The 72,089-nt window shown below is 41.5% G+C and overlaps 2 protein-coding genes across 6 annotated transcripts in view; both read right to left on the bottom strand.

Moving 5' to 3' along the window:
* The window catches only part of CLYBL (citramalyl-CoA lyase), a 164,472-nt gene extending 153,619 nt beyond the window's left edge, over positions 1–10,853 (bottom strand). For all 5 annotated transcript variants that reach the window (XR_010996609.1, XM_068182521.1, XM_068182518.1 and 2 more), the window contains exon 1: positions 10,738–10,853. Coding sequence is in view for 4 of the 5 variants with exons in the window: in XM_068182521.1 (XP_068038622.1) it covers positions 10,738–10,853 (116 nt within the window). In the remaining variant the exon portion in view is untranslated. The remainder of the gene's footprint in view (positions 1–10,737) is intronic.
* A 15,713-nt stretch (positions 10,854–26,566) lies between these two features.
* Positions 26,567–56,466, bottom strand: TM9SF2 (transmembrane 9 superfamily member 2). Its single transcript, XM_068182517.1, has 17 exons — positions 56,201–56,466; positions 51,326–51,393; positions 50,169–50,262; positions 49,333–49,460; positions 43,195–43,324; positions 41,537–41,661; positions 40,586–40,697; positions 38,616–38,695; positions 38,416–38,524; positions 38,163–38,295; positions 37,797–37,916; positions 35,595–35,652; positions 34,789–34,948; positions 33,147–33,298; positions 32,011–32,122; positions 31,227–31,398; positions 26,567–27,232 (listed from the first exon to the last, which is right to left on the bottom strand). The coding sequence occupies exons 1-17, from the start codon at positions 56,330–56,332 to the stop codon at positions 27,165–27,167; spliced, it is 1,953 nt and encodes a 650-aa protein (XP_068038618.1). The 5' UTR covers positions 56,333–56,466; the 3' UTR covers positions 26,567–27,164.
* Positions 56,467–72,089: the final 15,623 nt, after the last annotated feature.

Below are 72,089 nucleotides of genomic sequence, written 5' to 3'. Positions count from 1 at the left end.
AAAGTAGGGCACAGAAGGAACATGTGCCTTTGGAAAATCATGTGCTACCTCTTTTGCACTGCTTCTGAGGGGAGGTACTGGAGAGCTCAACCCCATGGGTCTCAGGCAGAGCTGGCACATCAGGAGAAAACACCATCCCATGCTGAGTTGTTTAACACAACGTCACATCTCTCTTCCTGTGAATTAAGCCAGAAGAAGATTTACTCCATCGTTTGAAATCTGCTTGGAGGAGAGATGGACTCCAGAGCAGCAATCCCTGCTCAGAGCACCGTTTCATTGGATTGCGTCAGGTAAGTAGCAACTACAAACTTTTTCTTGTTCAACAGATGTTTGCTGGTTACAGTGAAACTACCAGAAAGGTTAAAAACTTGCATGTCCTTGCAAATTAAACTGCCTTCTCAAACTCATGATTATTACTTATCTCTCCTAGGTTGAGAGAGGGCTATGTGGAAAAAATCTTGGCTCTCCATTGCCACTGAAGCAATGTTCTAGTTTTGCACCATGCCTGTTTGAATCCTGTCTACTTCTAATACTACTCTTTTCATTAAGTTACTGTTGTTCTCACCACACAGCACACCATGAATCATTAAAATCTGAGTAAGTCCTGCTTATTGTTTGACATGGTTTATCTATTTATCTAAGCCCATGTGTTCCCCAGGAGAAATGGCAACACATTAGTTCCCTCCCGTCCAAGCAAAATAGAAACACTTTGTATTATATTACATTATATCATAAACTTTGGTAACCAGTATTTCCCTTCACAAAAAAACCACACATGTTGCCCTCTGTCTTTAGCAGGCACACATGGGTTCCAACTGCCTGCCATTAAGTTTCAGGTTTTAAAACCTGCAAACAAACATACAGTAGAAGTTAAAATTATGCACTGCTGCTAAATTTGCTGTGTGTACTGCAGGAAAACGGTCTAAAAAAACATGTTAACAGTTCAACATTTAAACAAAAATGAACAAACTAATTAAAAAACAACAACAACAAAAAAAAAAGAGACAGATGATTTTGAGTTTGTATTTTCCATCTGCTACATCTCATTTCTCCTCATTTAACTATCTGTCCATACTAAGAACACAATCAGCCAAGACTCTGAGTGAATAGGATCAGCGAGATACATTTTGGGACACGAAATAATGGGATCCTTTTATTTCTATTCCAAGCAGCAAAGCTGCTGCAGGGTGAGGTGGGAGCAGGCAGCAAAACCAGGGGGTGTGAAGGGGACTGGCCATTAACTTACCAGTTCCAGGCCTTAGCTTTCTAATTGACAACCTCAGGGCTACTTTCATCACTTGTCGACTTCAAACCCACACTCAATTTTTCCTTTAGATAATGATGCAACTATAACATAACGGTGTTTCTGACATATTGCAGCATGTAGCAGTAGGAAGATTTCCTCAGTAGCTTAGTTTAACAGGAAAGTAAAAAAACCCCAACTGTTAAATGGTTTTCACATCTATCAACTTCTCAAAAAAAAAAAAAAAAAGAATCAGTCAGTAAGAAAACAGATTTTATACTTCCAGTATGCCAAAGTCACTGTTTGGTCCTGACCCAACCCAAAGCACCTTCAGTGCTCCAGTATCACTAGAGATTTAACCAAACAAGTGAATGGTTAAGGCAATAAGCCCATAAAACATGCATTCATATAGAAAGCCTAAATAAAGGAACCCACAGAACTCAGAAATGTACTACAAGTTAGAGAATTTGCAAAATAAATTCCCCAAAAATGTCATAAAAAAAAATATTACTGACAGGCCATCTAGAAACCTTATTTCCTTCACAAAGGAAATAGAGAAATAACAGGAATGCTGTCATGGGCACATCCCCACAGAGAGGCAGATAAACCTGATTCGCGTCCCCCACAGAAATCTGAGTGGTGGCTGAAGGCAGCTGAGCCATTTACCCAGAGTAAGGTCCTCAAGTAAGTATATCCATCACATTTGGATCACAAATTAACATAATATTAAATTTTGTCAAGTAACCGCATGTCCACATGCAGCACAGCACCTGGCTCCAACATAAACAGTCACATAACTGCCTTTTAATAGTGGTTACAAAGGTTTGAGTCCTGCAGTCGCTCTGCAAAGGCCTGGGGTCACAATGAGCTCAGTGCATCGTCTGGGGCCCTGAGCACGTCAATCCAGGCAACAAAAGCAGCGACAGAAAATGGAATAATACTGATGTGCTTCCAAAGCATAGCCATTCCACTGGCTCCTACATGATCCATGTGAGGAGGGATGACAGGCTGGGTACCACACTGCACAGCCAGGTGCTGCTTGAATTGGTGTGCATAAACAGGTGGGTGTGGAACTAATGCCGATTAACAAAGCTAAGATGCTGCAGGCAGACTTGATGTGCAGTCAGCTCTTGTCTCCACTGGCATTTGGGCTCTGATGGTGCAAACAGGCACCCAGGTAACTTCAGTCACAGACATTAATGTGGCCATGCATAGTTGGCTTATTCTGGCCTGACTGGAAGAGTTCACCCCCAGCCATTTATGAATACAGATATGGATGGCTCATTCCAGGCAGCAATTGCTACATTTTGGTCATGGACTTTAAAACAACAGCTCCAGCTCTTCTTTGAGGATTAACAGGAGAGCAGGTAAGGAAAGCAGTACCTGCTCTGAGAAAAAACACTGGGCTCAGTGTTTCCTTGGGCTGCCTTTCAGGCTTTCTAAGTCCATAAAGCGTTTTGTGAATTTTTCAGATTACATTGTCTGTTCAGAGTTGTAACAACGGCATATCACCATATCACCCCCTTTCAAGTGTTGTACATGCTGCTACTCCTTCTCAAGCAATAAGGAGGCAGGAGCTCTCCCTACAAAATGCCTGACCCATATCATGGGCAAAGGTCGCCAGTTGCAAAATATTATTAAAAAGTCAGGAAAGACTTATTTTATAGCCAAATTAACAGCTCAGCAAAACAGTGGGCTGTAACAGGGAAGACAGTAAGTCCAACAGCTGGGCAGTTCAACTGCTAAGGTATTACTGGGATCATTGCCCGGGATGTTTTGGGCTTGTTTTGGGAAAAAAAAAAAGAGTTATCAACACAAGAAGTGTGAAAACTCAAGTTATTACATGAAATATTAAAGGCAGATGTTTTTCCATTCTTTTACACCAAACCCCACCACCTTTGCAATTTTGCCACTCCAAGGCTGCAACCAGCAGTACAAACCGGTTCCCTTTCAGGGTTTGGAGCATGGGTTTTACAAGCCTGTTTTGCCTTCCTGCAGGCACTTTGAGCTTATAAATGGCACCTTTCAGTGTCCTGAATTATGAAGGGCAGCTAGTCTTGAATTCTCCTGTCGCTTAATGATCTCACATAAAATGAGGTCCACAAAACTTTTACTGCCGCTGCAGTTCAAATTCGCAGGTGAAGAACCACCAGGGAAAGGATGTGGACATCTTTTCCTTTCCTAATTTTCCAGGTGCAAGAAAGTTTCCCACTTGGACTTGAACAATTAGTTACTCTCAAAGCAAAGCCTGATCTAAATAAAAAGACTTCAATATGTTCTCCTGATAAGCACTGGGAAAATCCAAGGGGAAACAACTTGAGAACAACACAAAATACCATCAAATTTAGGTTAAAAAAATTAGTTAAAAAACCCAATATAAGTATTTATTAGTCTTTTTTTGCACCTAATATTTTTCACTTATCACAACTAAGTATATCTGACATTCAAGGATTATAGATAATATTTAATTAAAACATTGATTGGTTCTGCCCTTATTCTGGTAATAATATCCAGTGTTTGGAAAACATACTGCACCTTAGCAGTATGAACAAAAAGTCAAAAGAAAGTATTTCCAAAAAAAGAAAGTATTTTGTTTGTTACAAATTACTTCTGCATTTATATAAAGATTTAACGATTCATGGCATGCCAAATACAGTGCTAATGAGCTTTGAGTTGTGTTTTTCATTTTTGTTAGAATTTTTTTCCTGCTAAAAACAATTACTAGAGGCCATTCAAATACCACTGCATAAACCAGGAAACCTAGTAAAACTGCAGGTAAAATTGGTATTTTGTTTCAAGTGTAGCTCAAGAGTCTAATTCACTTGTTGGTGAGCTGCATATTTCAAATAGCACCTACAAGTCCTTCAAAAATGGAAGCCAGGTAAGATGCTTTTTTAAAAACAACCCTTTTATAACATTCATAAATGAAAAACAAAAATTAAAGAGTGCAAGCTTACCATTTAATTCCTGCCTTCTGAGGATGAACATCTTAGCCTTCTTGCTTTCTTCTCCACTTACCAATGAAAGGTAGATAAACGAGCAGAAATATAAACTCTTAATTCTCAGCACCTCTTAGAGGACACACGTGCCCATAGGAGCTTAAAAACCTTCCTGGGGAGCATTATTAATCTTGCTGCTAACAGCACAGAATTTTTAAAGCCTATTAAAACACTGTCTAATCATAGACATGCAAGTCCTGCTTTTTAGTGACCTGGTTTCAAGAAACAAACAAAAAGTCTGGAAATTATGCCAAATTAACTTTCATCATTCAGTTACACGGATCACTGCCCACCTCAACTACTAACTAGATACCAAACATTGTCCTTCTACAACAAACCTTGCCATCTACCACATAGAATAGTTTGAGCTGGAAGGGACCTTTAAAAGTCAGCTAGTCCAACCCCCTGCCATGGCCAGGGACATCTACTACATCAACTACTCCACATGTTGTTGCTTCAGTCTAATGGAAACCCTATTTTGACCTTGCTTCATCCTTGACCTTGCTCATCCACCTCTGCCTTTGGGCCTAGGAATATTTTCAGAAATCTGAAAATAATTCCAACTGCCTTCTTCCCAGGGTGTAGCACTTCTGCCTGGCTGCAGCCAAGCTGCTGCCCATTTACACCACTGCAAGTCAAGCCACTATTAATCCCTTGGACTTCAGTTTTCCAAGTTACGTGCGTTACTCCAAAGGCTTTCAGATGACTTTTTAGCTGAAAACATCCAGGATGTTGGGGGTTTTAACAAATCATCATAGCTATTGCCCAGCAGCTGATAAGTCTGAAGTTAATTAATGTTGCCAGGAAATAGAAATATAGCTGTGATGAGCTAGTCTTGTTATGCCCATATTCAACATTTCCCTTCCTTTCCTTGAAGAGCATTTCACCAACTTAACAAAAACCATAGAAACAAACACAACCCCCAGACCCAATACGCTGGGAAGATGAAAGATATTCACACTAACTAACCCCGCTCTCCAGTTCACCCCTGCAAAAATCCCACTGACAATATCAAGAGTGGGGAATCAAACCCCTTTATTACCAAGTCCACAGCAGATAAAGCAGCAATTGTGCTTATACAGTACTGGAAGTGTAGCTCCAACATAGCGTGACAGCTTGTTAGTGTTGAAAATATATAAGCTCTTTGTAATTGTGCCTTTGGAATGCCATCTGTCTTGAATTAACGTCCACCTGGGATCATGTTTCGATGACCAATATGGACAGAATACTGGAACTTTAAAACCTCGCTTTCTTTGTAATTGACATTTAAACTGTTTGAAGTTTCTCATTAAGTCCTTTTTTACAAATTAGGTGCAGATGTATAAAGCTAAATGTACAGTACTAAGGGAAATTAGGTCACCTGAATGTTCAATAATAAAATGTATCAACTGCTTAAGTGCAATGAGTACATTAAAATTTAGAGATCAACTTTATGCCCCAAATTCTTCAAAGTTTCATCATTCCCCTTTCATTGCTGCAGAGCCCCTGATGCCAACCATTTTTTAATTAAAAAGGCAGAGAAGAAGGCAGGTTTGGCCATGCAGCCCATGACAAATGGACAGCCCTGTCCCACAAGGAGCTAGAGAAGGCAGGGCAAGCAGCCACAGAGATGCCCATTTCACAGGGACAGGCAAATCCTATTTACACCAATGATGCCAGGAGATTTAAAGGGCACAGGGAGACCTGGGAAGTAAATATAGGTCCAACCAGAAAATAAAGGAAAATATATGAAGGAGACTTGTTCAACATCCCGGGGCTAAGTAACCACAAGCTGACCTCCAGACGCACTTGCAGTCGAAGTTCTGCAGACCTGGTGTGCTCCTCAGCCTTGTGGGGTGGAAGAGGGAAGTGCATAAAAGGGCAGTGGCTGGAGAAACACCTCCATGCACATCCCAGCTGACCAAAAAAGGGCAAATTGAGTGTTTCCCCTTTCCAAACAAGGAGGCTCAGAACTCAGGGAGGTGTGAAAAAGAGGTCCAGGAAAAACCATCACCAGAAACTCACATGATATGCAGAGGCCAGGAGGAGATACATGGGGGTTCATCAGCAGAAATTCTAAAAAGCTCTTAGCATCAAGGACCTTTTACCTGCCAGAATGGTTCTTATGACAAGAGACTTCAAGTACAGCAGCCCAATCTCCCCAACAGGTAGGAAAACTCCAGGGATCCCACTCACCCAGCCTTTATGAGTAGCCAAGAAATACTGCACAAGTATGTGGATGGAAGGCACTGAGCACCCACCAAGGGAACACACACCCTCCTTTCCCATGCAGGGCCACCAAGCAGGAGTGGCATTGGACCTCAAGATGCCATCCCACAGTTGGCAGTGTTTAAACTCAAGGCAATCACACACACAGGTTTGGTGGAAGGTCCATTTTGCAAAGGCAGGTACAGGATCACACAGGACTGTCCAGAACAGCACAAGCTTTAGCAGACCAGTTGAGGTGCCAGTGGTGATTAGCTGGACACGCTCAGCTTTGGACCCTGCTTCTCATTAGCATTAATTATCCGTCATCATACCTCTGCTACTGCCAGGATGAAAATTGGCTCAGGCAGTAGTTTCACAGTCCTTAATGCCAAGTATGGAGTTGCCAGAGAGCACAACAGGGACCTTGTATTGGCCCTGTGTCTTTCTGCCAAGGGCAAAGGAGAGCAGAGACCTGGCTGAGCAGAAAGCTGGAGCAGAGTGAACAGGTCTTTGCTGTAAGACCTCAATGTAACTTTAACCTGACAAAAATGTTTGAGTGAATTTGAAACACCAGAGCTAAGGCTCAGTTTTGTAACGTGCTTCACCTGGCCTAGCAGCAATGGCTGATGCAACGCCCCATCCTACACACCTTCCCTGTGATGGAATGCCCTCTCACACAGCCCAGCGATGCTGGTTGCAGGGCAGACTGAGGCTCCATCAGGTCCATCCCCAGAGACAGGACTGCAGTGCCAGGGACCTGATTAGTGGTGCTCAGGGTGTCCCTGCCCTCCCCAATGTGAGCTGCTATCAGGTTCTCACCTCACTAGCAACACAACAATATTCGTTTAGATGAACCAAAGTGACCTTGTAGAAAAGCAGACTCTGCACATGAGGCTCAACAATTCTGCCAGATAAAGTGTTTTTATCACTAGAAAGTCACACTTTCAAATAATTTTCACCCCGAGGCCATAATCTCGAAAGACACACTTAAAAATGTGTAGAACATAAAATGAGTGATTTTTTTTTGATTGAGGTTAAGGAAAGAAAGCCCTCACAGACTTAACACTTTATTGATATTCTTGGTCACGGCTCTACACACGCTGAACGGGATCAGCTACTGCTAAGGACCACAATTCATGTCTTTCCATTTAAACCCTGCGACAAAGAATGAAACTATTTCACAACTAACAAAAGGGAACCCTTTAATTTGCTAGAACAATCTCAGCTCCCATTGCATTAGCACCCTCCAGTGTCCAATACATGAAAAACAACATCTGCACTAATTTACCAAGCAGACACAGACTTGGAGCCTGAAAACACAAGACACAGGAGTGGTGGACTCCTGGGAGGGAAAACGGCAATTAGTGATAAGAAAAGAAACTCCCAATGCTAGAAATTTTAAATGACATAGGCACAGTCTCTGAAGAAGATCTGACACGGGGTTAGTACTTGTCAGGCTCCTTTGTTCCTAGCAGGCATGCCGGTGTCGGCACCTTGGCACAACAGGCTCTATGTGCCCACACTGTATATTCCATACTCTGCAGCGTTCCACTGAGATGTGGATGCTGCCTTCGACTGATTTAGCACCGGCATGTGGGTTTGGATCTGCCTGGAGTATGCCATGTAAATGAATACATATAATAAGACCCTCTCATACATGGGTGAGGCAGACGTGCTCTTGGCTCGCTGAGGGCAAACAGGGGACAGTGCTTACATGTGCAATGCTCTTCTCTTACAGCATAATCACCAAGCAAAGAGAGAACAACAGCAAAAACAGTTGCACTTGCTACTTAAAAACAGCTGGATGAAGGGGTTTTTTAACTTTTTCCAATACAAAAATCTTTCACAGGCAGTGAGAACCCAGTAAGCTGTGGAACATGGCAAATTAGAAAAACCAGCTCTGGGTACCTGCCTGATAATAACACAAAAACTTGGTCCACCTTTTCCGGGCAGCACTGCTTCCCCCAGCCTCACAGGGGCAGCAGCATGCACATGAAGAGAGGATGGCAGCAGCTGGAAAGGCAGCCACACCACATCGGAGGTGTAATTAGGGTCCCAACACAACAGCATAGCAGAGAGCTCTTGTGGGACACAAGAACCACAGTCTGGAGCCAGTGGCACGTGGCAACTCCTATTAAAGACCAGGAAGTTGCTAACTGAATCCAATCAATGTGTTCATTGATTGCTGACATTTGAAATCATCCCTGTATTTTCTCTCCCAAGTGCACACAGCCCCATGGCTGCCTAGCTCAAAAGTGAACAAGGACTCCTCATGTCTCATCCTGCTGTGGTCTCTGACTGCTTGGATGCTCAAAATTCTGTGGTCTCCAGTGGCCTCTTGGGCTCCACAGCAGCAGTGATGACAAGGAGCAGTCAAATACCACCACAGGGAGGCCATCACATCTTCTGGGAGTCATGCAAGGGTGTTGTGATGCCAACCCATGGCAGTACCAGCCAAGGAAGCTCCTTCCGAGCCGCAGCTGGAAGAGAGCACCTCACCATGGGCCTGCAGGCAGCCTCCTCTCCCAGCCCTGAACAGGTGCTGTGCACACATAAATGTCATCACCCCTGCCCTCACACTGTGTAGATTCCTCTTCCCCCCACAGTACGAATATTCAAAATTCTTCATGACCAGAAATAGCAAGGCATAGCATTTATGACTCTGCACTAATATGGAGAAATGGGGGTGACAACAAGGGGAAAAAAAGGCATGTACATGCATGTATCTTCCCAAGAAAATAGCTGTTAAAGTATGCTGAATGAGGTAGACTGGGTAAGTGACCCTGGGTGCTACGCAGGATGTTACTCTGGGCAGGAATGACTGACATGGACTTACTGGGCTCTTCACTGTGCCTCTAGCAAAACACAAAGCACTCCAGCTGTCCCTGAGGTTCCCCAAGAACACCAGCATCAATATTGCATGTTCACAGGAACATCTACGTTACAGTTTTACAGACCGCATAGGCTTTTGTCACTCAGCTATAAAATATTTACAGAACTATGGTCTCAGCAGAGAATGCGAGAATTTGAAGCTTTAAATATTGATATTAAAATGAATTAACACTTGATTGCCTTCCTAATATCAATACTAAAAAAAAAAAAAAGCGTTCTCCTTCTAGCAGTGCTGTTGAAAACCTGTCTTAAATGAGCACAGACCCATCAATCACTCCCTCTGGCAGAAGTCACTCTCTGCCCATCGGGAACAGGCAGGCACACACCTGCAGGCAGAAAGCTGGACATGAAACCTGCACACATCTCCAGGAGGAAGGTGCAACGGAGCCTTTGTCTTGCACTTGTCACTCAGAGCCTGCTCCTGCAACACTGACCTGTATGGCGATCCTCTATTTAAAGTAGAGTTTTTCCTAGCATCCTGCCCAAAATCCGTGCTATTCCTGACAGCTGTTCACCCACCTGTGGGAAAGCACCTGATGATTTCGGGCCCTTGACAAGTAGACATACGCTGCCTTCGCAACCTGCCCTCATCCAGGCACTGCCACCACAGGAACACGGGGACTCCGCACGCCCCGGGCTCACAGGGGGCTCCCAAGGCCCAAGGATATTCCAAGGACAAGGGATGCTGGGAGGCCCTCTGAGAGCCCCACTTCTGCCCACATCCCCACTTATGCTGGGCCATCGATGGAGCAGGCGACACAGGACGCTCCTAAAACAACGGGAAAGGCAACGCCGTGGATCCCGCCCGCCGTGGCCCCGGCTCCCGCTGCGGGCATGGGGCACGGCGGCCCTGGGGAGCCCGCTCGGTCAAGGCTGGGAGCCGCACGAAAGGGAAAGACCCAAGGTCATCCTCCAGGTAGGAGCTGCACCAAAGCGGACAACCGGACAAGGGCGATGTTCTGGTAACGGGAGGAATCACGGCATACTCTGAGTCGGGGGGGACCTAAAAGACCATCTCATTCCAACTCCCCTGCCGTGGGCAGGGACGCCGTCCACTAGAGCAGGAAGCCGACTGCCATTCCCACGTTGCCCGTGCCCGAGCGCCATCCCCGCGGCCCCGGGCCCGGCCGCCCCCCCGCACAACCAGGGGGAACCGGGGGAGCCCCGGGCCCGGCCGCCCCCCCGCACAACCAGGGGGAACCGGGGGAGCCCCGGGCCCGGCCGCCCCCCCGCACAACCAGGGGGAACCGGGGGAGCCCCGGGCCCGGCCGCCCCCCCGCACAACCAGGGGGAACCGGGGGAGCCCCGGGCGGCTCCAGCGGGGAGGGGGAGGGGGAGGGGGAGGGGGAGGGGGAGGGGGAGGCGGCGCCGGGGGTCCCGCGCCCCGCCCCGCCCGCGCGCGGCCCCGTCACTCACAGCCTCCGCCTCCCCGCGCGCAGCCCGGCCCGCCAGCACAGCCCCGCCGCCATCGCGCCGCCGCCACACGCCCCGCGCTCCCATTGGCTGCGCTGGGACGCGCCCCGCGCTCCCATTGGCTGCGCGCGGCGCGCCCGGCCCTGCCGGCGGGCGGAGGCGCGCTCCCGCGGCCCTGCAGCGCTCCCGCCGCTCCAGCGGCTGCGGGCTCCCGAGCGTCCCGGGCCTCCCGGGCCTCCCGAGCGTCCCGGGCCTCCCGAGCCTCCCGGGCCTCCCGGGCCTCCCGAGCCTCCCGAGCCTCCCGAGCCTCCCGAGCGTCCCGGACCTCCCGAGCGTCCCGGGCCTCCCGGGCCTCCCGGGTCTCCCGAGCCTCCCGCGGCTGCGCTGCTCCAGCTCCGCTCCTCCCAGGGTGCGAGTGACCGCCGTGAGTGGGAACAGGTCGTTCGTGTCTCTTTATCGAGACCGAAGATAGCATAGGAAATAGCAATGGGCGGGGTAGGAAAGAAACAAGCTTGAGAAGATAGGGGTCTGGAAAAGGAAATAGGGAATCTGATTCTGTTTTCCATCAGTCCAAACTTAAACTGAGCATATAATACAATTTTCTCTGCCATGATGCTGGAATGTGCCAGAGCCACAAAGCATAATACCAGCAAGCTCCTCCAATACCGTAGATATTCCAGCTTTGTTTCCAAAGGACATGAGCTTGGGTCATGCTACCTCTCTGTCCTGTCATCTCTCATTCCCGCCTTCCCACAACTGCCGAATATGTTGCCCTGGCCATGAGAGAGATCCCCAAGACACTCAATTGCAGCAGCTTTCATAAAAACAGATGGATAATGTAATCCCCAACCGGTGACCCCATTCCTAGGAAAACGCAGGTTTACATCCATGTAGGTTCATCGCAAGTCTTCGTGGAAGGGCTTTTTTCTTCTTAGGGTCACTGAGTTTTGCCATATAACTTTGTTCTTTTCCTGACACACAATTGGCTTTTCTTTGTCAGAGAGCGGTGTGGAAATTTTCCAATGTGGCTTAGTATCACTTTACTGGGGAAGTGGTGTTAGCAAAGCATGAGTTTCCCCTCCTAGCAAAAATAAAAGATGCTGTTTTGCAGAGCTGTGCTGAACCGTGAACGTGACCTGCGCTCAGCTTCCCTCCCCTTTGTAATCTTGCGTGCAAGTCACGGGTGATGCCACTTGAATCCGACACACTGTGATAACAAACATTTCTTCATCACCAGCAGCATGACAGCGTTAACCCTTCTCAGCACAGGTCCAGTGAACTGTGTGTGGCAGAGACTGTTCCTTCTCCCTCCTGTCACTGATGCCTCCTTCCCTTTGCTCTCTCCTACCAGTCTTACTTCCTTGGGGAACTTCCTCATGAAGGATGAATATTGCATGAGATGGTGGAGGAGAACCTTGGAATTGTCTCCTGCCCCTCTTATTTCTGTAGGGACAGATTTCCTTCCTGGCACCTCACTTGTCTTTTCCCCTTCCAGCTCCAAGACTCCCAGGTGTACAAAATGCTCTCCTTCCCCACTTCACTGATGAGGATGGCCTGCGGTGGGGAAAAAAAAGAGATGTGTGGCACCCAATAGACCCTCTTGGCTCTTGTTTCTCTATGGCTCCCTGTAGAGAGAGGAGAGCAGAGCAGAGAAGAGCAGAGCAGAGCAGAGGAGCAGCCAGAAGAGGATGTGAACAGGGGTACAGCCAGACCAGCCAGAACCCCTGACATGTGCATCACAGAATATCCTAAATTGGAAGGGACCCACAAGGATCATCAAAGTCCAACTCCTGGCCCTCCACAGGGCATCCCAAGAGTCACACCGTGTGCCTGAGAGCATTGTCCAAACGCTTCTTGAGCTCTGCCAGCCTGGCACTGTGACCTCTGCCCTGGGGAGCTGTTCCAGGGCCCAGCCACCCTCTGGGGGAAGAACCTTTTCCTAATACCCAGCATAAACCTCTCATGACACAACTTTATACCTTTCTGTCGGGTCCTGTCACTGGTCACCAGAGACAAGAGAAGAATCTTCCTTGCAGCAACAGCATTTAGTGTGACATCAGGGGGAGGCAGGACACTGTGCTGACATGAGCAGCTTTCAGGTTTTGTCAGAAGTCCAAATAACCTTCAGCATTAGTAGCTGAGTGTAGGTTTTGCATCTACTAGTGCTGGTAAACCTGGAGTATCCTGGCCTGTTGCATCCCTTTGACTTGTAAATGATCATGAGAACACAGGGACATTAATTAAATCTCATTACCATCTTTTCCCTTCTGTATTCTGGGAAAAAAATGCTGCATCTGTCTAGTCCTTTTAAAATGGGAAGCCTTTTAAGGATGCTAAGTTTTCACTTAATTGGATTAAGCCACTGTAACATTTTCCAGGATGCTCAGAAGGTATTTATGAGCCTAACTCTCACTGGCATCCTCAAGAGTGAGGTATGAGGTACTTTTGAGGATGTGAATCCTATAGCAGCAGTATGGTTGGGGTTAAGACCCCTGGAGCCATGTGTACATGAAGAATATATGCAGAAAAGTGCTGAGCTAATTTGGGACTGCTCATCAGAATTATGATACTTCTGTGGGCGCTATTGGGTTTTGTGTCTCCTTGCAAAATCCGATCTGCAAAAATGTTGCAGCTCAACGTGAGATAACTGCACACAAATTAATCAGAGAGAGGGATCCTGCAATTTCTCAGATAATAAATTATGAAGGTTGAATGACTCATGGACTGTGCTGAAAATCATTTAGCAACTGTAATGGATTAGGAAAAATATTCTAAAAAAAGATAACTACCTACCAGTTTTTCTTCTCTTATTTCAATAAAGCATCACACCAAACACAGTGTATATTTCACATGCAGTATTTTTTTTAATTGCTGGATTTCAAACACCTTTCTTGTAATCTTTGTCCTGTGTCTTCTGAGATGTTGAACGAATAAGGTTGCTACAAAAGAGCAAACTGAATATTTTGGCAGGATATGTTGTGGTCCTTGTTCTACAAGCTTTTTCTAATTCTATGATGATCTCTTAATTGTATGATAGTGACAAAACCAAGTATTTATGAATGAGAAAGGGAAAAAGAAGCAGTGTACTGCTGCAGTACTGTAGAACTATTAATAATCCATGCTGATAAAAAGAAATTTTATATTGGCATCTTAGCAGAAAAAAAGAGCCCTGCTGCTGTCTGAAGCTATTGCATGTCAGTGTCCTCTTGACACTCATTTACTTTGATTTTCAAGAGGGAAATGAACATCATAATAGCCAAGGCATGTTGTGCCTTCCTCTTCGTGTTTGTGTGAACACAAAAGGATGTCCTCCTCAGCTCATTGTGCAAGAATAGGAAACAAATAACTGTTGGCACCAATCTGGCTGAGGCTCCTCTGCCTCTTTCTGACAGCCACTCATTTTTGCTGGCCAGCAGTGTTACAGTGCTCCTGTGGTGACTGTGCTGCTTTGGGCCTGAACTCCTACCTGCCCAAGTGTTTGCTGCCTCCTAGCTTGGAGACCACTGATCACCCGGGGGCTTTCTGCTGCGGTGCCTCCTGTGCCACCAGACAGCTCACAGCACTCCCTCATGTTACACGTCTCCTCCCGTAGGATGAGAGCCAAAGGAGGAATGTGCTTTCCAGCAACAAAAAGTTCTGAGAACCTCCCCCAAAACTGTGTTATCATATAACTAGAAATAAGCCAGCATTTTCACGATGAAAAATTAATTGTCCAGTGTCTATTCATTGCACTGTTTTGTACAACGGAATTGCAGTGCATGTCGTATCCCAGCAGTGCGTAGTGTTTCAATCACCGTAAATCCACGCAGAGTACATCATCTGGAGCATTTAGCATGATGGAAGGTGGATTTCGGTGAAAATGGAAGGTGGATTTTGGTGAAAATATATTGAATAGTCCTGGCAGATTGAGACAGGATTATTTTGTCAGGAAAAGCTTTCTCTGTGGTACTGAAGGGCCCAAAACTTCCCTTTCTCCACTACCTCAAAAACACCACTCAGGCAGCTGCTTCCTCCACTTGGGAAGGGCAGAGAGCCCCTGCTACCATCATCCTATTGGACATGGGGAAATCCACAGCTTTATGCTGCTGGATCCTCTCCAGATCTCAGGATAAGTAAATATCCCTGCTTACCTGGGATCTTCTCTAGAGGTTGCTTGTCCAAGTCTGGTTCTCCACCTTTGAAATCAAACTCTTCCCTTCTGCAGTAAGCTGGGGATACTGGTAAGCATCATCAACAGACAGAAAAATAAAGTCAAAAAAGGCAGAAACATCTGGAAAAAACAAAGGGCCAGTAGCTGAGGTGAAGCTGCAGGGAGTATAAACTAGAAGAATTGGTCCAGCCATAAATTGAAGAAAATGCTTGATAAGAAATATGAAGAATTCCTGTTTCCAGACATCAGGAAGACATTACAGTGAATTTGTTGCCATACAATTCAGATGCTATTACGTACTATGCAATTTTGGGAGGAAATTATTGAAAAGTAGCTACATGGAATCACTGGAATTCAGAAAAGTCAAAATATTTTCATGCTGGGAAGCAGAACATACCCCATATGCTCTGTACACTGGCTGGGAAAGATTAGAAGTGGGGGGAGGGGGGAAACAGGGGAAACAACTGGAAAACAAGAGTTTGGAAGAGGCCTTGGAGAGATGTGCTTGCCAGTTCTCCAGGTGGGAGCAGGTGATCTATTACAAAAAAAGGTGTGCATGTTTTTCTGCATTGGGTTTCTTATGAGCTGGCAACAACAACTCCTACTCCAGCAAGTGTGTCCTTTCCCTGACTACAGGCAGAGCTTGGGAAAAATAACCTTAAACACACGCTGACATTGCCAGGTGAAGTGAGTGGTGGGGACACTCCTCTCCTTTGCACGGGTGCTGCTGGAGAACCTCTGCTCAGGCACAGTGGTTTGACTTAAAGTGAGGTGGTGACGCTGTAGTTCAGAAGCAGGAATATAAGAGACCACTGTTGGGGCTATTTGGAGCAAGTTAATTTAAAAAAGAGTGAAGTGCATAATTATGGGTTTCCTACATGAAATACTGGCAAATTGTGAGAGGAAATGAGGATGCCAGGAGAAAATTATGATGCACATGTAGAGAAGGAGTGGGCCAAAAAAGCAGACTGTCCTTCTTAGCATTGTTATTTTGACAGATTTCAAAATTCCAAACATAGTGTGTATCTTATAGTTGATTATATAAAAATGCTTGTTGGTTATTATATGATCACTTTTATTTCAAAGTCCTGTCTCCCTATAGATTTGATAACGTTTTCACCTTTCTGGAGATTCATTAAACTTGCTTTCCTGCAGGATGCTTTGAAAGCCAGGAGATAATCTGCAGGCTTGTTGACACCATAATGCTATGATGGCTTGTATGCCATTAAAATAGATCACAGAAATGTTCATCTATAGAACCTGAACTCAATACATTGTGTCAGTATACAGTATAGATCCCTTAATCCATAGGCTATTATCAAAATAGTGGATTAAGGAGTTGTTTGTGATCAGAGCATGCTGTATGTGTAACAAAACAGTTTAGCTGAGATTAGTACTTATTACTCAATGCAAAATTTGATTGAGGGATTCATAGGTGCTTATAATATCACAATTTTTATTTTATCACTAAATTACTGACTTTTTGCCATACAAGCTCTTGTTAAAATCTGAGAATTAATCACTGTATATGGAAACAACAAAAACTGAATAACTGACATAAATCTAATTAAAATATTTTCATTTAATACAAATATAAAATATAGTATTTAGATGTTTAAAATGCACTGTATGTGAACGTGCATGGAAAGGACATTCAGACTTCCAAAAAAAAAAAATTAAATGAGTTCACAAACTGTTATACAGGTCGCTGTCAATCTAATCTAAGCCAAAGTGAACTGGAAACCAAAAGTATTTTTCCATACAATCGTCTTCTGTCAACAGTCTTGGTGAAATTGTCAGAAGGCAAAGTTTTATGCAACCATGTGGTGAAGTTGAACTGAATAAGATAGTGGCAGTTTTACAAACTTGTCCTTAATGCAGCAGAAGGTTGTCAACAAGCCTTTTCAGTGACATCTCCTCATGAGCATGGCGAGCAGATGATTTGAGGATTACCAGGGTGCTGGACAGGTCATCCAGCATCTTAAAAATCTCTTCCATAAAGGATCAAATCTGCAGCCAGAAGCTGTTTACTGGCTGAAGGGGGAGGGAAATGGGTGTGTCTGAAAGGCAGAGACCCTCGGGTTTGTTTGTGTGTGCATGTGGAGGGCTGTCTTTAAAACTTGCTCTGTGTAACAGAGAGCTGAACTCTGCTTGACACTCATTTTCAAGCAAACTAGGAGGCAAAATAAATATCAGTTGTGAGGTCCCAACATGTAAAGAAAAAATTTGTGCCTAGAAATCATGATATTTACCAGGTAAGTAGAACAGGGCTATTTTTTTGGCACAAGGTGGAACATGTTTATACTAAATTTCAGTTATACTGCAAGTCATATTAAAAAAATTGTTTCTATTCCCAGGTTTAGCTGTGGTTTTGTTTTTATTTTTTAGTCCTGTTGCTGCTAGTCCAGGTCCCTATTGTACTTGACAGAAGAGTCTTGATGTTTCTGAATGGAGGTTCAGACACTTTCATATCAAGCAGATTAAACTCCTGTGAGCGTACCCACGCTGGAGATTTGTCTTCCACGGACTATCTGCCAGCTGATCGTCTCTGTTAGTTTTCAGGTCCACTTCCTACATCTGCACAGCCCCTGGGCATATGATGCTGTGCTGTGTAAGAAGGTTATGAAACCCCAAGCAGAAGGGCACAGCAAATGGAGCCAGCGCAAGGTGTTGCTTTGGCAGCAAGCGTGACTTGCAAGCAGGGATGACTGTGGCACTTGAGGCCATGAATGCTCGTGCCCAGGACCGTGCAGCAGGTGATGCCTCGGGTTTTAGCTTTTATATTTTTTTTTTATATTTTTCAGATTCTGAACTGCTTTAGTGTGTAGTTCTGAGCTTCATATTAGGGCATAGTAAGCTCTCTTCACAGAGTAGGTAGACAAAACAATTCCTTCTCTAGCTGGGGACCAAGGACAAACAATCCATATCTCAGGCCCAAGAGCATAAACAACGGTGGACTGAAGGGAGAAAAATAAGAAGGATGGGGCTTCATAGGCTAAAGTTGTAATGGGACAAAAACTCCGATATGCTAATGGACCAGAACTTATAAAAGTGTGAGACTCCATGACCGGTCATCCATTTTGTGACCATTTTGGGTTCACCTGGGCTATAGCCCTGGCTGGGCTCTTGTGCTGCCCAAGGTGGATCCATTGAGGCCTCCTAATAAATACCTACCTTATTCTTTAGCTCTGTTAAGTCTCTGTTCCAGGTCAGCCTTCACAAGGCATCACAGGGACCGGGAATCTGCATGTCCTAAAAAGTGTCACGTGAATCAAAATGAAAGAAAAGAAGGACCTATGGCAGCCTTCCAGTGCATCTCCAAAGAGCACTTGTGGCCAAAGAACTGGGGAATCAGCTCTGGGAAACTGGAGGAGAAAATAGGTAGAAAAAAAGCTGGTGAGCTTGATTTGCTTGCACAGCTCTACATAAGGCAACATTTAAGGAATGTTCAATTTCTATCTAATTCTAAACTAAAGGTTGGTACAACTTAGCCTTTACTTCTCCTTAGCTAAAAAGTCTTTTATAACTTAGCCCTGTGGTACCAGCCATTTAGATTTGGTTGCTGCTGGCTTCAGAGATTATGCTCCACTATCAGAAAAGACACAAAGATGAAAGAAACATTTAAAGAAGTCATAGAGAACTTGAAACTAGCCAGCCTACCTACCACTTGGACTGACTTTACATAACTTTTAAAAATTTCTGAAGTTCCTACATAAAAGATTATACATAGTACATTATCCTTTAATGCCAAAAAGTAAAAAAGCAGGAAAAAAGAAAAAAATAGCACTTTCACTGATTTCCAGTAAGATTTTTCTCAACCAGTAAATTTGCTGAAACCAAGATGGTATGAATACATGTTCTGAATACAGTGCATATTTTGAATATATTATTCTGTTCATGGAGTCTGAAACATCATTTCAATGCTGCTGCTTTCTGTCATGTGAGAAAGCAGTGGATCTCAAAATAAAATTGTTTTCCAAAGACCATTAAACATACAAAGGCTGGTGTCTCACACTACTTCAATAAGGTAATATTCTCATTTTTATAAAGAAAAAAAAACAGGATTTGACAACTGTGATTAGATTTTGTGAATGTTTTCAATGTGTGAAACACCAAGTGAAATTATTTTGTTTTCCTCAAATAAGCCAGGGACCAGAGCATCCCAGGAAAAAGCAGGGACTCTTCATCAGATGAAAAGTGGGACAATTTGTTATACTCTATCCTCAAGCACAGACCATTTAATGCTGGCAGCATAACTCCTTCAGGATCCTTACAGGTGCTCAGGAGGGCTCAGGCCACTGAGAAAACCTGGAATCCCTTGCAAATTTACAGAAGCGCCTTGCCTCCCATGTTCTGTCTCAGCTAGAAGTTTAAGGACTAAATTTGCCTTTCCCCTTTGCATGTGTTCAAATTGTAACGTTTTGTGTTCATTTCATTGGGTTAAGTTGCCAGGTAGCTCCCCCACTGACTCGTGCCAGTGCTCCATGCCACATGCAGGATCAAGCTGGGAGCTCTCTCTAGCTCTCCACATGGCTAAGGCAGATGTAAATTTAGTGCTGGTCCCAGATCCTGAACTATCTGCTGATTTTGTTACCCACATTTATCAGGCCCACCAGGAATACAGAGCCCCTGCATCTCAGTAGCCGCACAGTGACTGACATTACAGGAGCACCTTGGAAATACACTTTCTGTTTAATCTCTATTTAAATTTATTCCAGTTTTGTGACTGACATGGTGTGAAAAGTAGTTGTCACAATGATTTTAATGACACATAAATATTTTCTGCCATCAAGTAGAGCAGAATCATCCATCATTACAAATATTGCCATATGGTTATCACATGGCAGGAAATACATCCTCTAACAACTTGGGCTACCTTTAGATCAGTCAAGGACTGAAAAAATTCCCAAATTAGAGCCCAGACCTAAAACTTGGAGAGCAGCCTAAGACTTAAATGCAAGTAAAAGAGTGCAAGTAGATGCAGAAATGTGCCACTTCCTGTATCTCACACATTTTTTACAGGGAAAAAGAGAGTTGTGCTTTTAGCAAAGCAGTATAGAGACTGGTTCAGGTAGAATTGCACCAGTTGTGGTCATAAATGGCCTATTCTGACCTGCAGGACCTCCTAAGCTGCCTGGTGGGTGGCTTGAGAGAAGGGATCACATGATTGCTCCCCAAGGTGTTTAGTTGAAATCAGCTGGTTTAAGTAGATCTTGGCTAAGCAAGGGTGTTTGAAATGAAATGAGCTCAGGGTGGTCACAGAAATGTTTCAGCCTGCAGATCTAACTGGAATGTAGTCTCTGACTTACCATGTTTGGGAGCAAAGCCCCCCAGCCTGGCCTTGCAGGGCACAGCCACAACTGGATGAGGACTCAAATTCCGATTCTGGTGAAATGATATTGGCTTTACCAATTTAACAAATGGTTAAATATTCCCAAAGGGGGAATATTTACCAATATACCTATTGGATTAAAAACTGGGTCGACACACCCGTATTCCTCCCTGTGCTAATGATCCAAGTGACTATAAAGGAACTTGGCTAATAAAACATACCACACTCACAGAATAAGCCCACAGGCCAGTTATGCTTGACAAAAATACTTGTGACAAGGAGGTGTAATTCATTGTTTAGAATCACTGAAATGTATTTTATAACTGTTATTCTCTGGCATTCACCCCAAAGGAGTAGCTGTTCTGCTTATCCAGTTGCTGAAGGCATAAGGAATCCACTGTAGAGACAAGATAAGTGAAAAATTTTGTCAATTTTTAAAATACGTCTATATCACACAGGAATTCCCTACATTTATGTCACATTAACTTGGTATTTCCTATCTGTATTTTTAGTTTCACTTTCCAAATTTCAATCCCATTTAAATAACTTCATCTCAGACCTTGTTTTTTCCTTGAAAAACACACTGCCATATGGAGGAAACATTAAAATTATTGGATCCAAAGTAAAAACAAAAGCAGCTTAGTGTTAGTGCAAGAGGCTTAAATCAAGACAATTAAACCTAAGTTAAACTGAAAGTAAAAATGACAAACAATTTTGGCTAGATGTAGACCACACACCAAACAGAAAGTCATTGTCATGCATGGTGGAAGCACAGAGTCTTCAAAAAAAGATCATCATCTTCAGAAATAGTGAAATAAACTTCCAAGAGAAATCTGTGCTCTAAGCAGACAAAAAAAAATCTTTAGCAGGAGTAATTTTGAGAAGAGGCTGCCTTCCAGAGTTTCACCAGGGAATCACTCACTGCCATGCAACCAAGTGATTGCCTACCATTTTGGGAAGAAGGTCATGTGGTGTTTTCAGCACGGACAGGACCCGGGATAATCCTTCTAGAGCCCAGCTTTCCTCTCCTGTTTGTTATTTTAATGCCTTGGTTTATACTTAATGCTGCTATGAGTTGACAGCCACTTGCATATCGCCCAGATAACGACGGCTGGCCTCATTAACCACTGTGGCATTGGGATATTTAGAAGTAGCCTTCAACTGTTCAGTTTTTAACAGAATAGCTGAAAATGAGACTGCTACACTTGGTGACCATAGTATGAATTCAGTCTTTTCCACGTGTAAAAATCTTGTCAGTGTTCATTGCCATGAGTAAACCTGGCCCCTCAGAAATGCCTAATTTTAGATATTTAATTCATAGTGTTGCCAATTCACTGATACCAATCTGTGATCCTCTACCACAGCCTTCCATGCTGCTTCCCAAAGACCATCAGGTGTTGATTGCTAAGACGGACCTGCAGGTTCTAACTGAAATTTTGACAGGAGTTCCTGTGACAATAAACAACAGCTAACGGAGAGGAGGAAAAATCCCCAACAAACACCTGACCAATTTGTTGAGCTTCTAGGACAGATGATGGAATAAATGCCCCAAAGTTATAATGAAAGCAATGTGTAATAATTATTGCTCTCTAATTTGTTAGCCCTATCCAGTCTCTTTTACGCCAGCTGTGGATGTTGCCACTGCTCGTAAGACTTGGGGGCAAATCCCTGCTTCTTCCTATGCCTTCACTACTCTATTGAAGCCATGCTACAAAGAAATGTTTGCATCCACACAAATAAATGCGAAGGGCTGGAACATGTCCATACCAAACTGGACCCTCTGGCTTGTGCTGCATCTGGGGAAGTCTCCCCTCTCCTTTTCCCTTTCACTCCAGACAGCCCAGATTTTCTTTTGAAGCTTAACTGTGGTAAATACAGCTCTTATTATTTATTCCTAGAAACCTTTTAAGAGCATATTTATTTGTTCTTCCATGAACTTCTGGTGTGACAAGCCCTGACTTAGATGCATTTCTACTATGCACCATATATAAACTAGCAGTGCTGCAGCTTTATCTGTATTTGCTCAGGCTGTGAGATTCTAAGTTGAGTGAAACTGCAAGAGGGAGTATTTGTCCTTGCTGTCATCTATTTGCAGCCCAAGAACTTAGCATTTGTACATGGTAGATGGCTTGCTCAGGTTATTTTACCAGCAATTCTCTGAAGTGTCGGGGATGAGTGGGACAGGAGACAGCGTCCCTGGTCCCTTTCATGCAACAAAACCGAGATTGCAAGTTCTGTCCCATTCTGTGCAGCAATGGGCCTTCACAAACCTGTTGTAAAGCTGTTTCAAATGACAGAAAGATAGACACAGTAACCTTAACATAATATATCGGTCAAGAAAATCTCTGGGGATTTAATCACATTCTTTATCTGCTTACATTTGTCTGCTAGTCTTGGGTGTATTCAGAATTTCAGTTCTGGATCTAAGATGTCTCTTCCAAAAAGATCCCCCACTTGAAACAAGTAATAGACTGACAGAAAATACTTGAGTTTAATAAACCATCATCTTCCTGATACATTAGTCAGTTCTTTCTTTGGACTCTGCCCCCAGGTGTGGATGTTGTCCTTCTTGAAAGGAAGGAAGCCTCTCTGTAATTTTTATCGAGTATTACTACAGTCACCCAGCTTTCTGGGATAAACAGCAAATTTAAGGCCACCCACTGCTTCTCCTTTGCCTTGCCCTCCACCTGCCTTGGGGCTGCACTGATTTGACATCATGCAGCAGGAGAACACGTATGATTTAGCTCTGTTGCTGTCACTATAGCCTGCAGGAGACAGCATATCTGGGACAAGAACATCCCTGCACAAGTAATCTCCCTTCTTTTATGGAAATACATAGTTGTGACGGGCTGTTGGAGCTGGAGATACAGCTGCCCCCAGAAATGAAGGTCGTGTCCAAACTGGTAAAGATGCCCAGACAGAAAGAGGATGGCCTGTAACTTCATGGCAAAAACTCATGGAAATGTGTGTCCCACACCAGCTAAGCTTACTGTAGTTCTTGCTCAATTCCTGGAGCAGGAACACCAAATCAAACACTGTGCTAAACCAAACACTGCAGTAACACTCAATTTTAAAGGGAAAAAAAAAAAAAAAAAACAAATAAACGAAACCAAAAGCCCCTCCCTCAAAAAACAAAAAAAAGGGGTGGGGGGGAAAGTATGTTTGACTATTCTACCATTCTGTGTTTCTGTGCTCACTGCTGTGCTTTTTCAGCCACTAAACACAAAAACATCTACAGCTCTTAAGGATTTACCAGACTTTCATCACAGAATTTCATATAACTTCTTACCTGTGAAACTCAGGACCTCCCTTAGCTACACTGAGTAGCTGAATTGAGTAACAATTCAGTGAGAAATCTCAGTTTTAACTTAACTCTGCACCACCCACGTCATCAGGACCAGTTGCAGCAGCCCCTCCCCAGCATTCTCATAAAGCTTTGCAGGAAAATTTGGCTACAGTTTCACTCCACAGACCAAAGTCATATACACTAAAATCCCTCCCTTTCAAGGTCTCTTACTTCTTCCCTACCTTGCCTGAAAAAGAGATGTGTTCCAGCCTACTTAGAGATTGGTATTTTTGCCTTTACCAGTATTAGCAAAACATTTCACATCCACATTTCACCTTTTTGATTTGTACATCAGTTCAAACAGGACTCTGTTGGTGCCTCCAAGCCCTTCCAAACAGATATGCAGATCAGTATTAACTGAGCATCTCAGGTGCCTGCCAGAATTTTGTTATTTCACCTCTTGTCCTCACTTCCAGACTTTTCCTGAAGTCATTTCTCACAGCCTTTTGCCTGAAAATGGCACAAAAAGCATCAAGCCACTATGGCTCATTCACAGTCAACTAATATTTATAACATAGCTTACAAGATCCAGCCAAGCAGCTGAGGGCACACACAAACTGTATGACCGCAGAAACCTGAGGACTCTCGCAGGTGTTCAAACACAGCCAAGCTTTTGAATAAGAAGGGAAGCTACAGACTAAAGATGACCTGATGAGCCTGCCATGGTGAATGACAGCTTGCCATAAAGCTGCTTTCTTATTTCTTCTGAAGAAAGAAAATCAGGACACCGACTCCCATAACACATTTTCAAAGTATGATTTGGACCATTTCAGACTAAATTTGGCAGTGATGACCACTCTTTTTCAGACTCTGAACAATAAGTTTTAAAATTATTTATCAGCCACCAAAAAATTGACACTTCTCTGAGGTGTTTTCTCCAAATTTGCCATGTCTTCCTGCAGCTCAGCAATCTGTCCTACCTCTTAACCCTCCTATTAATTTACATTTTCTCAGATATTCATGCTGTAAGTACAATTTAAGAAAATACCGGGTAATACATTAGGATTTTGGAAAAGCTCAGTATTTTGAAAGTTTAGACAACAAAATGGGTCTCCCAAGAGGAAAACACATACAGTATACAGTAGAATGCTTATATGCCCTAACACATACCAAAAGCCTAAATTTTAGAAAAACATTTTAAATTATCTGAGGTGGTAATGTGTTACTGGGCAAAAACAGCTTTAGAACAGCTCTTCTGTAAAATCTGTGATGCATTAAACATTCTGAATTGTCTCAAGTAGTCCACAATGAAACACTGCAATTGCAAAACAGCTGCAAGGCTGCTTGAAAAGCTGTGTATGCAGCAGCTTCAGATTCCAAAAGATAGTGACACATTTCACAGACTGCCTTTTAAGTTGGAAATAAAATACTTGAGAAGCTGCCACAAATTGTCAACTAGTCTGTGGAAAAATCCCCAGGAAAATACACCAATCAGTTTCAAACCCACATACATACCACAGTGGCTTCATCTAACTACTGTTAGTCTGACTTTTAAACAGCAATTGTAAATACATCACAAAAATCTGGTTTTTTGAATTTGAATTTCATTAGCAGACAATTGATTCACATTTTTCAAACTCAGTATCCCTATTTGTGTAAAAACTACTGATGATTTCAGGCAGTCAATATACAGTAGGTGGTCACAAAACCAGGGATAGGAAGACTGTTCAGTTTTATAGTTTTAGACATTTGAATCAAGAGTCACACTACAGTTCACTGCAGTAGTAAAGAGCAAACACTTACCATACTCACCCTTTTCCTGTTTTGAACATAAAGCATGGAAGATTTACCTAAAATCAGCATTTCCTAGTGACTACATATTGGGAGAGGCACAAGAACAAGCCTGTCCACATCTGAGCAGAGCTGTGTCTGGCAACAGGCAGAGCATGAGTGCTGTGGTTCATCTGGGAAGGGTTATGGAGCACTGCAATTCTGTGGTTCATCTGGGAAGGGTTATGGAGCACTGCAATTCTGTGGTTCATCTGGGAAGGGTTGTGGAGCACTGCAATTCTGTGGTTCATCTGGGAAGGATTGTGGAGCACTGCAATTCTGTGGTTCATCTGGGAAGGGTTCTGGAGCACTGCAATTCTGTGGTTCATCTGGGAAGGATTGTGGAGCACTGCAATTCTGTGGTTCATCTGGGAAGGGTTGTGGAGCACTGCAATTCTGTGGTTCATCTGCGAAGGGTTATGGAGCACTGCAATTCTGTGGTTCATCTGGGAAGGGTTGTGGAGCACTGCAATTCTGGGAATGCCCCCTGAAGCCTTGATGTGCCAACTTTTGGGAGGTTAATATTGACAAGTTACCTTAACCAAGGATATTTTTATTGGGTCCAATATTGAAGCATCATCAGAGATTAAGGTCCTGTAGAAAAGTAAACTGTTAAGAATAAAACCCCCCAACCTTATGAATGGCAATTGGGACATGAAGTTTAATTTTAAATAAAATTTTACCAGCCGAATTGTGTTACGAATCTAAAACTACCAAACAAGGTTTAAACAAAATACTCAGTTTCCAAAAAAAGGCAAATATAGGTTTAATGCCAGTCATCCAAAATTGACATTAGTCTTTTAATATAAGGCAAAAATAGTAATTTTCTTTTATTTTTTAACCTACATTAAGTACAGTCAGCAATAGTTGCTCTATAGAATATGCATCATTGAGATCTAAAAGCAAGGTCAGCAGAGAATGCCGACTTGTGCATTGTAAGATCTTCTCAACATAGTGACAACTCCATGGCAATCTCTGGGTTAAGGACTGGATTCATGCTGCAGAGAGGTTTTGTTAAATGTGTGTATAATTTAGTTCCCATGCACCACAATCACATGTCCATGATATAGCCATTTAGCACAAATAATAATTCTTGCAGATCTAAATGTGTGTCAATATACATTAAACCATAGAAAATGCCATAAAATACTTTACGCAATCTTTAAGCATCTGTCTTCAATATAATTGTATTTACATATTTTTATGAACTTCTAATATGTAATAAGTCAATGAAGACATTTTTACAACGTTTATTGGATTATGAATTTATAAATTCAAGGACTCAGAGGCACATAGTTTAAAAGGCCAAGAACACCAAAACTAATTAAGTCACAGAAATCAGAATATTTATGGACGTAACACCAGTAAAAAATAAAAATCACATCCAGACTAAAAGCAACACTTCTTAAGAGTCATCCTTCAAAGTTAGCATAATAAAAAGTCCTCATTTCCCTCAAAGAAAAATAAATCATCCCACCTACCAAGCTAGAAAAACCTATTTACAGGTGTACTTTGATCAGAAGTATCATTAAGTTGTGTAATACAGCCACTTCTATTCTGCCATTAGAATTTAACATTTCTTTTAAAGTATAGTTGTATTTACAAATGCATAAATATTGTAACTCTGATCTTCATTAAGGTTTGAATGAAAACAGGTTGTTAAGTCACAATACAAACGTGTTAGTGGAAAAGTGGGTGCATTTCAGTATCATTCTCAAAGAACAGGAAGCCAATACTTCTGATAAAGCTCAAGTTCATCGAGGAGACCAGGTTTTTAAGTTATGTTAATGAAGATTAAATCTCTTCTGTGTTAACTCTTTACATTGGTTTCTTCAGTCAACTTTCACTACGCTGTATATTTTGGTTACAAACCAAAAGCATGCAAAGAATCCAATTGTCCCTAAAAGAGAGGAAAAAGATTACATGTTAGAACACTGACACAGGAGACATTAATTTCTATCTGTAGTTTCTAAGTCAGGATGCATGTATATGTGATCTGCTGTCCTTAGCCTTCAGTACATCAATCAGATCAGATAATGGAAATTTACAGACAGTACCCGGTCCTTACAGGCATCAGCTACTCTGTAACCTATCTCATTATTTTCAGGAACATAGAACAGATCATGTGGAAGACTCTAGTGGTAAGACGTTCCTGTGTTATTTGTCTTACATATTTGTTCTTGTTGTTCCAGTATGCTGCAGTCCCACTCCTTCACACTGCTCCATTTCACCCTTTCTCAGTGACTACTCACACACACTTTATCTGATCTGCTCAGCTGTCAGAATATTTTTAATACGTTTAATAAACATAATAACAGCATCACAGTTCCCATTACTCAGCAATACTTTAAGGTCTTGGAAAACTAGAGCACTACCTTTATTTCTCCATAGACCGAGTTAATACAAATTTCAAACCATAGTGTAGTTACTACAAAACTTGTAGTCCTACTGAAAACATGTGTTGCATACCTTAAAAATAAACACTTCTGAAATACTTACGACAGTCAAAAGGTACACACAGATTTGAACTAAAATTGAAGGATGAAGACCATTTCCCTGATAACTTATTATCCTTCTAGCAGAATAAAAACAGTAGCTTCATCCCACCTCTTTGTGTAACTCCAAAAGAAACTTTTAACAAAAATATTATTCTGAATGTGAAATAGTTAATATAGTTGAGCTTTGTTAATCTAACTGGATTACATCAAAATTCCATCTCAATCAGAATGATACTGGATTAAACAGCAGCTCAGAACACCTGTTACAGGAACCTTAATTTCCCACAAAAACTAGGACAGGAAAAAAACCCTGAAGATTATCTGATTTTTACCTAAGTACCTCTTCTAAAATTATACCCTTAGCTTATACAAGTGTCAAGGAAGTTCTTTAAAGGAAAAAATCTTCCTTTGTTTTAGATCTGGTAAGAGGGACAACAAAAGTTTTGTGGTAACTTGTTCTCTATACAAGTTTGTTCTCTATAAAAGCTCGAAAGGAACCACGAATGATATCATGGTCATTTTTTTTCACTTTACGCTTGCTAAACTACTGATGTTTAAGCAATTCATTTACTATGATACATAGTTGTGATCCCAGCTGTGAATCAAAGATTTGTCATGTAGCTCCTGGTATTCTGCCTGCTGAGTCTGATCAATGACCTGGAATGCAGTATGGATGCAAGTGCCTGAAGCATGTGTTACACCGACATAGCAGCAGGGCATCGTCAAAACCCTTCCTCCTGATTCCGACAATTCTTCACAGATGAGTAAGCAGCAGCAGAATAGTTTTCATACAACAATTATGACTTTTTCTTTTTAGCTTTTTTATCATCCTGACATGGGAAGTCAGTTGCCTTTGGGAGCAGTTTTTGCTAAATTGCTAATACGTTCTTTTGTTTAAAAAAATGGAGGAGACCTGTTTGTACCTTTACCCTACCTCTGATTTCTTCTGTAAATCCTTATCTCAGAGCACTTCAGTAAATCTCAGAGAACTGAACATAATCTGCTTTTACATCATATCAACCTAAATGGATGAAATTCTTCTCAAATCTTAAGAAACAGGATTATTTCCCCAAATTAAAAGGTAATTTGCATCTAATCTTGAGAGAAGTAGGTAAAAAATCATTAAGCACAGTGTTTTACAATTCTGTGTATTTAATTACCACAAGTGTATACTCCCCTGGTTTCAACACAGAAATTGAAAATTTAAAAAACCCAAGAGCATACAGACTCTGAAAACACAGTTCTATTTGCACAGGATGACTTGCATTTCCACTGTCCCAATTACAAACAAACGACTGCCACAAAAAGGAGCTGAAAGGGGCCGAGAATAAACCACATCATCTTTGCATGCTTGTGAACCTACCCTAAAAATTTGCTGGCAGGTGCTTTACAGCCACTTGGTCAACTGAAAAAAAACACCTTAGCAAAGGAAAATGGGGATGCAGTGGACACATCTTAATGCTTCTAGACAATGTCATGTGATATGACTGACTTGAAGAATAAAGCCAAAAGATGGAAATTATATGGGTATCTGAGATGCAAAAAGGCAGCTAAACCACATCTAAGCATAGAAAATTATTGTAAATCCCCTTTATCTTGAATGAATCTGCTCCAGAATTAGTGCAGGCATCCAAAGTGAACAGAGTGAACAAAGGAGACAAGGTAAACACAATTCTGGTTTTGGGCAAAACTGTTTACTGTTACAGGCAGACTTGCTGAACATCTGTTGGAAAAGCTGATAAAACTAAATTAATTGACCTTACACTTAGGTAAGGCCTTGCTATTTTTCACACTACTTTGTAAGTTTGCACTGCATTTAAAATCTATCTGCATAGAGCAATACACATTCATTTCTAGTTGAACAATCACACATCCTAGGATTTTGTAGTTTGATTAAACTATCAGTACACCCAGACCAGAAGTAAAGGTTAAGAGAAAAGAAGAAAATGTGAGCAAGGGAGGCAGAATCTCTGATCTATGCATTCAGAATGACTTGCAAACTGGTACAGAAATGTGAATAAAAGTAGAGATGTATAAATTACAAACTATCTGCAAGCAATGCCAAAATACACTGGACTGACTTAAAATGAAGGATGGAAGATAAAACTGACCACTTTTGGGACACAGCTTGATCACTTTTCAATGAGATTATATAATGCACTCAAGTCCCATTTCTTCCTTTTAACAGGCAATGACCCAAGAAAATCCTTGCAGGCCATTGCTCCCATTCATCATCATCTGCATTCAGTCCACAAACAGCTTCAATATTTCCTTAGCTGAAGTAGAAATGTCTTTGAAATGTTCAGTTACACTTAAAATGAACACCATTCTTAGTTCTTTTCTCTTTCACTGTCTTTGTTCTCCTATGTTAAGTGGAAATGAAAATTCTACTTAATAGTCATAGTGAGATTTGTATTAAAAGCTCTGATGACAAGCCATTTGTAGTCTAGGAGGCCTCAAAAGATTGTGTCTATACATAAATACATATCCAAGCCTCTGGAATCATTAAAAGTCATCAGCAACATAAAGCCTGAAATTATTTAAACCATTGATCAGTTCAAAGTAGTCTCAGAAGTACTTACACAAGGATGGACTGCATTCTGCTGGAGCAGAACACAGAATTTTTAAGATTTTTTTGAGGAGTTGGCAGTTGCTGCCTTCTTGCATCAGTTTGAAAGGAGACTTCTTGCATTTTCACTGCCATTTTTCTACCTTAAACAAGGGCTGTTTCTGTCTGACTAAAGACTACAGTGGAAAATTGTATGACCTCATCTCAATTACCGAAGAGGAAATTGAAATGCAGCACCTAAGACAGATGTATTTTCCAAATGTTCACAATGAAGATTACAAGGTTCTGACAAGACTGATAAAAAAATGTTAGAGAAATTCTGTTTGCTTCCCATGACACTTCAATGCAATTGGGATAAAGGTAAATACATTCTGGAAGAGAGCAAATTAAAAAAAAGGCATTCTTTGTCAACTATTACTCCTCTCTCTTCCTTACAGCTATTCCATAAAATCTGCAGTTTTTATCTTGACACTGTAACATTATACTTGACTGTGTGTGATTTGAAGTGTGCTTCTCCAAAAATAACTAATTAAAAAAGCCTGAGTTTGTCATATGACTATCATAGGAATAAAATCTGGAAAAGTATTTATCACATATTTGTAGACCTAATTATAGGCCACACCTCAAGTTAGCAGTAGTTTTGCCTCCTCCTCACTTATCTCTTTTATTAAAGTTTGTAATCACATAGTTGCAATATGCTACACCTGGAAAAAATCAAAGGCATACATAAATTTGTAATTCTGTATCAAGATCAGTTTTGCCAAGGAGTCTACTGTGCAAAACTAAAGGCAGATTCAAAGTTTAAAATTCAAGTTTAATACACTTACCTGTGAAAAGGAAGAAGATCAAAACCATAATCATGGTATAACCGAAATATAAAATGGTGCTAGCTGTCCCTGTGATTTGCAGTTTAGAAAAGAAATAATGTATTGCATATATTAGGAAATAAACTGCAGTGAAGCCACTAGTGAGAAATGAACGCCACTGCCAGTGATAGTCCTAGAAGGAGTGAGGAAAAAATACAAATGTGTGAGAAATATTGCATACACCTGTAGCCCACTGACCCTACTAGTAAATGCAGAAGAGTGACTTTCTCTATTATGACTTCATACAAAAGTAAGTTTTTGTAGGGCTTTTTATCTAGAAGGAGAAGAACTATAAATAATCAATACTGCTTTAACTACACCATTCAAAATTACAGATAAGTTACCTGAAGATCAATAACAAATACACAAAATACTAAAACCCCAAATAAGCCAGGTGTACTTATTTCCAGCTGTAGATATTTTTTCCCAAGATTGGGCATGTCCAAAATGCACTCTGATTGAACAAAATTAATAGATTAATTTAGCACCTTCAGAAAACAGGGAGTGAGAATCTAAGATGTGGTATCTGACTCAGCAATACCCAGTGCAGGTATTTAATATTTCTTAAAAGTTTTGCCAAAAGTAGCCTGCTTCACCTTTAAAAGACATGGTTTAAGTACATCTCATCTAGCACTAGTGTTCATGTTGAATTCTGGAATACTTATTTTCAATTACAAAAGCTTTAAATTTTTTTAAGCATTCTTAGAACATTATCAGGTTTGAAAACAGAGGAAATATCTCCTACCTCTGCACATAGATGGAAGTAGCAGAGCAATATTGTAGCCTCAGAACATGTAATAACCAAAATAATGAATACCAGAAACAGGAAGCCAAACATGTAATACATCTGGTGGGACCTATAAAAGGGAGTTAAAAAAAAAAAACAAACCTAAATAGCCATTGTGCTATTATTATTTCTTCATAGGTAGTAACATCACCTTCACCTTAAGTATTTCCCCTTCCTATTAAGATACTGTCAATTGTGCAGCCATACAATTGACTAATTTATTTTCTAACTAAAGAATAGGAACTTTGGCAGCTCAGTCTGAGAACACTGAGAAAGGAAGGCCAAAGCATGCCCCTGGTTGGGATTTTAGAGAAAAAAATGACTAAACATAATGGTGAAATCACAGTGCCAGTGAAGTCAGCATGACCTCTTCCACTGACTTCAGAAAAACCTGGATTTCACCTCACATTTCAATCAAAGGGGCAAAGCTCCAAAATAATAAGAAATGTCAAATGCTGTAGCTGTCTGTGTTGGGTAGAGGCACCTATTCAAGGTTCAGAAACAGTTTAACAAGATCTAATAACTAAATTGTGCCAGAAGGAAGACAAATTCCTCACAGTAGATTAGTTTGTCAGTGAGTGCACATCGAAATTCACTTATACTGGACTAGTCTATGGTGCTTTATTTTTTAAAATAATTACTCTTTTTTAAATAAAGATTGCACAAGAATTTGTTCTTGGTTCTTTTTTTTTTCCTCCCAAGAGCAGTAATACTTTTCTAATACCAAAAAATCTCAAGTTTATTTTAATAAGCTTTACCACTGTTGAGTTATATGCCATATATCAGCTTCAGAGCCACTTCCACATGAAGTCAGAAGAGTAGCATGAGAAAACAACAAACTACCTGAAGGTAGGTCAGCTGTAAATTGCTAAGCATATCACAGCCACCTCTCTGTACACCCCAAAGAGCACAACAGGCACTGAGTACCTTTGAAATAACAAAATATTAAAAAGATGTTAACATTTCCATTTTATTGAACCAATATTATGGTAACCCTGCATCCTCAAAAAATCAGACAAAGGATCTTGAAGAAAAACTTTCACAAAGAGATTACCACTTTTTATGACAGAGAATTCAATTTATGGTGAACTTACCAAATACTATTGAGAATGAAGAACAACTGTATAAAGATACATCCAAAAGGAAGAATCCCTCCCATGATAATGCCAGGTAATGGCTTTGTATAGAACGATTGCTCAGGAATCTGACGTGGAATTTGATTTGTGCGAACAGGGTGTTCAATAGCCTTTAAACAAAAATAACAAACAAATAAATAAAATATAAAACCTTTGTGCTTTCTTTTTGTATTGAGTGGTGGCATAAAGTCTACTCTTTGTTTTGAGCATGTGCACACCCAGCTACACTACATTTGCTTTTGCTCCAGCTCAGTTACCAACACTTGCTTGGCAAACTTGCTAAAAGACAGCTCTTACTGAAAACATAGTGACAGGTATTTTGGACTTCCCTTTTTATGTTTGCCTGTCTATCATCTGTTACAGAGCCTGAGCTGAATTACCACATTTCAATTGGTGGTGCAGATTCCTGCTTTCACCTTCTAAAAATTCCTGCATGTTGTCTTTCAGGATTTAGTTAAAGAATCACACTAGGATAAACTTACTGAAAGGACTTAACCTGGCAATTTAATCCTAATTTAAGACACATGCATGGATCAGCACAGTGGGAGAAAACAATGTAAGGCATTGTAAGATACATGCATGCTTTGCATCTTTTGCCTTTCATAAAGATTACATCAAAAGCGTCAATAGATACTTCCTTTCTGATTTGATTTTCAAGTTTTTGTGACACCTACCACACTGCCTCATTAGCTTATCAAATCGTCCTTCCTTAAAAGAAGATGTACACACCTGTACAACGCAGGGGAACTTGATGGAATGTCAACATAGTTATCAGAAAAAACCCACTAAATTCTGGTTAAGAAAAACAGCACAACTACACAACTGACTTTAAAAGTGCCTACTAAACCAATATTCTCTGAAGGTATTACAGGAGATCTGCAGGGAGATAGAATCCTGGCTTCCTGTGCAGGAGAAACCCACAAATGTATCTGCATTTACAGAAATTTATTTGTGGGGGACAGTAAACAGTTTTTAGGGAAAAAAAAAAAAAACAACAAACTCATTATTTAATGATTTGGTCACCAAATTGTGAAACGTTTGGTCACAAAAAGCCCTCATAAAAAGATGTAAAATTTATTGGTTTGGGAGTAAATCACAATTAATGTCCGCCAAGCAGAGGTAACCATTTACAGAACACTTATGCAAACAGATTTCCCAGAACTCTAGCAATTAGCAATTTGATCAGGAAACATCCTCAGTATAGAGGGCAGACAGGAACAAGAAATACATGACAAAACCCAGAAATGCATAATTTGCTTTCCCTCATGCTTGCTGGGTCAAGTACTTGTTTTAGGATATGAAAAAGATGCTAATTAAAATAAAAATGCTCAAATCACTGAATTATCTGTAGCAGCCACTCAATTAAATACAATGACAACCCAAATCTCTGCAGAGAAATATCACTGCCACCAACCATGTGTCACAGCCTTGGAATACCAAGACTGGTTATCTAATGCAGTTCTAAAGCAACTGAACTGAACTGGGGCCAACAGTGCAACTAGCTTAGGTGCTACCTCAGTCACGGCCTATACAGAGAAAAATATTTGTGTGTGTTTATATACGTATATACTTTAAAAAACAACTTCTCAGAAACACTTACATTTTTTTTAAACCCAAAATAGGCACCAATAAACGTCAGTGGTACAGATATGCAAAACCAGAGTGCCAAAATAGCAACCAAGGTACCGAACGGAATAGCTGCTGAAGAGCCTTCTCCCCAGAGAATGAGGTTCATGATAAAAAAATCCGCAAATACAATTCTGAAATACACAGAGCATACTTAGAGCACAAAAATACTTCTTAACATTTAGTAACGTTGACAAAACAATGTTGAGATTTTAGTGCAAATCTCTGCTAAAACCAAATGACACACACAAAACATGAAAACAAAGAGATCAGACAAGCAATTCTTTGTTAATCTAGTGGGACTGAACTCCAGCAGGCGCTGACGTTCCAACTAAGCTATTTCAAATATATGCTTGTCTTAACTACACTTCGGGGTAAGACTGCTTGCTGTGATTAAGTGGAAAAAATTATCAGAGTGGTTATACATTATATGACACTATATAAGACTGACTACAGTGTGGTCAGAGAAACAGTACAGAGAATAAAAGAACTTTTCATTCGCCTACAATAAAAAGGCCTAGAACATACTACTATCATAATGCTTTTTCCTAATCAACCTTTTCATGTGGTGAGAGTAAACAAATGCTTACAAAAAAAAAAATCTATGGATGATATGCCACTAACATACTCATCTTTGTCAAAAGCACCATGATACTCTTGTAGCTTCCAGAATGAGGGGACAATGTAAGATTTACTTGTATAGCTGAAACCTAAAAAATTAGCTATGCACATCAGAGAAGCAATTTAATTCTCTTAATCATGACAATATTCTCAACTTACCCAGGACAAAGGAATGATGTCAGCAGGACATTTGTTTTCCATTTCTCACCTCCAAATGCTGTATATTAAAACATTTGACGGACATTAAAACATGCACTAATCTCAACTATTAATTTTCCAGTCCATTTACCTGTTATACTTAGCTTGCAAATACTAAAATAATGTGCTATCATGCCCCAAACCAGTAAACTAAATATTCAGTAACAAAATTACATTTCTTTATCCATTGCTTAATCACAGAACTTCAAAGCAAAACATCTCAGACCAAGGTCAGGAAAGGTATCCAACTAAAACTGTGTTTCTGACGACTTTATCTACTAAAAGGAGGAAGCAGATTTGCAGTATTGCTAAGTCTTTAAAAGATGTTTTAAACCTGGAGTGATTAAAGAATTTAAGCTTTCTAACATTTGACTGCAGGTTTCAGTAGGTAAAGATACATAAATATGCGAAAACCAAGCTTAACAGTCTTCTTGAAATAATTCTTGCCTATGAATCTTACAGGAGAGTCAGAACTAACACGCTTACAGAAGTAGTGATGTTTTCTTGAGTCTTAACAGCATTAAGCAGTGGTGATAGCAAAAGACCAAAGATAGCTTTTTAAAGAAAATCTTTCTGAATTTGCACTATGTTGATAAAAATTCTAGTCAAAATAATTTCAAATGAAAATATCCTGCTGGAGTGCAGTGAAGCTGATAATTTCATCTGAGCACTGCCAAAATGACATGCTTCTTTATTTCAAGAGTCAGAAGTGATTATGATTAGAATGATTTTAATTAAGTTTCTATTTCTTCATAAAAACTTGGAAGAATGTGACAGGAGTTATTAATATTAACCATTTAATTTCAACTCAGGTTTCACTTTTTAAGTGCAATTTGGAAAAAAAACCCACAACTTTTAAAATTGGAAATCCATTTCAGTTGCATTTTGTTTTATGTGTCACATTACTTTATTTGTATACTATAAATAAAACCCCATTCATGTTTACATGGTCTATACAGGGTCTAAACCACTTCCTGTTATAACAAAAATATCTCTGGATTAGTCATTCACTGTCTTAGTAACATTCAAGTATCAACTAAGTGATTCCCAGTAAGTAAAATATTAAATTTTATCCTTAATAGTTATATCTCCACCAAAGACACAGGATTCAATTTACCATTAATACACTTCAAAATATCCTTCAAAACACACAACATACACCACAATATAAGGAATAATTCTATCCTCAATTATGCTCTTAGTACTAAAATTTCCTTCTGTTTAAGTCTAATTGGCTTGGATATTAGGAATACTTCACTTTCACATCACCACCACTATGTAAAAAACTCCCTACAAGATACAAATTCACTTTTCCCACTGGTTTTCCCCACATGAAAATTACAAAAAAATTGGAAAAAAGAACTCCAATATTTACTGCCAGGCTGAAATTCTGAAATAAACTTCTCCTCTAGCCCCGTATATTCACAACCAAAGTAGTCCACAAGATCCATCTCTCTGTCAAAAAAACTTTCACCTTGAGTTCAGTAATTAAAACAAGCTGTATGTGGAATGCCATGCTTCACCTTAAAATAAATCAGAGGATACAGGGGTAAACCATCTGAGGCCAGCAGACAGACCGGTCTTGAAACAATAGCTGGGATCAGTGAGGCAGAACAGTATCAACTAACTCCTGTCAGGGGCCCAAACACCACATGGTTGATTTCTTCAACTACAGAACACCTAACTATCCTTCTCCCCATGCTCCAGCCACAGTCTGATAAGCATTATTCTCCAAAATATCTGGGAGCTAGCTAAAAGAGGTCATAAATCCCAGGCCCGCGAGAACTGAGGTACACGATTTGGGGGTGCAGCTGTGTGTTACCAAGCAACATCCACAGCTAAAACTCAGTGCAGGTTTACCAGTCCCCACAGTGATAGGAAACAGAAGCAGAAAACAGTCTGATGTGAAGAAGTAGTGACCTTAGCACTAATACTATTTAATTTCACAAATACACAGCAGCAAGAGCAATTCAGGATCTTGGCATGATTACATCAAAACCAGTGTAACTATGTTAAGTGTTCTATGTATATTTTCGGTTAAGGTAAGTACATTTCAGCTTCTTTCTGTTGAGGGAAGCTACAAACAGTGCAGCAAAACAGTTCTGTAATGATAATTTACATTAATGAATTTAAGCCTTGTCATTTTCTGTAACTATTACTCACATTTGTAGAATCTGGCAGCAACATAACCAGCTGGAGTTCCAAGCAGTACCCACAAAACTACAGCACAGGTCATCAGAGCTCCCCTGTTAGCAGGTGACAAAAATCCCAGGCAAGCAAAAACTGTGAAGCAGAGAAGCACAATTTTAGAAATGATATTAGAAACCTCAGACTTTATGTTTGACTTAAAGCCAGTACATCAGTTATCTTATAATCTGTGCATACTAAGTTGCATGTCTACTACCTCAGCTGTTTCTAATGACTTTTATGAAATTTCTAGACAAAATGATACTTCTATTTTTGCTAGTACCATGCAGTTAGCAGTGAAAAATCATGTACAATCAACTAAATCCTCCCCACTTTACTTACACAGGGTAACAAAAGTCATTATTAAGATTTGTGTGCCAGAGCCTAGAAAAACTGACAACAGCATTCCTTTTCTTGGGGGCCTGAAAATATCACCATGAACCAGTTTCCAGCCAAATTCTTCTTGAGCATCTTCCTGTAAAAGAAATACATCCATTTTAATACAGATTGCAACTTAAATAGCCTGTAACAGCTACACATTTAACTGGAAAAATTACATTCCAAATAAAATTTAGGAGCTACATTTTAGACTTACAGTGGAATCCATTTGATTGTATCTTGCAATATCTTTATGGAGTGTCCTCAACATAATCATAGCTACCATTCCAGACAGAAAGAGGACAATCACCAGGGAATTCATAATACTGAAAAAACACCCCCCCAAAAAAAAAATTAATGAAAATCATCCTTCAAACTGCAATGTAAACACTTCAGTACAATAAACTTCCTCCTTACCTAAACCACTGGATGTGAGTGTGAGGCATGGATTCCAAAATATAATCCCATCTTGATGCCCACCTGATATTTTTTTCTTCCTGGAAGAGTTAACACATGAACAGCAGACACAGTGAGTATCCAACTCATACATTTAAAAGTTGATGTTTGTGCAAAGCAATCTTAAATCTTGTGACTAACTGAAATTCCAAGTTCCTTACAAGAAATAGTTTAATAATAGCTACCTAGAGCAAACCTAAGATTTGACCATAGAATCTAAACCAAAATATTTTCTGAATTTGAGCACCTGTGTCTTCTTAAGACATTAAGGCTTACCAAATTAATTTAATAGTACATCCTCCCTTCAAGAACTGTATTGGTTCATCTGGAATGGACTAGCAGAATAATGAAAGAACATACATTTTTTAGCACATATAAATCCATATATCAAGAAACTAAACTATGCTATACAGTCTCCAGCATGATACTTCACTCTGTAAATCATGCCCTGTCCAAATTATCCTTTGCTTTCATACAACCTCATTTCAGTACCAAATACCAATCCCATTACAAACAGCTTTTACTGCAGAACAGGTGGGGAGACAGTACTACAGAACTTACACTGCTTGTAGAGGGAAGCAAATTATTCCTCCAGGCATTTCAACAGATTAAACTTATTCAAAATGAACATTCATTGATCAATTACACTTCAAAAAGAACATTTCTTTGTTTTATTTTGCAGAGTAAACAGGAAAAAAGGAATAGACAGTGCTAATCAAGGTGAAGATGGCTATTAAACAAACTGATTAACAAAACTGGCTAGGTGTCTGACAGGCTGTTTTTTCAGTAATTTATAACATACAAGAGCAAGAGTGCTTCCAGTAAAGCCAGATTTTGAAAAAGACCCAGTGGGTTAAAAAATATAGTCAAGATCATATATATAGTTCACTAAGATAATAAAACCATGTCTCAAAGGAAGCAACAAATTTCTAAACCAGTATCAATGACTCTAGGACAGAACTGCATTTTTCCTCATATCTAAACTGCCTTTTTTTTGGTCTTCCTGAGATGACTTGGTCTGCCAACCCAATAGAAATTCAGAAGATTACCTCCAATTGATGTAACACTGTGCACAAGACAGTTGCACACACACACAGCTGGGCATGTCATTTTTAAGGACAAACAATAAAATAATATGAAGCTGAGGTCACTCTTAATTACTAACTTCTCACAGGTTTCCAGAAATACTTGCTTTTCGGTATACAAATTCATTTCAGCGCCATAACTGATATAATTTCTCAAAATATCATTATATAGTATATACATAATATAGTCCCTCCTGAGTATACTTCTTATACTATTTATTGTATTTTGAACTCAGAGTGGAAACAGTTTGAGGAGTAGGGAACTTTGATAACCAGTTTGTCCAGCAAAATCCATTTATAGAAAAACAAACCAAAATCAAAACCTCCCTCTCTTGTTTGTCAGCAGAATGAGAAATATTCAGCTCTCACTGCTGACTGCAGCTGCCTGATATACTGCTCCTCTGCTTTTAAATACAGAGTAGCAGAACAAAGACTACCAGCTTCCTATTCTTTTGAAGGATTCCATGGGAGGAAGACCTTGAAGAGAAGGTAACTTTTGCAGCAGGAGGGCAGAAAATTATCAGCTTCAACCTACCTACATGAAACACACAATTTCTCAGACTTAAGAACTTGGATTGAAAAATAATCTACCAGACAACCTAGGCAGATGTGGAAAGTGTGACTCTTAAAAACCACATGGTATTTCACATCAACTCTCTGTGTGTTGGTACGCAAAACTGTAATGTATGTGGTTAAATCCCAAGACACCTCTGACATTCCAGTTCAAATAAAGTTTTAAAACTACAAATTTACTATTCTGAGTCAATTTTAATTGTCTGTCTTTATAATTCAGAGTATTAATGCAAGACTGTAAGAGGTAACTACCACAAAAATCTTAGTACTCACATGAAAAGTAACTGAGTATGTGTATGCAATTTTGACTTCTCCACTGGCCTTATTACTTATATCCATAGGTACTCCTGAGCAATCAGGGTTGTCTGGATGAGTATGCTTGTAACTGCAGGAAGACAAGACACAGAATGAAAGCCACTTCACTGACAACATTCGTAAGAAAGAATTCATTCATCCTAGAAAAGCATACCAAGGATTCTTCCCTTAAATATAAGAATTGTACTTAATGTCTCATAAATTTCAGAATTTATAAGGAACATATCCTAAGCTCAGGAACTTTTGAAACTTCTTAAACAAGGTTTGTCTCTTCTAAAAAGAGCACAGTCTCTAAAGCAGAGTACCAAAAATTAAAGAAGCCTTAGTATGGGTATGAACCTCCAAAACATTTAAAAAGTTACACCACCAGAATTACAAACTTCTGTCAGGAAAAAATACTTTCAACTGATCCAACAATGCAAGAAGCTCAGTTATACCACGAAAGACAAGATGCTAACAGGCAGCAGTTGTGCAAAAGCCATACAGACACCAGAACAACTGAGTGTATCTGTGAAATCTTTCTATACAAATCCTGATTGTTGAAGACATCAAATCTTGCACTCCAGTCAAGCCTGCAGCGGGCCTTGGTGGCCTATTCTGATACAACACAATATTCCCCGGTAGGGAAATTAGGGTTCTACATACATGCACACACACACTCATAACACCCCACAAACACTTAGAGGTTTTATTTTATCTTTTCTTGGTCCAAGTAGGAAAAAGTGCACCAAGGTCCATCAAATTCAGAACAAAATTACATTAGACTAACTACACTACATCAATCAACAGGAGAGGTAACCTACAGGTCACATATCTGAAAGTATTTCTGACTAGCAGCTGGTTCCCAGATCAAAGCAAGTGTCTTGGGATGGATCACTTTTTGATGACAAGTTACTTTCAACTACTAACCTTTTTGGTTCAAGTTTAGCAGCAACTAGTCTTGCTCCCAGAGCTTCATTTTCCACAACATGGTAATAAATTTTTATGTCAACATGGTTGAAAATATAAAAGGTATCTTTTTCATGAAATTCTGACTGCAATGACAAAAGGTTATATTAAAAAATCAAAAAATACAGACATCTCAAAGCCTCAGACAGAAGCCTGCATAACAGAATTTTAGACTGCATATAGTTTTTCTGCCTAGAAGTTCTCAAATATGAATTTGAAATACTGAAAATTATAAAGACAGTAAGTACCTTCTTGCATTAAAAACCTAAGTTAAATAAGTTAATGCTAAGAACAATTTAGTACAATTGAAAAGTAGAAAAATTAATTTTAAATATTTAATATATATATTTATTAATAAATTTCTTTAACTGAAGAGGTCCTATTTTATTTCAGTAGCAAACTGAATAGATAACTATGTGACAACTTTTGTAATTAGAAGCATTTAATAAACATCAGTTATTTTAAAACAGTGAGTATATTTTTAAGAAATGAAACAGAACCTCCTAAGACAATGCAAATAAATGCTCTCTGTGACAGAACCACCTCTGAAACCAAAGATGCACAGGGATGAACAGCAAGCAGCAGCCAAGTAAACCTCAGGTGAAGGGAAACATCACCTTGGAATTCAGTCAGTTAAAGAGGTGGCTAAACTCACAAGCAATTTAACAGCTATGTCTACTGAAGTTCAGTTAGTACCTCTTAAGGATTCTATCCCCACCCTTTCTATAGAGCACCCCCAGTTATAAGAATAGTTAAATGAAATGTTCTTCTACAGTACATCAGTTATTTCTTCAAATGTTATTTTCCTTCTATTAAAAGCAAGTATTAAAATAAGATAAAAATTATATTGCCAGATTACATATTTGATCATAAATGCATCCATTCATATGGAGACCCTGAAACCAACTCATTATGGAAGCAAGTAAACAAAATTGGCAACCACAGAAACTGTTACCTTTGCTAAGATCAATTCAATAAAACCAACCATTTTGAAAAAACCCAAAAACCTATCCCAAGTTTTCAGTGACCTTGCCATGGAAGAGATCTGTGGTAGTCTAAACACTTCCTGGACTTTCTGTTGTATTATTATTCCATAATGCTTTCAGTGCACTTATCTGGATCTCCACCACCATCTATCACAAGAGAATCTTTGATCATGCAGAAATCTTCTCTTTTTCCATCAGCTCCCAGTTTTAGGGAAAGCAAACCTTGCAAAAGTATGCAGAGGTACAAACACACCTATGCAAATCTGCTTCCATGAAAACACTTCTATCCCACAAAAATGTCAAGTCCAAGTCTTCAAACATTTCCATTTCTTAGGCAATAAAGAATATGCTTTCCTTCACCTTTACCCTCCACATGTACTGAATGTTATGCAGGTTCACCCCTTGATCTTTTAGAGCTCCTCTATACTATGCAGCATAAGACACAAGGTTCTTAGGCTTAGATCAGACTTTCAAATAGAGGTACTTGCAGAGACCAAAACACTTGCCTTGTTTTTAGGCAACACGGGTTCTTAAAATAGCAAGGACTCACCATAGAAACACGACACAGGGAAATGCTAGTCTCTAAATTAGTAAGAAGGGGATATTAAAAAATATATAATTGCATAAACATACATTAATAACACAGGCATCTTTTGGACGGCCATCTTCTGTAATATAACAGCCAATAGGAAAACCAGGATTACAGAACCTCTGGCCATCTTCTACATCATAACACCACGTCACAGGCATGTTGTCCACAATCCTGTAAATGACATAGTGACACTTCACATTTTTCAAAATACACAATGTAATGGAAACAAAACCAGATTAACATTTATCTACTTTGCTACATTCATTACTGGAATATTAACTACAAAAGTAATACTACCCATGGAATTGCACTGATTGCCAATCCAAGTTCAACTGAAACCACTGTATTCACTGCACTGTTTCATGAAGTCCCGTTACAAAAACAGCCCAAAGCTGAAAACTTGCCTAGTCCAAATTCACAACAATTTAGATTATTATTTTGTCTTTAAATAATGGCCAAAATCATCGAATTTGCTAAACCAGCTAAAATTGACAATTTCAAGTTTAAGACAAAACAGAAAATTTTTTAAAAAGCTTACAGCACATACTATTAATTCTCCAGTTTTCTCATTGCAAAATACACTTTCCATGGCACTCTTAAAATTTTTTTCTGCTATTTACGTGAATTCCTAATCATTAACCTCATTTACAGCTACCAAAGAGCATGCAACATTTTAATTAGATGATTTGCATTACCAAAAATTGTAAACCACCAAACAACTGGGGAAATAATAACTTTCAAACCTGCTGCTTTTATATTATTGCCTCACAAGATTTATACTCATATTACCTAAAACCAGGGGGTTTATAGGTCAGTTTCAATTAAAAATTTGTGGAAATGCACGCTTTCATGAGTTGCAGAAAGTTTTAAGACAGTAAGATACAAACTGTATCTAACATGGAACTAAAAGTACAAATGTCAAAACCAAAAACATACTTTTAAACATAGAGAAAGGATTCTGTCCCTTCATAAAAGGAACTACTAGAAGACCTTAAACAAATTTATGTTTTATGAAGTGTTTTAAACAGCTAAAAGATTAATCCCCAAAATATGTCATGTAAAGAAGACTTAAAATTCAGTATCTGCCAGCATTAATTGCTGAAGGTATATTTTCAAAGGTACACTAATAAACTTCATATATGAAGACAATAGAGAACTGCCATATTTTGTGTATCACTAAACCAGAAAAAGGACATCCCACTGAAAGTAAACACAATTTTATACAATTTACCAAGCTCCTGAATGTCTTTACAATTAAGTGTCTTAAAGATACTTTTAAACACTTAATTAAACAGGAATTATGACTTCAGATAACAAAAAACAAAGCACTATTTAATCTGCTGCATATTTGAACAGCCTTTAAATTACCACCATTTTTCACAGCACATCAGCAGACAGAGGAGAAAAGAGTGCTATGTTTTATGTATGTTATGTATGTGTGTTTTATGTATGTTGCATGTTTATCCACGCAACATGGAGAGTGCTGCATAATCCCTACCAGTAGCTACCCAGCAGAAATAAACTGCAGTATTCTTTGTTTATACTGACACAACAGAAAATGTGAAGACAGGCCCTACAAAAACAAGAGGTGCCAGGTTTTTAGGAGATTTCAAAGATTATCACAGTTGCAAGCAGCAACAGCACCAACCAGTTCCTACTCACTTCACCATGTTACTACAGGGTACAATGAAGTTGCAAATTAGGAGCTATTCCAGATTTAAACTCATTACACTTTGACCATATTATATGAGGCCAATGGCATGAGATTCAACACGGCCAAGTGCTGGGTTCTGCACATAGGTCACAACAGCCCCATGTAGCACTACAGGCTGGGGCAACAATTGCTGAAAAACTGCACGGCAGCAGAGGACCTGGGGTGCTGGTCCAGAGACGACAAACATGAGCCAGCAGAGAGCCCAGGTGGCCAAGGCAGCCAGTGTCATCCTGGCCTGTATCAGCAGTAGTGTGGCCAGCAGGACCAGGACAGTGATCGTCCCCCTGTACTTAGCACTGGAGAGGCCGCACCTCAAATCCAGTGTCCAGTTCTGGGCCACTCGCGACTAGAAAGACAATGAGGTGCTGGAACATGTCCAGAGAAGGGCAACAGAACTGGGGAAGGGCCTTATGATGAGTGGCTGAGGGAGCTGGGGTTGTTTAGTCTGGAGAAAAGGAGGCTCAAGAGAGACCTTATTGCTATCTTCAAATGCATGACAGATGTTCAAGGTGGAGGTCAGCCACTTTTCCCAGGCAACTAGCTACAGGAAGAGAGGAAATGGCCCCAAGTTGTGCCAGGGCAGATTCAGGTTGGATATCAGAAAAAAATTCTTCACTGAAAGGGTGGTCAAGCACTGGAACAGGCTGTCCAGGGAAGTGATTGAGTCATCAACCTCGGAAGCATTTAATGGCCTAGAAATGGCACTTAGGGACATGGTTTAGTGGTGGAATTGGCAGTGTTAGGTTAACATTTTTATTTGGTATGTGTGGCAAGGTTTTGGTTGGCAGGGGGGTACAGAAGTTTTTGTAAGAATTGCCAGAGGTTTTTGTAAGAACTCTCATGTCTGAGAGAGCTGGTGCCAGCTGGCTCCAACACAGACTCCCTGCTGGCCAAGGCCAAGCCCGTAAGTGACCAGAGGCAGCACTTCTGGGAAACAGATTTAGGAAAGGGAGAAAAAACGCTTCACAACAGCATCAGCCGTTGGAGAGAGAAGTGGGAATATGTACAACTCTGCAGACACCGAGATCAGTAGAGAAGGAGGGGGAAGAAATGCTCCAGGCACAGGAGCAGATTCCCCAGCAGCCTGTGGTGCAGCCCATGGTATGTCAGGCTGTCCCCTTGCAGCCCATGGAGGACCACAGGGCAGCAGATAGCTGCTTGCACCCCACAGAAGACCCCCACATCAGAGCAGGTGGATGAGCCCTGAAGGAGGCTGTGATCCCATGGGAAACCCACACTGGAACAGACTCCTGGCAGGACCTGTGGCCCCACGGAAAGATGAGCCCATTCTGCAGCAGGTTTGCCAGGACTTGTGAATCCATGGGAGACCTATGCCTGGAGCAGCCTCTTCTTGAAGGACTGTACCCCTTGGAAGGGACCCACACTGGAACAGTTCCTGAAGAGCTGCAGCCCATGGGAAGGACTTGCATTGGGGAAGTTCATTAAAAACTCTTCTATGGGAGCAACCCCACATTGAGCAAGGGCAGAGTGTGAAGAGTCCTGACCCTAAGGAGGAAGGAGTGGCAGAAACAATGTGTGATGATGAGCTGACCACAATCCCCATTCTCTGGCCCCTGTGTGAAGGAGGTGGTGAAAACTGGAAGTGAAGTTGAGCCTGGGAAGAAGGGAGTGGTGGGGAGAAGGAGTTTTAAGATTTGGGTTTATTTCCCATTACCCTTCTCTGATTTGACTGGTAATAAATTAAACTAAATTCACCAAATTGAGTCTGTTTTGCCCATGACAGTAGTTGATGAATGATCTCTCCCTACCCTTATCTTGACCCTTTCGCTACGTTTTCCCTCCCATGTCCACTTGAGAGGGGAGTGACAAAGCAGCTTTGGTGGGCACCTGGTGTCCAGCCAGGGTCAACCCACCACACGGCTGGACTCAGTGATCTTAGAGGTCTTTTCTAACACGATCAGTTCTGTGCTAGTGTATTTGAAGTTTTATCTCCATAACATATCCTAGAGAGATTGCTTGCTTTTGTTAGTGTTTTCATCTCCTAATCAAAACAAGGCAACATTAACATATTGCAAGTAAGTGTGGTTTGGATAAAGGCTTTCCTTTGCATCTATGCAACAAAGACATACTGAGCTGCCTTCAAGCAGCAGCAATGCCAGAACAAATTGATAGTTTAAGTAGCAAATCATTTTTCACAGCTAATCTTCACATTTAAAATGACTTGAAGAGATTATACATGTGGAGCAAATATGCTATTCAACAGTGTTCTTATATGTCTCTCAAGAACATCTGGTGATGAACATTGTCAGCCAAGATATCAGTATAGCTGTTGAGTCCAATTCAGTATGTCAATTCCTAATCTTATTAAGTGGCTTTTGAAACCTTAAAAGTATTTTGCACCATCTGTGTTCCCCAGGAATCTCATGATAAATTGAAGCTGGATAATAACCCTCTACTGAATCCTCACTTATGCTACCTTGTTGATCCCTGTACAACATACCTCTGTACCATACTCCTGGAGCACACATCATTAATCACAAAATCCAGCCACTGCCACTTTGTGAAGCTGTGGCTAAGGAGGACTAACAGACATAACCAGGGATTTTTCACTGGTTCCTAAGTTTTAAGGCAGTGGGCAGAGCAAAAAAAAAAAAAAAGAAAAAATAGTAAAAATACCATTAAAGGAATTAAGAAATAACCTAAATTTCAAGGGAAGTTTTCACACTGAGAAACAAAATTATATCTTACTTAAACCTCAAAAGTCTTATCAAGTTAGCTAGCTGGTTAAAAAAAAAAAAGTATACTTGAATACACTAAGTATATTTTTTAAACAATTTAATCTACGGGGAAAAAACCCCAAACCAGTCTGAAGTACTTTTTTGTAGGATTAATTTTACACAGCTCTGTTTCAGCTTCTATCAGCCTAAGTTATGGGCTTCCCTAGAAAAAATTAACTTATTTCAAGCTTCGTAGTCTTGGGAAGCTATTTTTAAGTTACACACCAAAATATACACAACCTTTTATAGCTCAGTCTTTTACGCCAGACTCGTGCATTACTGAAATTCAAAGTGGAGCAAATATTACAAACATATGCAGTGTTTAAGAGGAATATAATCAAGTCCAGCATGTTTGAAGCTCCACTTATTTTAGCATTAGGCATACACACTTCAAATCCCTGCAAAAGTAGCTGTACATTTTGGAGTTTCTTTATGGCTTCCTTGTTCACCTACCTGAACATATGACTACTGCCTGTGAACCCTTCTGATGTAACCTATCAAATTCCTACTACACTCATTTTAAAGAGGTTCCCAGAAATATTTACGTCAGTGAACCACAGTTTATCCCCACAAAGGGATATCCCATATCCATTCTTGAGAGCAGTAGAAAATGCACTTGTTGCCTTTCCAGCTGTTTCAAAATTGAAGAAATGGAATGTGACATTACAGAAAACCAGTTAATGACAGTGGCAGCATTCAACATTCAACCTGCATTTTTACTAAAATACCCAAAAAGTTTAAATCCAATTAGATGAAGATCAACAAATTTGTTCCCATAAAGCAGGAGGCCCATACTTGGAATTAGGGCATGCCTACGAGTGACATCAGTTAATGATGCTCATGCATTCCTTGCAAAGACATGCCACAGGAACTCTTGCCCAAGTTTTTCCTTCTATTCTCGCACCTGAAAGCTGCTGTTGGCAGAGCATGCCAACATGTCAAGCACTAAATGAACACTGATAACATGGCTGGGTATTTCCAGTGTCAGGACTGAGCCTGCTGATAAACATTTCACAGCTCTTGGATGTGGGTGCAGTGTTGGGAAACTGAGTATCTAAGATTCAGCGCACACATTCAGCCTTGCCCCTCTCTTAATGCCCACTGGATGAGGATTCAAGGTCTGAGCCCAAACAGAGCCCCAGCATGCTCCAAGGTCAATCAGATGGTTACAGAGAGGCCCAGAGAACAGGAAAAGGACCAAGCTTTTATGCACTCCCCAAAATAATTTCATTAACTAGTTTCCATTAGCCACCTTTCCCTTTCACAACCACAGAAGAGAAACAAGCATTGCATGAAAGTCTTTCAGGACGGTTGATCGTGTCTCCTGGACACAGCATTTGAAGGGGAGTGCAACAGCTGTCAAGGAAAACAAAGACAATGTAGCAACAGAATAAAGGTCCTGTAAGACTTTTCTCAAGCTAAAGCAGAACTAATGTCTACATTTACAGGTGAAAAAAAGGAGCAGTATTTTACAGTAAGCACAAAGCTTTGTGTTTAGAAACAGATTTATTTCCATCGCTCCAAGTGCTTACCCTTCAAGTGAAGGCATTTTTTGTTTATGAAGACAACAAACAATATAACATTTTATGCAAAAACAGAAGGGGAAGAAATTAAGTGCACATATCTAGTGTTCCATCTGTATTAACTTGCAAATATGAAAGTATAAACTAAATTATCACCAACACACTACACTAACCAATCCACGAATTTTAGACTTACCAACTTACCAGTGATGTTGATAATTCAGTAGCATACTTTTTTTCAAAAAGTCTAATTTCTGTTTGTCTTCTGGCTTTGTGGTATCATATGTTTTTGTACAAACAGATTTACATGTCTCCTTCTTGTTGAATGTGAACTAAGAAAAATGAAAGACTCATGAGAAAAAAGGTTGTAACAAACTGTCTTATTTCAGTACATAACAATTTATCCTATACATTTCATTGCCTATACTATTATAATGAAAACACCTAACAAATTACTGAGACTAGGTACATCAACCCTCCAGAGGAAGTTTTTATACTGGTATGTGCTATAAACCCCTCCTGTGCTCACTGCAGGGAGCCCTACAGCAAGAGCTCCTTGTTACTGATTAACACACATTTTCTGCCATGATTTACCAGATTAGTCATTTGACCTCACAACAGCCATGCTGTCACAGGCAGCTTCAATTGGTAACTTTCTCTCCTACTACCTCTGTAGATGAGAATGTGAGAGCTTCAGTCAGCAGGAAAGACCAGCAAGCTAAAACCATTTATAATTCTTCCACTTTATGGCTGCAGTATTTTCAGATCTGGTTCTAAGAAACAAGAGTGCTGAGCAGCAATAAGGTTTTGTCAGATCCCAAAGAGAGAAGATAACCTGCACAGCATTTCAGGCTACAGCCCCACAATGTAAAGCACACAGTTACAATAAGGTTAAACTGACAAGATTTTTATCGTGTGGAATTTCAGATGCTGAAGCTTTCTCAGATAAAGCCCTTGTGAAAATCATCTTCAAGATTCTGATCTCCTTGGGTTATATTTGAATGCACACATTACTGAACACCCCCTGTCAGAGAACCAACCCTGTAAGGAGACGGTTCTATCCTCTCTCCAAACAAGACTTGGCCAAGGTTTTCAGATGGACGCTTCTTTCCTTCTGCTTGACAAAAATCAAACCTGAATTAGAGAAAAGATACAAAAATTAACAAAATATTCTCAGCTGCAAATGTTCCCAAATCAACATGTTCATCACAAGAAGAAGAAGCCAAACAGCTTTCCCTGTAGACAACAGTTTCTTCATTTAACCGGTGAAGTGTGAAAAATCACTATCCTGGTTTGAGAATAAACCAGCCAAAACAGAACCAACATTCAAATCTCTTCATCAGCTATTTCAGAACATTGTACTCTAAGTTTCTTTGAGTAATTAGAAGTTTCCTATTTGAACAGGGATTTTAGACAAGAATTAAATCTTCACCTAGAGTTTAATAATAACTCTGAGAAAAAAAGCATGCAGGCCAGATTCCGGAATTTGAGGAAAAATAAACAGAGACAGCTCCCTTACAACAAACACTATGAAACAGGTTATTACAGTTTTATTCACCAACACATTTAATAGCACATCCTCCACATCCTCCTTTTTCCAGTCTATTTTTAAATATATCACATTTGTGTTCTTTAAAGTGTAGACATAACTGGTGCTTAAGCTCTTCAATATTAACAGTCAAAATATTCTTTATAGCAAAAACTTTACATAGCTGTACCGGGCACTGATACATTTTGTGCACTCCTATGATGTGTACAAAGAAAACATTTAACACCTCATTAAGATAATTGATGGGATGTTCGCACCTCATTACCACTTTAACTCATCTGGCATCGGCTACTAAAGACAGAGGTAATATTTTGATCAACAGTGACAACTGATGCAGTAAAGTATCATATATTTATACACACATATTTTAACCTTAAGTTCCACTACAACAGTGATTTGACCTGCATGAGGACCTATAAATCCATGCACTGAAGTATGAGCAAAGACAGCTGAGACAAAGCAAGTAATGTAGGCATCCATCTGCTCATTGTAAATTCTGTATTTGTAAACTTATGTTAGCAAAATAAATAGCCATGCCTCAGTGACACACTGCAGTAACAAGGAGTAAATAATACTTTAAGGTAAATGAAATCCATCTTTTTGAAAAAACTGACAATTAAAATGGCACAGACATTACAATATACTTACGCAGTGTATTCGTAGGGGAGGACAGACTCTACTGAGTCAAGCCTGTTCACAAACAGCTCGATTCCAGACTGAAAGAGCAAAGATAACCAGCAGTTATATTTAAAGCACTCCTTCAATTCCCATGGATATATAAAAATAGATTTGTTTGAATAAGGTTAAGGAAAGCTGAAAATGTAAGATTTGTGTAATCATACACCTTCACGTGTAATGAACTACATCTGCTGGAAGCATAAGTAAAGCACTATCTAACCATCACAAAAGCAGTGACCACACGACAAAAACACTTGAAGGCTAACATAAGCATTCCAACTACAAGATAGCAGGAAATCATGCACAAAAATAATATCCTTAGCACAGTTGCCAGTGTTTGAGTTTAATGTACCAAGTTAGAGTCATATTAGTCATCACCACAACTTTAATAAGTCTGCATAATAAGTCTTCAAAGAACATGAAGAAAAGTGCAGATGAGACCAGTACTGCTCCCTGAAATTAAGGATGCTCCACAATTTTATCTGTGTAGTAACTAAAAACTGAACTCTGATAATTTCAACAATGTATTCAGACTGATACAACATTTTAAGTTTGAACAGAATCTCTTTCCAAAGAGAAGGCAAGAACACCCACATTTACCTTCCTATAGAAGTTTTTCATTAACTCTATCAGGTTCTTACTCAACTCGAGTAAGAACCTGAAATTCAGTCTACTGTGGTTTCAGATTAGTTTAATCTATATACCTTAATTACAGATGGGCTAGTCCATTTCTATGGAAAGGGAGAGGTCTCTCACTCTTCGCTCTTAGTCTCAAAATCCCTTCCCTTATTCTAGTTGTGCAGTTCCAATAAATTTCAAGTGTTTGCCTTACACTGCTTTTGGCAGTTATCTGCTTGCACAGTAAACCAATCCAATGGGCTTAAACACTAAAAGACTTATCAAAAAAAATTTTGAAGAGCAGTTCTTATTATCACAGCAGGCTGTCCTCACTTCATCTGAGATAGAATTTTCTTCTTAGCAGCTGGTACAGCACTGTGTTTTGTATTCAATGAGCGAATAATGTGATAACACACTGAAGCTTTAAATTGTGGCTAGGTAGTACTTATCCTGAGTCAAGGACTTTTCATTTTCCCATGCTTTGCAAGCACCGAGGTGCACAAGAAGCTGGGAGGGAGCATGGCCAGGAGAAGCTGACCTGAACTGGCCAAAGAGCCACTCTATACCATGGAGTGCCACACTCAGTATATAAATGGGGAGAATTGGCTGGATGGGGATGATCACTGCTCTGAGATAGGCTGGGCATCCATCAGTGCGTGGTGACCAATTGTATTGTGCAACTTGTTTTGCCTGGGTTTCATTCCCCCCCCATCCCCTCTCCTTTTCATTATAATTATTATTATTGTTACTATCATTAGTAGTATGAGTATATTTACTTTATTTCAATTAAACTGTTCTTATTTCAATCCACAAGTTACTTTTCCCCCCAGTTCTCCTCACCATCTCACTGGGGTCAGCAGGGAACAAACACCTGTGTGGTTCTTAGTTGCCAGCTAGGGTTAAACCACAACACAAACTGAGCTGCCTTACTGTGTAATCAGACAAGAGCTGAAGAGCAAAACAAAGGTGAATGCCCTCAAGAACAAACCCTCTCCCTTCCAAAAGCAAGCCATCTATTTTCTTACCAAAAGAAGAGCACTTCCTCCCTATGAAAATTCAAGTTTAGCCAAACCAATAAATTCTGGAGGAAAAGAAAAGACGGAAATGTTCACATGTATCTGTAGCTCAGATACTTCAGCTGGATACTGTGTTTTACTGATACACCTTAGCTGTCCATGTGCAAGTCAGGGGGCAGTCCTGGGAGACACAGGAAGCTCTGTGAGCTGTTAGCATGACCCACTAAGTGAAGAAGACACACCTTGAGGCTCACCTTTCCCCTGCCCTAAGCCACGCAGACCTGCTGCTCACCTCTGGGTAGTGCACGCTTGCCATACTTCTGTAAGTCACTTCAACTCCCTAACACAGAAGGAAACTAGACTGGCAAAAAGTTGGATAGTTTCCTGCCACGTTAAGCATAAAAAACCAACAAGTAACACAGCTGGGTCAATGCAGAGGACAGGAACACATTGCCCAGGGGAAGACAGAATGAAATCTCTCACTCTCAGCAGCGGGGAATTAGACTGCCTCAGCTGGCCACAGAACCATAGCCTTAAATTAGCTACTTTTCATTGGAGGGGATTTATATGAATGCTGCAATTTTTCCTAAGAATTATATGCATAACTGCAGATCAGCATATTTGATAAACCATTTCCCATAAAACACCAAACCCTTTTTGAAGCAATCAGTATTTTTTAAAACTGAGTAAGGATTCTTAATCTTTAGGCAAGAATTACTACTTAAGTCTGCATAGATCCCATTCAATTTCTGACGATATTCTAACCAAAACCAGACGAAGCAGCCAAACTGAGTTTGCCCAAGCAGATTAGCAGGAAACCTGGAGAAAGGGGGAAAGCCACAGGTCTCATTGCTCTTAGCCACATGCCCCGTTAACAACATCTCATCCCATCTCACCAACACAGGACAGCCGATCACAGGGATCATAATAGACAAATAGTAGGTTTTGGAGGTCTGGCATGTGGATCGAAATCCTCAGGCAGAGGAAAATGCACTATTATTGACATTGCAATTAACAGTGATAACTGCAAGAAATTTGTGAGAAATTAAGCCTGTCCAAGGGAGCTTAATTTTATCGACTTACATAAATATGATACAGCAATAATCCAACCATATATTGTTTCTCCTTACCAGGGACCAGAGTATATTCAGCTGCAGACTATACGGAGAGAATAAGATGTGAAGAGTGCTTTAGATTTCTCCATATGCCTATGTCTAATATGGAAATTGCTAAGAGGTGGCTAACTGCAGAAAGAATTTTTGCACTACTACAGCTGTTGAGGTGTCAGCTGCCTGCTGGTGGTATATTTACATTGCTCAAGTACCTCATGTCACATTTATTAAATTATAAAATCTCAGGAGAAGACAAACCTTTTGTACGTGTTTTATGAGGAATAAAAATGCAGAGACATCTGAGAAAGATCACCCCGTAAGTGTCTCAGGTTGGTTACAAAAGACAGTAGGCTATGTGGTCCACCTGACTTAAAAAAAGAAATCTGCCTTCTACAAGCTTAAAACAGGAATAATCCAAACATAGCAATGTTTTTCAGGGATGTTGTGAAACAAACACAAACTGCAGCTTGAAAGCTTTAGCCTGTATTTAAAAAAAAAACATTCCTTAAGAGGGTGGTACAGCACTATAACAGGTCACCCAGGGAGGAGATGGGTACTCCATGCATGGATGTTTCCAAAGCTTGCTTAAACAAAGGTAGTAGAGCCGAGTTGATCTAGTGTTGACAACAGCAGTGCTTTCTGTCCTCTCATGCTCCATACTCATGAGGCTGCAGTATGTGACCTGTTGAGGTCACTTCCAAACACCATTTCTGTGGTCCTATAAAAGAATATCCACAGGATATTTTACTACTACAACTGAACCGCCTTCATTGTGTGCTTGGCTTATTCCCAGCTCTGCTGATTCACGAGAGCAGAAGGATAAAGTCAGCACATGGTATTTACCAAAAGCACACAGTTTAGGCAGGCTCTTATTCTGAAGAATTATGAACCAGTGTTTCGTGCAAGGCAGAGAGCTCAGAAACTGCAAGACAGCCGCTTTCAACAGTAATTAGACCATGGATCATAAAACTGATTGGTCTTGAACTTTCTCATTCAAGTATTAAAGCACAGTCTGCTGTAACTTCCATCACAGCAGCAGGAAACAACTTCAAAAGGTGTCCCAAAGGAGTAAAAATGATTTTTCATCAGAGAAGATTTACATTAATGCTTCCCACCAATATCCTTACAAATGAGTTATTTGGTTATGTGAACTCTGCTCGTCACTTCTGCAGGCATGAAGGTAAGTTTAAGATTCACTTGACATTCTGAGGCCTAGAAGCCCCTACACTAGAGGTTCCTGCAGCCAGGAAGACACAGAAGGAGAGTGTTACTGCATGCTTACTTTGATATCTGCTCACTCCTGCCAAGAATCACACACACACACCTCTTGGCATGACCTGCCACTGCCCTCCTTACTTGCTGCAGCTTTCCTGCAGGGATTTGAAAGGACCCAAGAGATAACCGGCCGGAGCTTCCTACTTCCCCGACGTGGCCGTATCTCACAGGATGAGCCAACAGCTCTCTCCTTCCCTCGGAGGGATCGTGCTCACTTCCCAGCCAGGCCGGAGCTGAGCCAGGCGAGCACCTCTGCCATTCCCCTGGGTCCTCTGTCTCATCAACTTCCTTGTCAAGGAGCAGTGGCCGTAAACTAAATCACAAGAAGTTTCACCTCAACACGGGGAGCAACTTCCTTACACTGAGGGCGACAGAGCATTGGAACAGGCTGCCCAGAGTGCCACGGAGTCTCCCCCTCTGGAGACATTCATACGCGTCCCTGTGTCACCTTCTCCCGGCGACCCTGCCTTGGCAAGGGGGCTGGACCAGGTGTCTCCAGAGATCCATTCGAACCCTAACAATTCCGCGAGCAGCTTGAGCACAGCGGGAACCGAGCCACGCTCGGAGTCCCCGCAGCCACAGCCCCCGCGCCGCCGAGGAGCCTCGGCTCGGCTCGGCACGGCACGGCCCGGGCACGGGCACGGCACGGCACGGCACTGCCCGGCACGGCACGGGCACGGGCACGGCACGGCACGGCCCGGCGAGGTGGCTCCAAACCCTCCGGACAAACTCCACTGCGCAGCCCCGCGGCAGGGGCACAACACCCAGGCCGCGCCGCACCCGGGCGGCCTCAGAGGCCTCCCCTCGGCGCCCCCCGGGCTCACCTTGCACTCGGGCTTCTCCTTGCCGGCCTCGCAGAAGTTGACGGGCGCCAGGCCCGGCAGGTAGAAGGCGGCGGCGGGCGCGGCGGCCGCCGCCAGCGCGGCAGCGATGAGGAGAAGCCGCCGCAGAGCCATGTCCGGCCGGGGGCCGGCGGGGCCGGGGGTCGCTGGGCGGCAGCGGGGTCGCTGGGCGGCAGCGGGGTCGCGGCTCCGTCTCTCGCCCCCCGCGCCCGCCCTGACGCGGCCGCGCCGCTTCCGGCTCCCTCCTCTCGCGCGCGCGCGCGCGACACGTCGCCACCCGCCGCGCGCGGGGCCGCCAGAGCGAGCGGCGGCAGGGGGGCGGGGCCGGCGCGCGCGTTCGCTTCCGGGGTGTCTCGCGCCCCCGTTGCCACGGCAGCGGCCCCGGCCCGCCCGGAGCGCCGGGCCAGCGGCCGCGCCGCGAATGCGTGAGGAGGAGCCGTGCTGGCGGCTCCGGGGTGGTGATCCCGCCCTTCTCTTCAGCCCGGGTGCTGTGTCCAGCTCTGGGCTCCTCCGTACGAGAGAGACAGGAGCTCCTGGAGTGGGTCCAGCGCGGGCGAGACAAAGAGGATCCAGGAGCTGGAACAGCTCTCTTACCAGGACAGGCTAAGAGAGCTGGGCCTGCTCAGCCTCGGGAAGAGACGGCTGAGACGGGACCTCATCAGTGTTTATCGGTGTTGAAGGGAGGCTGCCAAAAGGATGGAGCCAGGCTCTGCTCGGTGGTGCCGAGCAATAGGACGAGAGGAGTCGGGCAGAGAGCGATGCACGGGAAGCTCCACCTGAACACGAGGATGAACTTCTTTACTGTGCGAGTGGCTGGGCACGGGAACAGACTGCCCAGAGCGGCTGGGCAGTATCCGTCACCGGCGACACCCCAGAACCGCCTGGACGCAATCCTGTGCCGTGTGCTCTGGGATGACCCTGCCTCCTGAGCAGAGAGGCTGGACCAGATTGTCCCACTGTGGTCCCTTGTAACCTGCCCCTTCAGTGACTCTGTGAATGCCGATAGACAGGAATGGTGCTCAGCTGCCATTTGGGACCCCTGCACCTGGGCAGTCAATCCCAGCAAAGCCTGGGCCCACTGATCCCGGTCAGGCTGCACTGGCTTCATGCCTTTCAGTCCTTGCTTTTTTAAAAATAAATTTTGTCTTTTTAAAAATAAATAAACTATTATAAAATTATAAATATAATAAATTAAAATAAATTATTAAAATTTTTAAAAGAAATTTTGTTTGTGTTTTTTTTTTCTGTTTTTTCTGTTTTTTTCTTAATTCTCAAGGGTTTTACTGGGAAGAGGGAACTGCCATGCCCAGGCCCTCTTACCAGCACCCTTGAATTCCCAATCATTTTCAGTTCAAGAGTTCCTAAATGAGGAAGGGGTTGTTAGAATATAAAGTAAATTTCAAAGCACTGAAACAAAACAGGAGCTTCTTCTAGATGTAGCAGAATATGGTTGTTATTGGAAAGGGAGGGTGAGGCTTTTTTTTAAACAAAAATATGAAAAATTGCATGCAAAATATAATCTCTTTAAAATAGAAAATCCAGTCTTTATTCCCCACTTCTCCTCCCATGGGCTCTTGTGGGGAATTACTGACCGACACAGCTAGGCAGGGAGCAATCACCGCTGACGGCTGGGTGGCCAAGGAGGCAGGATGGCCTCCGGGTGTCCTGGGACCATGGCATGATACTGCCATACCAGACCCATGGGTTTTCGGTGTTTTGATTCTCATGGGTGGACAATTCTTCATAGTTTTCAAACCAAATTCTCGGGGTGAGACATTCTGCTGGCTGAGTGGAGCTGGGGAGGAGGCGGGCAGGCAGGCAGACAGATGTTGGCTGTGGTGGCTGTCCATTGCAGCTGAGCTTTCAGAACAATCTGTGTCCTCGTTCTCTCCACGTTAGCAATGGCTGCTATCATATAGCACTGACAAAAATCTACTGAAAAAAATCCCCACCAAAAAACCCACACCCTATAAGAGGGGCAGACATAAAAAGTCTGTTTTGATAATGTAGGAGAGGACATTGCTCAGATTATCATTTTACCTTTCCCTACTTCCTAAAGCATTCCATCAATTTGGGTTTGTGCAGCTTCAAAAACTCCAAACAGCACCCTCTCATGAAAAACTATTTTTGTAAATGCTGCAGCATTTCCACTAATTGCCTTGGTTCTCACAACGTCTTTTATTTAATTTCTGCTGTTTATTACAGGGCTCTGGGGACACACCTGTTGATCACACAGTCCTACAGTAGCCAAACTGTCTAGGGCAGGGTGAAGCTTCAGGTGGGTCAATTCACACAGCATCTGACCAGATACAGGGTTGAGCATCTAAGCACTTAGATCACATAACATAGTCTTTAGGCAAGGTTATTTTAATAAATTTGTATGAATTTTCAACATTACACAAACCATTCTTCAAGTTTGAGATGAAATGCATATTAATTTATAGCATATACATTAGATATTTTTGAGATTTTTGAGCTCTCCATATATTCAAAATATAAATTGTTCATCTACCTTTCTAATTTCAATTCCTACTTGTCTCATCCTGTAGATATCCTAAGAGCACAATTATAAGATCAAGCCTTATGACAAGCACAGCTGGAGAAGAAATCCCAGTTCCCTCTTTTTATTTAAAATTACTCATGGTTAGGATAATCAGGTTGTAAATGACCCAAGTTCAGTTTCTTTTCTGCCACGAGGGAGTTCAAATGTATCTCCCATTTCCCAGGTTAATATTCCAAGCAAATTACTTTTGTGGGCCTAATTCCATTCCTTTGCATGAGAGAATATTTAAAAGCCTTTGCCCATCTAACCCTCCTCTTCCTTGAGAACGCTCCAAAAGCTGCACCATGAGTAGGAGTTGCGGTGTGTGCATCAATGCTTTGTGATCTGCTTAAATCTCTCCCCTTGCTCTGCCTTCGTGACTGCAAAACCTGCTGACTCAGAGCTATTTTAAGAAGTGCTCTTCCAGTTGGTCCAAACAGCATTTCTGTGGATGTGGTGCCATATGCTATGATGCTCCCTCCTCACTGCTCTGCAAAGGTGATGTGGAAAAACTGTTTGTAGGCTGTGTTATTTTGGAGCAATTATAACCATGGGTTACAATCCCAGGAATGGCCATGGTCCCTGAGATTCAGTTCGAAGCTGGGCAAAACCCATACTCTCTAATTTAATGGGAAATTCAGTGGGAACTTGCTTGATAATTTCTCTTCTTGAATTTCCCTGTTATGAGTCTTATAGCCATAAGTTGCAGTTCAGGGGGTGTGGTTTTATTACTGGAAGAACAAGTATCAAAGGTTTTATCACCAGAAATTCCAAGGTTATGCAAGACTGTGAAATAAAATGCAGGAAAAAATACTGTTTCAGACATTAATGAACCAACAGAAGCCAGTCTAAAAGGACATTCTTTGCTTTTTCCTGATAAATTATTGCCATAAGAAAATACAGAGATAAGAATATAGAGCAATTGGAAACTTCTGAGGAAGTAAGTGTCACTCCTTGAAAAGTGTTACCCCTTCTTTTTATCAGAAAGTGAATAACTTTTGCTTTCTTGTGGTGGTTCTCACATTTTTTCTGCTCATGTCTGAGCTCCAAGGGATGTCTTCTTCATCTGAGGATTCACAATTCCCACAGTTTAGCTCTTCATTTCAGAAACAAAGTCCCAAAAGTCATTCTTATCCTATAGCTCAGTGTCTAATGCCTTCTCCTAGCATATTCTCTCCTTTGCCTGAGTGCCTTAGCAGCCAAGCTGTGGGGCTGTTCCACTTACTGTGGAACAGACAAACAATCCTTGCTGTGGTAGGTGCGAGAACACAGCTGTTTTTCCCACTACAGATTACAGTTCTGTTCCAATTTTACTACCAGAAGAACAAAATAATGCTCTGTTGCATAGCATTTAGGGTGCTAAGTGGATACAACTAATGTCCATTTTGCTGCTAATTGTCATTTCAACTTTTTTTTTTTTTTTTTTACTTTAATATAAACTATCTGTTTGCACCCTGGAACCTGAAGAAACTAAAATACAGAGTTTTGTAAATAAGTGCATTCCTTTTCTCTGCTGAGGCAACCAGCACTAACAATGACAAATGTCATATCTGTCATTCATATTTGGGGGGAAACCCCCTGCTGTAAAGTAGCTCTTACATTGGTAGCTTGGCCATTTTTCTATAAAATGAACAGTAATGGTGAAGACGTCATCAGGGCTTGGTGGCACGCAAGGTGTGCTTCTCCTTCAGGTCCAAGCAGAGCCACAGTCTCTCAGGAAAAACGTGTCCTTTCATACAGATGCCACATCATTTCCTAAGTAAACAAGGCAGTGTTCTGAGTAGTCACAAGGTGTGTAGAAATTCATCTGGTTGTGCCATTGCTGATTTTGTTTGGTTTATTTATGACTTGCAAGTCTGGTTTTGTGGCACTTTTTTTTTTTTTTTTTTTTTTTTAATCTTTGTTCAGGCATTAGATTCAGCACTTCCTGCGATTTTATGACCAACTTCAAATTAATATTTAACATAAATACTTTCAGGCTTTTGGTATGCTGTGGAGCCTATGTCCTTATTCCCTCTGTTGGGCAGGGCACTAGAAACATGCAATCAGTCCAATGCCTGACTCTGTAAGTTAAAAAGAGAAAGGACTGACTGAATAAAAGAGGCAAAGAAGAGCTCTGTCAGGTAAAAACAGCTAATGAATTACATCTAAAAAGAAAATGCTGAGGCAATTACAGTATATTTAAAGCTAAATTCAGCTTAGCTTTGCCTGAACAATGGGGCAGAGCCTTTGGAGAAATGAGTGTGCCAAGAGGGATGTGGTGATGCCTTGCAGCAAACACAAGCCAGACTCCCCTGGGAGGGAGAGGGCACACGTGGCACCAGCCAGAGCAGCCTGCACATTCTGGGCCTTGGGAGCAGCTATGTTTATGACTTGTTTCAGCTGTTGCTATTGGTAAGGTTTCTGTGAGGTCCCTGGTGCGTTTTAAACCGGCACAAAAGGAAGTGTGGGAAGATTGCTGCCTGCCTGGCTCACATCCCGTGTTTGGAGCAGGTCTGGTTCAGGCTGCACCAATTAGTGTGTAAAAATATAATGCTGTTAACATGAGTACGAATTACAGAGACTGCAAAGAAACAAACCCGTATACTGTAATATGTTTGTGGATAAAACAAAGGGAAACGCTTTCTTTTTATAGCTCTGTGACCCCCAAATCAGTTGAGCTGGTTACCTGTTCGGCAGTGAGCATGGTCAAGTATTAGTTTCACTGTCAGCTTAAATGCACAGGTTTATTTAAGTTTTCAAGCTTAAATCACTCTTAGTGATCACTGATTTTTATCAACTGGGAAAAGAAGAATCTGCTGTAGAATTTTTTTCCTCCAGGAAGAGACTGCTCAGGATATTTGGCAAGAGTTAAACTAGATCTTTCAGGAAAAAAAAATTAAAAAGTATTATAATCTGTTTCTAGCTCACAAATGGGAACACACAGACACCATCTGTTTATTAGCAATTCATCTGTGGTCACATTTCTGAAGTGTTCTGTCCTTGCCCTGTATCCTCCGTGGCATGACAATAATCACACTTGTAATCAGCCACAGTCATTGATAAAGGTCTTTACCAAAGGCCAGTTCCTGATGGTAAATTTTGCACTTCAGATTGTGAGAAGTCTTCTGGAACAGCACAATAAAGGCTGCAGAGCTGATTTGAGGTGCATCTACTGGAAATCTAGACATGAAGGCATCGAGGCAGTTAAATCCTTCTGAGATTCCTATTTTTCCACTAATTTCAATTGAGAATTATGTTCCAAATTAGAATCTGGGTATTCAAGTACATTGAGTTTGCGCTGTGCTCCTTAGGTCTTAATTTCAGTCCTTGAATTTTGTAAATGATGGGTATTTATAGAAAGAATATTTGTAGCTATGATTTTCCCCCACCAGTGCTGCAGGAATTGCTTTGCCACATGTCTGGCACTGCCTGCTATTCAAGTCTTTAACAAGGACTGTATAGCACTCCATAAGAAGCACTGTTTAGAAAGGGAGTTTCTCAATAATCCCTTCTGTTCCTGGAATTTTATGCCCTGAAGTATGAGAAAGGTGATCTGTAGTAACTTTTAAGCTTGCTTTACTCGTGTTTTAAGTGAAACTATTACTGTTCTCCTGAAAGACTTAAGCTTTTTTAGATTTCAAAATACTTTGGTCTTGGGTATGTAGTGTAATTACCTTGTTAAATACATGATGAATTACTTATGAAAAGTTTGTTTATTTATTTGTTCTCTCCAAATCTGGAGATTCTGAGTTTCATCCCCTACTCCCAGTATTGAAAAAAGGGGTACTTGGCAGAGCCCAGTTTCCCTACTTTGCATCACCACAATTCTTTTATGACTACTCCTTACACTAACCTGTCTTGGGGAAAAAAAAATCAGCCCTGGTATTTGTCAGGCACTGAGGAACGTTCCTATCAAAAAAAAAAAAAAATCCCAAGCTGACTAAAATTGTTCTTTAATACACAAGATTTTCAAATAGCCAAGAAAGCAGGACTGGGGCAAAGCAATGCTGGAGAGACAGTGAGAGTGATGCCCCCTGGGATCAAACCTGTGTTGAAATAGATCCATGGGTACCAGCAGCTAAAATGATGTATAGGTTGTCTTAAATGACATCAGGCATCAGGCTGGTACTCTATAGAGATGTTACAGAAACATCTATGGGTTTCTTTTGTCCTGTCAGGCAGTTGCAGTGGTGAGAGCTCTGTGGGACTGTTTACTACATGAAGATGTGGGTGGGACTGCAAACATCCTCCCAAGGATCCTCCTGGTGGGAAGGTGGCCTCAGCAGTCCCGTGGCTGGGCCACCTCCAGCCAAATCTTCCACATTTGAAGCACTTACCTGGGCTCAGCCCCTGCCTGCAAACACTGGGTTACGTGGCTGATTCCTGCCTCTCACACTGGGGTCAGAGCAAGTGGTGCATGGCAGGAGACAACTGAAAAGGTCATGAAACAAGCAGCTATTGACTGGTGACTTGTGCTGGGAGGCAGCAGGCGGGTAACCTTGCTCCATTTTATGGTAGTGCTTCACCTGCAAGTGCCCGCTGTGAGTGAAATTGCCTGGGCTGGTGCTGTCCTTTATCAATTTCACTCTCAGCAGGCTCCGCAGGTGAAGCATTTCATTGTGGTAGTCAGACTCTGCTTTCTCCTTGACAGCCTGAAATAGAAAGTGGAGAAAGGGAAAAAGTAATAAGTGAAGAAAAGCAAGACAGAAAACCACAAAAAGCAGGATGTGTGTTAAATGGTAATGGTAATGCAGTGCAACTAGCCCTTTAAATTGGGGAGAATTTGACACTGAAAAGAGTTTTGCTTAGCTCTTGTAAGCTTGGCACTTAGAAGTAAAAGAAGTGAAAGGACATTGCAATTAGAAGTGAAAAATTATGGTGAATAATATTATGTTTAAAATACCATGCAAGATGATGCGGGTAGAACTAAAAGATAATTTTCTTGATCATCAGCCCAACAGAGAATTTTTGTGGCTGTTTCTGGGAGAAATCCAGGCAAAAATTACTTTTTCTTGTTTTTGTGAATCCTGCATTTCAGATGCCTTGTTTTTGTGGATTTTGTTGAGGTTGTTTTGTTGCCCTTTCTTAAGACAATGTGTGTGACTTGCAGTGTTGCTGGTTTCCTGATGCCACTTTCATTGGCTTCAGAGACAAATTCAGCAGCCAAGATGAGAACTGCAAAATCAGTATCTGCATCTGAACATCTGACTGCCTGTTACTGGGGAAAGAAGTGCATTGGTTCAAGGACAGGGATGCCAACACAACTTTGAAGTTCCCAGACTCATCTCTTTCCAGTCAGTTACATACTAGGGCTTACTGGGAGTGGGGGACAGCACACAGCCAAAGCATTGGGGCTGGTTCCTGGCTCCTAGTGGAATTGCTTGTACAGAGACGAGGAGTCTGATTGCAGAGCCACAAGCATCCTTCTTTAACTGCAGTGAGCTTTTACCCTGAACCATATCCCTGTGTGCAGCAGGGAACGTGGGAAAGTGATGCCTGTAACTCCCGTAGGACTTCCACAGCACTGGAAACTCTGTCCTAGATATGTATTCAGGAGGCAATTACAATGTCTAGCCCATCCCTGAAGTTTTGTGGATAAAGAGCAGCTTTTTGCTGCAGTGACATGAGGCATGTGCAGCTCTACCTGGTGGCTTGTGGTTTGCTGCTGGTTAATGTGGGAAATCTGGATGAGAGGCTGCTGCTGCTGAGGAAGGTGATCTGAGTGAAAAAGATCACAAATCAGCAGAGCTCTTGAGTTTCAGGAGAGGAGGGAGCAGAAGCAGTGGCCTAATGAACTTAAACCAGAAGACTTCAACACACTCAAAGAATTGGTAAATGCAGTCTTGTGGAAAGGAATTTTAATGGGAAAGGGAGCCCTGGAGAACTCTCAGCTCCTAAAAGAGGCACTGAAGATGGGATGAAAAACTGCTCTGATGCAGGAGGCTCCCAGCAGGAATGGGGACAGGCCAGTGTGACCACCTAGGAAGGTGACCTGACAGTCAAAAAGATGGTATAAAAGGTGGCTTGCAGGCAGGCAATACAAGGGAGGCTTCTGATGCTATCCCACAAAACACTCTGATGGGTAAACTAGAGGCTTCATTAAACTACTGCAGAGTGGGGCAGAACAGAGAGGCAAGGGATCAGCCAAGTATGTGGAAGACAGAAGAGGAAGGAAGGTGTGGAGAGAGAAGGTGGCACAAAATGGGGTAACTTTGTTTCCTCAAAGACTAACAAAATAATGTCCAGATGAAAAGCTTAGCACAGTATTACAGATTTACTGTTGTAGTTTCATGCAAATGGCTTTGCCTTCTTAGCAATGGTGTGTGACTGTAAACAGAACAGGATTTGCTGGATTAGTCAACCTGCCCTAAGCAGACAAGAATATTAAGATCCTTTGCATGAAGATTTTTCCCAAGTAAGGCAGAAAAACAAGCAAACCTACTGCAACTCCTCCCATAATGAATTCCCTTTTATATTTTAGAGGGTGGGGTCTCTAAGCACCCAAATTTGAATGATTAGAAACAACCAAGAGGTAAATTTTTCTACTGGGTAGACTACAAAAAGTGGTTTTGCCAGCTCCCACACACAAACTGGTTTAATAAGGTTATGTGGCCTCATTTGCAAATAAACTTCTTTCTTAGGTGCCCTCATTACCCTTTTCAAAGTGATGTATTAGGAATGCTTAGATATTTCAGGGGAAAGAGTGCACCAGGAGAGGTAGGTCCTCCTATCGATTTTTGTATAAGTTGACTGCTGAGATAATGTTTAAAGTATCACGTGATTTAAATTTTTTTTTTGTAAATATGTTCCAGTCAATAACAGGATGGAGGTAAGTGTAAAACTTAATTAAATTATCAATAAATGGGATTAGGATGCCAAAAATTGATGTAAAACACCAGGTAGGGGAATTACTATCTCTGCTATTCTATATTATTAATACATTGTAAACCAGAGGAATACTGGAAATTTTGAATTACATGCTGATTTATGTCTTCCATATCTCACCAAAGATAATAAGATTATGTAAAATACAGATAAATGCAAAACTGCCTCTTCAATTTATGATTGGTGGAAAGAACGTTGTTCAGATGTGAAAAAATCCATGCATGTTATTTACATAGGAAAGAGACAGAAATGCTTGGGAAATCCTGGTGAAATGAAGATGGCTCTCTCAGTGACCTTTTCTCTCTGGAAATGACAGTCTGTTCCCTGGGAGGTTTACTTACCATGCGGCGTATGGGTCACTGTGCAAATGGGCAGGAGCAAGAAACAGAGGCTGTAATGAAAAGAATCACATCTGACTTTTGAATTTGCTAACAAAGCAAATCTCAGTATACCTGTAATGAAAATCATCTCTAAGCACTCCTTACGGTGGGTTGGTCTGAAAAGGTTGCATGGCACTGCTCAGAAAGAGGTGTTTGTCTGCCGTTCTTGGCTTTGGACGAGCAGGAATACAGAGCAGAGCTGCAGAGAAAATGAAAAGTAACACAACCCAGAATCTGTCAACACCAAGAATTTTGCAAGTCCGCTTTCTTTTTCAGTCTCAATGGTCTCAACTTTCTTTTTCAGTTTCAATGGCCAAGTCAGCTTTCTTTTTCAGTTTCAATAGCATGACTTCGCAACATGCAGAACAGTTACAGTCCTAGATTAAAATAAAAGAAAATTTAAGTGTGGAAAGGGTAATTACTATTGTGACATTACATGGTGCTGCAGCTTTGTTCACAGATACTGAAACTGGGCGCACTGGCCGGTATGTTGTACGTTGGATGCTTGACAACACTGTTTCAGCAAGGATCAGCTTCTGTACTGTTCCTCCTTCATATAGAGTGGTAGTCTGGCAGGCTGATAATGCATTTGACACAGCAATCTATGGATTCATATGGTTTGTAAGACCTCTTGGTACTTTATTTGTGTCTGAAGCATGTTGAGTGCTTCAGGAGTTTTGCAAGACAAGAAAAAAAAGAAAGAACAATCTGTGCTGAGTTGGCCTGCCAAAAATGGTGAATCTGGAAGCAATTACAGAAAATCAGCAGCTGAGTCTGCTAGTGCCTCACCACTTTGGGTGCGGTGGGAAAAGCTTCTTGAAGGACACAATTGTATTTGTGTCATCTGGCTCAATGGAAAATACATGCAGCTGAATATGCAGCCTGTGCATTCATCAATTCAGGTTGGGAGACGTGTTTGGATTACAGCAAGTTGTCTACATAGTGTTGCATTGATTGTTTGCAACTTAAAATAACATCCATGCTAGTGAAGTAGGCAGTACCTACACTGATAACTTTATGTCAAGAAATGAGATGATAGAAATGTTGTTTGGATGAGACCCTGAAGATCACCCCATTCAAAGCAGGACTACCACCACAGCTAGGTCAGCTGTGCCTTTATCCAGCCAAGTTGTGAAAACTCTCCAAGGCGGGAACTGCCACCACTTCCCTGGAGCATCTGACAAAGAAAGTTTTCCTAATAGCATGCCTGAGCCTCCCCAGCTGCCATGTGTGCCTGTTGTCCCTTGTTACATCCTCTGAAACCACCAAGAATCTGGATCTGTTGTCTTTGTACCTTCTGTTCTGGCAGACATAGGCTGCTGTTCTATCACCATTTGGGCTCCCCTTCACTGGGAAAAACAAGCTGAGCTCCCTCCCCCTCTCTCATGCTGCATCTGCATTCCAGACACTGGACCATAGTGGAACCCCTTAGCTGGATCTTTTCAGTTTATTTTACATCCCCTTTGAGACAAGAGTCACAAAACTGGATGTTGTACTCCACCTGCAGACTTACCAGTGCCGTGCAGATATCCAGTTCCATCTGCTGGCCACGGTCCTCCCAGCACTCTGATCATGCAACCTGCCGTTAGTTATCTGCAATAAGATCACATTCTAGTCTCGCACTCCTCTTGTCACCCACCATAGCCCGCAGGTCCTTTCCAGCAGAGTTGTTACTTCCCAGCTTGAGGTTATTCTTTCCCACATGCGAAGCTTTTTCATGTCTCCTTGTTGAACTTCATAGGATTGCTGAGATTGCTGCTGTGGTAGAGGTACATAGGTCTTGCACTTGCTTTTCTAATTTTTCACATTTTTAGAGAATACTGGTGACACAGCAACATAGCTCCAGGTACTACCAACTCTTTCAGTTGCTCAGAGTGCCCAGAAGTCTCTCTGCTCCTATCAGTGACACAACTTGACCTCACAAGGACATTGAAAACCTCTATTCTTTACTTTCTTGATTTCCACACCCAACTTTGTTTTTCTTAACCCTCACATATTCATGCTCATTAATTTCTTTTTTATCCAGATGGGTTTTTTTTCCTGAATAGTACCCACTTCTGCTGGCAAGCCAGTCCTGGCCCTCTCTCTGTCACTAGCATGGAGTATCAGTGCTGCAAGAGCAGCTTCTGTGGGTGGGGGAGCGTTGAAGTTTTAACCAAAACCCAACAGGGGAGTGCCTGTGGGAGGTCATGGCCATGGCCATGGCCCACTGTCCTCTCTCCTGCTCTTTGTTCCCTCTCCGAGCCAAATAAGAAAGCATTTGTTCCTGACAAGCAGACAGAGATGAATTGGCAATCAGCCCGGATTCCTTATAACTTAATCTCTGTCTACTCAGCTGTAAGTAAAGAGTTTTGTCCCGAAAGAATATGATTTCTTTGGCTTTGCCACCAAATACTTGCTCACTGACATATTTTTATTCTCATACTGTTTTCCCGAGAGAAGAAATGGGTAGTTAGATTTCCAGCTACTGTGAAAAATGATCCTTGGGTAAGAGAGGATGGGTAAGAGGCCTTTCACTAAAAGGCAGATTACTTCTGATGAGCATATCGTGCCCATTTCAAGGTTTTCTCTCTATACAAAATGCTTTCCTACCTCGAATATTATAACAGAAGGAATTCAAGACGTGTGGTTTTTCATTTACTCCAAGGAAATCATGTTGAGCTAGATGAGTTGAGGAATTCACATAGAACGATTATGAAGTTTCATGGTAGGCTGCTCTGAGGCGTTTTGGAGACTACTTAGACTTTTTACTGCATTGTAAAGCCCCTTTTGGTAGGAATGGTCAAAAAATTAACATTAAGCTGTCAAGTGACATAATATTTCAACACGCAAGAAATGATAACCATATTCCTTTACCTAGAATATAGCAACAAACCTTTGAACATCCACAACTTCTTTCTTTGTCAGACAAAGTGCAAACGGTCATTTAGTTTTTCTCCCTTGACTGTCTTTTTCAATTCTTACAGAACTGGAAGAAGGAATGGACACATGTAGCTCTTGCAGAAGCTACAGGTGGGATGTAACCCAAAATTCACACAGGAGCATGAGATGTCTTCCCTCTTCCCCAGCTGCCCACTTTTTGAATAAATTGCTGAGTGAAGGGGTAAGCATTGGGTGGCAGTGAGTAATTGGCAGGTACAGGGATTCTATTACCTGCCATCAAGCCAAGGCTGAAGTCAGGAACCTAATCATACAAGTATGTCAGATATTCCCAATATGTCCTGAAAGTTTCCCAGCAAAGGCAATAGTTTCCGTTTTACCTGCCTGATAAGATCCAATCCTTCCCTGCAAGAACGGAGAGCTCCCAATAGACCCATCCTCGGTAATGAGTGAGAACAACTGCAAAAGGAGTCAGGCTTTAAACTCATGGGTTTTACCCATGTTGGCTCCACTAGGAGCCTGGCTTCTCCCAGACAGGAGTGATATTTTTTGGTCAGTTGATTCAGGAGTTGATTCAGGAATGAAGAGGAGGACAGCACGGGCTGGGGCTGGCAGGAGCACAGGAGAAGCTGACTCCATTCCTGGGACTGCATGCTTTTCCTCTGTGTAGCAGGAAACCTGTGATGTAAATTATCTGTGTGTCCCAGGGCTGAGAGCAGAGGGCACCAGACAAAGTGAAGATCAGGTGCTGGTGCTGCAGGTAGGCAGACAGCAAAGACCCAACCACAGAAGGCACCCCCCAGCTCTTGCTACTGCTAGTCGGGGCTATATTTAGACACTTTGGTTAATGAGTAAAAGATATATGAGGAAATAGCCGCTACTACTGTGCATAGAAATGGTGCTTGGTGGCACTCCCGAGGCCAAGAAGCTGCGCCTGAGGCTATCATGCTCACTCGGTGAGCGTGAGCTCCTTGAGCACTGTGCCATGGCTGTTCCCTGCTCCAGCACTGCTCTCCTGCACAGCCTTGGCAGCCCCAGCAAAAGGAGAAGGCTTCACCAGCCAGCGAGCCACCACCCTCCTTTAACCTCGGTGGCACTCACTCAGAGCGGAGCAGCAGTGCGTGTCCACTCCATGCTACCGAACAAAAGGCTGCCAACCCATTCTGGACCTTGGGGTGGCCCCTGAAGTGGCTGCTGAACGCTCCCTCACTGCCAGTTGATAAGCTTTGGTGCTTTGCAATTCCCCTTTCCAATTACTGGCCCTGCTCCCGGTGCTGGCTGGGCCTGGTGCATGCCAGGCAGCGATGCAGGGACTGCGGGGCTTAGGGTGGAAAGAGATGGGAGAAACGGTGAGCCAGAGCAGGGATTTGCATCAGTCACTGGAAGGGCATCACCTCACAGCTGCCTTTTGCAGGAGCTCTTGGAGGTGCCTGCTCGAGGATGGAGGGATCCGTATGAGCCATGCAGAAGCTGCCCTTGTAACTGTGGGGACAGGGATTTGGTGAGTATACAGGCAAGGGATATTGTGGCACGGGGATGTTGAGGCCAGGTGACACACAAATATCTTTCTGAAGTGGCTTGGGTATAATTAATCATTTTGGGGTCATGGAAACAGAGAGGATGAGTGCTGCTGAAAAAAGTGAGTCGTTTTTTCCTTACCTGCCTTGCCATATTGCTAAAAGAAGCTTGGGGGAACTGTCCATATAAATGTAAAAATTCAACAGTTAAATACCAACACTACTATTCTAGGTTTGATGTTTTCCCTTATCATAGGCACATTGTAAGTTCTGTAACACCCATGTAAAGTGGCCTGAAGCTCCAGAACTGACCTCCTGTGACTCTGAGTCAACAGTGATCCTGCAGTCATCAGCTATCTGCTGGCTCACTTCACACAGGCACCAACATGAAGCAGTGTGCCCAGTGAAGATGTCTGGTGGAAATTCCAGCTGGCATAAGACTGGAACCCTCCTCTCATTTCCTTCTGAAGCAGGTAGTGTGCTGCTGTGTGCTAGACATCCCTATGGAGTGTTTTGTACCTGAGACTGCTTTGCAAGTAGGACAAACCATGGTGGAGCTTGTGCAGCCAGAGTCGCTCACCAGGGATGGATGAGCAGCCTGTGGAATGTGGAGGACAAAAGTGGGGAGCTAGCAACTTCATTTCCCCACTTCTCAAATTCCCTTTTCCTGGGAGCTGGGCTCTGTACCCAGGCTGGCACTGAGGTTTTACTGGTGCGAGACTGGAGTCCAGCTCAGACTGCCACTGTAGGGACTGCTCTTCACAATTAGCTGAGAAGACAGGCCTTCAGAGGGACAAAGCTTCTCACCAGGAGAAAGAGCTCTCAAAGTGTCAGCTCAAAAGCAAATCCTATCTAAGCTGAGAACAAAGAGACTGATGAGACTGCTGGATGGGTTATGATTTTTAATACTCCAAAGGGATACCTTTCTGAAAATATGTTTATTTTAAAAAAACCAAAAAAATAACCAAACCAAAACACGAGTGTGAGCAAATCATGAAGATCCAGTTTTGGCCTAGAAAGTAAAGAAGTAACATGCATGGCCCAGCAACTATCCTAAAACCCCTGTGGCAAGCAATAATCTTGAAAAAGCCAGTGCAAGCTATGTTTTCAATTTATAAATTAAATGTGTTTAAAATTTATGAACTTTGACTGCACGAGTAACTACTTCATTAGACTTTAGGGCTGCATGTTTCCTTGGCTTTTTTCACGGTAAAGTAAAACACATTTCTAATAAACATGGAAAGAGATTCCAAGCTAGAGTCACTACTTTTATGTAAAGCACCCTCCAGACTCATTAAAAAAGTTTACCACCTAAATAAAGCAAGCACATTGTAATTCTTTAGCTCATAAAGTTGGTAATATACAAAGAATATTGGCCTACTCTTACATGTACACCGCTTGGTATCGGTGAAGGACATACCGATAGGGGTTTACTATGAGGAAATTAGCATATAAAACTATGTTTTGGTAAGTCAGACTGAAAGACGAACTCAAGGGACAAGAGGGTGTAAGCTGGGCTCTGCTCAGATTTGCTGAGTTAGCATGGAAAGTTATATGCAGACACTGAGCCAAAGCTGTAGCTGTAACCAAAATCACTCTGTTCCTCCTGTTTATATCAACTGTTTAGTCCCCTTTGACAGTCAGTGGTGGAAATAGGGATGGAGATACAGTGGTCTCTGCACCAT

This window comes from Anomalospiza imberbis, chromosome 2 (genome assembly GCF_031753505.1).
Source record: "Anomalospiza imberbis isolate Cuckoo-Finch-1a 21T00152 chromosome 2, ASM3175350v1, whole genome shotgun sequence".
Classification (NCBI taxonomy): Eukaryota; Metazoa; Chordata; class Aves; order Passeriformes; family Viduidae; genus Anomalospiza; species Anomalospiza imberbis.
This window is presented reverse-complemented; position numbering and strand designations above follow the sequence as displayed.

Excerpts from the sequence above, each read along its gene's own strand:
- TM9SF2 (XM_068182517.1), bottom strand. The coding sequence starts at position 56,332 with ATGGCTCTGCGGCGGCTTCTCCTCATCGCTGCCGCGCTGGCGGCGGCC. Across the intron at positions 49,461-50,168 it reads TAGAACCGTCTCCTTACAGG|TTCACATTCAACAAGAAGGA; the intron begins GTTGGTTCTCTG and ends CATTTTTCTTAG. Across the intron at positions 37,917-38,162 it reads AATGACTTTTGTTACCCTGT|TTTTTGCTTGCCTGGGATTT; the intron begins GTAAGTAAAGTG and ends TCTGCTTCACAG.